The sequence below is a fragment of the Pogonomyrmex barbatus genome, unplaced genomic scaffold (assembly GCF_055798465.1).
Source record: "Pogonomyrmex barbatus isolate J1 unplaced genomic scaffold, ASM5579846v1 scaffold6, whole genome shotgun sequence".
Classification (NCBI taxonomy): Eukaryota; Metazoa; Arthropoda; class Insecta; order Hymenoptera; family Formicidae; genus Pogonomyrmex; species Pogonomyrmex barbatus.
The window spans coordinates 350470-422558 of NW_028297160.1; the positions used below are offsets into that span (position 1 = coordinate 350470).

At 35.1% G+C, this 72089-nt stretch overlaps 5 protein-coding genes and 2 long non-coding RNA genes across 16 annotated transcripts in view; 4 read left to right on the forward strand and 3 right to left on the reverse strand.

The window, feature by feature from the left end:
• Nucleotides 1–45, reverse strand: part of LOC148935039 (uncharacterized) — a 3302-nt gene extending 3257 nt beyond the window's left edge. Inside the window, exon 1 of the long non-coding RNA XR_016140708.1 lies at nt 1–45. This exon is cut by the window's left edge and continues 1498 nt beyond it. This is a non-coding gene — a long non-coding RNA (uncharacterized LOC148935039).
• RpL4 (ribosomal protein L4) overlaps nt 1–4691 on the reverse strand; it is a 10956-nt gene extending 6265 nt beyond the window's left edge. Inside the window, exons 1-5 of the mRNA XM_011640985.3 lie at nt 4531–4691; nt 1411–1588; nt 1042–1287; nt 614–738; nt 52–150 (exon numbers count right to left, since the gene is read on the reverse strand). Of these exons, the coding sequence (XP_011639287.2) occupies nt 52–150; nt 614–738; nt 1042–1287; nt 1411–1588; nt 4531–4533 (651 nt within the window). The 5' untranslated portion in view covers nt 4534–4691. The remainder of the gene's footprint in view (nt 1–51; nt 151–613; nt 739–1041; nt 1288–1410; nt 1589–4530) is intronic.
• Nucleotides 4692–16172: 11481 nt separating this feature from the next.
• On the forward strand, nt 16173–23097 carry Orc1 (origin recognition complex subunit 1). 4 transcript variants are annotated; one of them, XM_089082419.1, is made up of 8 exons: nt 16173–16539; nt 16616–16744; nt 17169–18446; nt 18521–18797; nt 19421–19686; nt 20114–20397; nt 20469–20519; nt 22843–23097. In XM_089082419.1, the coding sequence occupies exons 3-8, from the start codon at nt 17236–17238 to the stop codon at nt 22893–22895; spliced, it is 2142 nt and encodes a 713-aa protein (XP_088938545.1). In that variant the 5' UTR covers nt 16173–16539; nt 16616–16744; nt 17169–17235; the 3' UTR covers nt 22896–23097. The 4 variants fall into 4 exon arrangements, with proteins under 4 accessions (XP_088938545.1, XP_088938543.1, XP_088938547.1 ...); XM_089082417.1 differs by lacking the exon at nt 22843–23097 and having other exon boundaries at nt 16174–16539; nt 20469–20798; XM_089082421.1 differs by lacking the exons at nt 20469–20519; nt 22843–23097 and having other exon boundaries at nt 16176–16539; nt 20155–20317.
• On the forward strand, nt 20931–22768 carry LOC105428608 (uncharacterized). Of its 2 annotated transcripts, XM_089082422.1 has the most exons (3): nt 20931–21321; nt 21434–21589; nt 22320–22768. In XM_089082422.1, the coding sequence occupies exons 1-3, from the start codon at nt 21084–21086 to the stop codon at nt 22349–22351; spliced, it is 426 nt and encodes a 141-aa protein (XP_088938548.1). In that variant the 5' UTR covers nt 20931–21083; the 3' UTR covers nt 22352–22768. The 2 variants fall into 2 exon arrangements, with proteins under 2 accessions (XP_088938548.1, XP_011639302.2); XM_011641000.2 differs by lacking the exon at nt 22320–22768 and having other exon boundaries at nt 21434–21949.
• Nucleotides 23098–24304: 1207 nt separating the features above from the next.
• On the forward strand, nt 24305–28311 carry strat (RAB interacting factor STRAT). Of its 6 annotated transcripts, none has more exons than XR_016140607.1 (6): nt 24305–24748; nt 25028–25280; nt 26474–26697; nt 26873–27025; nt 27108–27462; nt 27633–28311. XR_016140607.1 is itself a non-coding variant. In XM_089082363.1 (3 exons), exons 1-2 carry the CDS (start codon nt 24620–24622, stop codon nt 25259–25261), a joined length of 363 nt encoding a protein of 120 aa, XP_088938489.1. In that variant the 5' UTR covers nt 24306–24619; the 3' UTR covers nt 25262–25280; nt 27633–28311. The 6 variants fall into 6 exon arrangements, 2 of the variants coding, with proteins under 2 accessions (XP_088938489.1, XP_011633485.1); XR_016140605.1 differs by having other exon boundaries at nt 27124–27462; XR_016140606.1 differs by having other exon boundaries at nt 27155–27462.
• A 3662-nt stretch (nt 28312–31973) lies between these two features.
• On the forward strand, nt 31974–48359 carry LOC148935040 (uncharacterized). Its single transcript, XR_016140609.1, has 2 exons — nt 31974–45957; nt 46028–48359. It is a non-coding gene; the product is annotated as an uncharacterized LOC148935040 (long non-coding RNA).
• A 9700-nt stretch (nt 48360–58059) lies between these two features.
• Nucleotides 58060–60284, reverse strand: LOC148935041 (uncharacterized). Its single transcript, XM_089082575.1, has one exon. It carries the CDS (start codon nt 60276–60278, stop codon nt 58563–58565), a length of 1716 nt encoding a protein of 571 aa, XP_088938701.1. The 5' UTR covers nt 60279–60284; the 3' UTR covers nt 58060–58562.
• Nucleotides 60285–72089: the final 11805 nt, after the last annotated feature.

The following is a 72089-nucleotide window of genomic DNA, read 5'->3' on the forward strand; positions in this document are numbered from 1 at the left end:
AAATATCTAAATTAAGTTGCTAAATATATTAAAAAAAGAAAAACTGCTTACTTGATCATGACCATATACAATCAAAGGTCCACGTCGCTGAATACGTCGGCGATTACGCATTTTACCTTTACCAGCACGAAAACGTTGAGACTTGTATACCTAATGAAAGATAAAAAAGATGTAATGAAAAATAACTTGATTCAATATTTAAAAAAAAACTTATAATTTAAATCAGAAACATTCGTGAGTGTATTATATATTAATTATAAAATTAAAGTTGTAGTTAAAATATAAAACACTTATTCATACATTAGAATTTTTTAAAATGAAATTAGAGATAAAATAAAAAATAAGATAATATTAATCAACAAAATAAATCACACGAGCAATCACAAATCAAAAATATAAGAGAAACTATTTGGTAATTCATACCCTTTACTAATAAAAGCAAATCAACTAGTAAAGAACGCCTGAATACCATATTTCTCTAGCACCTGTCAGGAGCATCTGAGCTAAGTTTTATTTAGCAAAAATGCGGACATTCATTGGTGCATAAGGATATGACATAAAATAGTAAAGGATATTTTAAAGATTTTAAGAAATTAAACTTAAAAATAAATACTTTTTGGATATCATTCCAGGCCTTGATGCGTCTCAAGAAAATAACAGCCTGTTTAGTTTTCGTGTATTCTTGGATTTTATTGGAAACGACCAGCGGAAATTCCGGAACTTCCTGAATTAAATGTCCTATATACAATACAAAAATATAATGTTAATTACAATTTATCCATTTTACTTATAAAATACATAAATTACTTTTAAAACAAATATATCAGGATTATTATAATTGATTAGTAGCAAATCAAGAACAAAAATGCTAGAATGTAAGTTTCCATTATCTAAACACGAAAAAACTTGTTTCGAATTAAAATATGTAAAAAATAATGTAAATATCGTAACTTGATTTTTGGTAAAATGCAATACCAAAATATTGCTCTTAAAAAAATTATACTCGTTTTCTTTAATAAAAAAAAAAGTGTAAAAAAAGACCTTTAGACTGCACAAGTGCAGGGACACCAGAAGCAGCAATGGCAGAAACAAGAGCGTAACGTTTCTGGTTAACGTTGACACGATGATGCCAGCGTCGCCATGACTTGGTAGGTGCAAACATACGTCCACCACGGCACATATTACCGAAGGCACCTTGACCAGAACGATGAGTACCACCACCACGTACACGAGGTATACGAGCCACAGCACGTCCGGTACCCCATGATTCCGCCGAAGTTTGATGACCTATGTGAAATGGAAAGATTTAACTTTATGCACTCAATTGTTATTTGTATATGAATATTATTCAAATATACCTGATACATAAGCATATATATCAAATCATGCATGTACAATATTAATACTTACCAGCTTCTTTAGAAACACAATAAGGTTGTCTTCTATTAGTAGAAATTAACTGATGAACGACATTTACAATATCAGGTCGTATCGGTGCCTTGAAGACAGATGGCAGGGAAATCACATCACCTGATGCTTCATTCTTGTCAGTATACACCGTAATGAGTGGTCGCGCCGTTGATAACGACTAAAAAGAGATATGTTATTATAATATAAGCAAATTTACTGATTAACTGATTAACTGATGAAATTTAAGTGAACATACAGGGTGTCATTAAAGAAAAATATTTCAAAAATTATAGAGTTTCAAAAAGACTACGATATTTCTTCATTTGCAAATGGCGTCAAAACTTTTTTATAGTCATTTTTTGAAACAAAATCATACATTTTTTTAAACAAAATCATACATTTTTGTACATACATTTTTTTATTACATAATATGATTCTTTTAGTTATTTTGGATAAAAAAGTTAAGATACAAATGTAGAAAATCTAATAGTTTATGATAGGTTATGATACATTTTAAATAACAATCTCATATATCTTTTGAACAATGCATTTTAAAGAAAAATATTTCAAAAATTATAGAGTTTCAAAAAGACTACGATATTTCTTCATTTGCAAATGGCGTCAAAACTTTTTTATAGTCATTTTTTGAAACAAAATCATACATTTTTTTAAACAAAATCATACATTTTTGTACATACATTTTTTTATTACATAATATGATTCTTTTAGTTATTTTGGATAAAAAAGTTAAGATACAAATGTAGAAAATCTAATAGTTTATGATAGGTTATGATACATTTTACATTTTATTCTCACATGTTCAGATATAAAATATAAAATATTTCATAAACTATTCATTTTTTGATAACTGTATCTTAATACTTTTATATATAGAAAATTGAGACAAATTAATTGATATAAAGAAGATACAAGTTGCTTTAAAGAAAAAGTTATGCACATAATAATGAAATTAGGTGCAATAAACAATTTCGTTGTCAACACGTCACTTAATATAAAAATAACTAAAGGCCTGTTTTTTTTAGCTGAACTAGCTGCACTAATTCAGAGTTTAGCTTTCTTCTTCCAGTGTAAGAAAGATAAACTGTGAATTAATACAACCAGTTCAATCAAAAAGAACAGGCCTCAAGAACAAAAATAAGATGAACAAGGATGAATAACTCTAATTTTTCCGTGATGCTGTGTCGCTACCACCAAAGCAGAGTTCTTAGCTGAGTAGTCAGAATCCTTAAGAAATATTTTGTTTTGTGTGTGTGTGTGTGTATGTGTTAGAATATGCCAGAATATAAAATATCTCATAAACTATCAACTTCTTCACATTTGTACCTTAATACTTTTTATCTAAAATGATTAAAGAAATCATATTATGTAAAAAATATATAAATATATATATTCATTTTAAAAGACGACAATCATAAAAGATCTTCATAATAGCGCCATCCATGAATGAAACAATATTGTAATCATGTAGAAAATTATTTGAAATTCTATAACTTTTACGTAAAACATTTTTCTTTAAAATATATTGTTTAAGAAATATCTGATATTCATCATTTAAAATAGGATATTCTGTATACTAGACTATATACAATTTGCAATTCGCTATTTGCATAAGATTTATAAATAACTTTTCAATAAGAAACATAGAATCCAAATATGTAGTTTAAATTTACATGAAACCATTCCTCGTTCAACATTAAAAATAAAAAATAAATTCAAATGAGAAAGCGATCACATTTCTTATTAGAAAGTTCATATATCAATCATCTACTTTTTATTCAGACTATTAACTCAATTATTTCATTATTTTAGGACAAAACTGTTATTTATTTATAATTTTATATTTGCAATGTATCAATTTTGATCTAAATGTGGTCTCCTTGTAATTCATATGTGTATTCATATGATCTCCAATCGAATTTTGTATTTTTAAGGATACATAAGTTTTTTACAATTAATAATTTCATATAATTTATATGATCGATTATTAATTCTGCTGAAAAAGACTCTATATAGCCTGAAACCATTATTTTTTTTCATCTGATTTATTTTCCAATAGTTTATAAACACGTATATTGTCAATCTGCTTGATCTATGACCTTAACTTTTTATTATTGTTAATCTATAATTAAGCTTAAAATGTTCCATTTTATTTGTTATTGTGTGAATTAATAAAACAATTATTTAATAAAACAGCGCAGATCATTATAAATTAACTTGATTCACATGTAACTATATATAACTATGTATTAAATTTATATACTCCTTTACTATTATATCCTGAAAGGTTCATGATTCTGTTATTAATGTTCTAATTGATATTAATTAAAAGAAATAAATCTAACTTCAAATCTAACTTGTGATTATAAAATTGATTGATTTCGTTTTGTCAAGAAAAAATTTTTTTCAGAAATTCATTTCATATAAAAGATTTATTTAAAAGAAAAAATGAAAAATAAATTTGACTATTCTATATATAACATTTCCCAGCATAAAGAAAAAGATAGTTTAATTTTTCAACCTAAAAATCTAAAAACATTTAAAATTAAACACAAGAGAAATTTTTTTCAATGTTTGCAATACTATATAACAATGTTATAAATGTTGATAGCTATGATTACAAATGTAAGTCACTTTCGTTTAGGTATATCATTAGTCTTTTCTAAAATTACGCTCATTCATAATAATTCAACTTATATCGGCTTATTATTCGACAATCCTAACATCTGGTATTATTCGTATTCCATACGCGGAATCAGTTGCAATGGCGGATTGTACCGGATATGCCATTCTAACACGTGTACATGCTGTCGAGGAATGATGGGTACTACATGACAAATACTACATAAATGCGTTTTCTTGTAAATATTACTGAAATGAAAAATTATCGTGGCTGTTACCGAAAAATGATACATTAAAATAATCTAAAAGATCATTTGGGAAGACGTTTGCAAATGCGTTTACCGAGGTCATACAGGTTAATAGCATAGATCCTGACTTTTCATGATGAAATTGAGCACGCGAGTATCAAATTAACAACAAAAATCGTAGTGGAAAAATCGTGACATATGTTCGCATGCAAAAAAACACAAAATTTCTTACCATTTTGTATTCTTCGTATTATTTTTTATGCATTAGATGTGAACTAACCAGACCACGTTTGCACGACCTGTTTGATCATAGATAGAAAGGAATCAATAGAGTAGAAACAAGTTTGATCAGGACCAGAAAACTCAAATAGCAGTCACGAGTTCTTAGGTTGGATCCTCATGCAAACACCGGCGCCTTGACACTAAGCGCTGATTGATGAAAAACAGATAATGGGGGTAAATAGTAAAGATTCATTCGCCGTTTTATCCTCATTACTCATTTTTCACCAATCAGCACTTGTGTCAAAGCGCTAGTGTCTACATCCAGGCTTAAGGTGAATTCTTACTGAGTCACGCGTCATCCGTTTGCGTTACGAATTGACCAATCAAAACATCTCATTTTATTATATCATTTGCGACTCCTTGCATGACGCATCGGTTAAATTGCTCGACATTCTAGAGACAAAAAGATTCCCAACAAGAAAGAAAAAATGGATCCCAAATCGCGCACGTTTATAATTCTACAAACACAAATTAAAGAAATAACACTTGAATTAAAATAATATATTTGTGTAAATGTAAATGTAAATAATATATTAATATATTATGTAATATATATATTATATAAAATAATATATTTATGTAAATGTAAATATATATAATATGTATACACACACACACACACACACACACACACACACACACACACACACACACACACACACACACACACACACACACACACACACACACACACACACACACACATACATTTTTAAGAATGCTTCCAATCTTAAGATATTTATTTCGCACAAATTTATATATATATATATATATAAATTATATATGTATTATATAAATATATATATGTATTATATAAATATATATATACAGAGATAGAGAGGTTATATTTATGTACGATTTTACTTTGATATTAGGTTAGTAACACATGAGCGATGTAGCTCGCTCATGTGTTGCGGCAATGCGGCAATGCGGTGACGTAATGTGAATAAGAATAACGATATCTTTAAATTTATCTCGCGTCATCCATTGCGTTACGATGTGACGCGAAATAAATTTAAAGATAGCGTCATTTCTTATTCTATATCGAATGCGTCGCCGCCGCCGCATTGCCGCAAATCAACGCAACACATGAGCAAGCACTAACCTAATATCAAAGTAAAATCGTACATAAACATAATCTCTCTATCTCTGTATATATATTAATTTGTGCGAAATAAATATCTTAAGATTGGAAGCACCCTTAAAAATGTATATGTATATATATATTTACATACATATACAAATATATTATTTTAATTCAAGTGTTATTTCTTTAATTTGTGTTTGTAGAATTATAAACGTACGTAATTTGGAATTCATTTTCTCCTTGTTGGGAACTCTTTTATCTCTAGAATATCGAGTAATCTAACCGATGCGTTGTGCAAAGAGTCGCGCGACAAATGATACAATAAAATGAAATATTTTGATTGGTCAATTCGTGACGCGACGCGCTCAATGAAAATTCACCTTTATGGTCGCATCTAGAGACACTATAAGAGACTGACAACGACTCTGATCCGCCATGTTTTAGCTAAATCTTATGAGAGAGAAAGAAATATACACCATCTCACTCTAACTAATAACATATTTTGATAGCGATATTTTTTATTTTGAGTATGCATTGATGTATTGTGCATGTGTATTAAACACGTGGAAAGCGTGATAATATATTATTAAATAATAGAGATACTAAAATTGCAAAATATAGTATAAATTTATTAATTGTGATAAATCAATACAAAAAATGAGTGGATGTTCAGCATCATTTTGTAATAATTCTTCAAAGAAAAGTCATGTCATGAAAGTTTTCCCGAGAGATCCGAAACATCGAGCTTTATGATTGTAAAATATTGGTCGTAAATGTTGGGTACAAATGAATCCTTTCTTTGTGAGGTTTGTGAAGTTTTATTGTTACTTTTTCGCGATGGGTTCTTTCGCTGCGCTAACTTTGTAAATAATTGTCATTATATTAATTTTATAGGATTATTTTGACAATTGTGTATCAAAAAGTTAAAAATATTATAGTGTAATAGTAGTATAATAGTATTATATTAATTTTTGCTCTTATATTAAAAAAGATAAATAGCGAAAAAAAAGATAAATAAAAAAAATAAATAAATAAACGGTAATAAATTTAAAATCATTAAAATTTAAGAAAATATATTAATAAATGGTAAATATATTAATAATTGGTAATATAATTATATTGGTAATATAATTATGTAAAATAAAGTTTTATAAATATACATATTTTATTACCATTAAAACGCTTATGTTTTTAAATGATAATATTACAATTTAAGATTAATGTAGTTAATGTATTTGAAAATAAATGGGAATAGCTAAAACATGGCAGACAAAAGTTGCTCTTCGTACAAATTGGCTGGTCCCTGAAAAGTCGGAGAAGCAGGAAGGTTGCAAGGCAAACTAAGTTTTACCATCACGATTTGAAGTTTGATCGTCGCCAGCGACTCGCGAAATTCTGACTCGGTCTCGTTTATTTCAACAGATAACGGAAAATAATATCCAGAACATTCAACTGTTTGACAAACAAAAACGCGAACGCGATATTTACACGGCTTATATCACAAGACAAAAGAAATCGAAAACGTACAATGCCAACAAAGGCACCGCGAACACGAGGAACGCGCGTGACAAGATGTTATTTTGCGGAACGTACAATGCCAGCAAGGGCACCGCGGACGCGAAGGAATATTCGAGACTAGAAACACTGGAACACAAGAGAAAAATAGGAAAAAGAACGTTGAAAAGATCGCTCGCGAAAGAAACAACGGAGCGCCTGAGAACGCACGCCGCGCGAAACGCTCGCGAAAACGCAGGAGATCGCGGGCAGCTACCGCACGCAGAACGCAGATTAAGACTAAAAAACGCGACGCAAACGAATGACAACAATCCGCAGCGCGGACGAGAACGAAATGCAACGCAGACGCAGATAAAACGGAGCGCACGCGAAAGAGAAACGCAGAACATGAGACGCGGAAAAAACGTACGCTGATCGCGGATAAAGCACTCGCGAGCGAGCGAGAGAGAATCACATAGCCGATCACACGCGAGCGAGAAAAAAAACGACGAATCATACGCGAGCAAGAAAGAGGCAGCACACACGCGAATGAGAAAGAGGCAGCACACATGCGAACGAGAAAGAGAGCGAGAAAGCCGGTTACATACAAGCGAGAGAGAAAGAACGGACACTAGCGCGCAGGCGAGAGAGGTGAAGGCGCACGAAGAGCGAGAAGAGTGGCGAACACCCGGCGCAAGTGCGGAACGCCGCACGTGGTCGCATGACACAGACAAGATCGCGACACAGCACAGAACCCAGCACGTACGCTACATTCAACACTACACAGGGCGCAGTCACGCACGACACGGATGACCGCGATGGTCCTGGGTTTCTCTCTCTCTCTCTCTCTCTCTCTCTCTCTCTCTCTCTCTCTCTCCCTTCGCTAGACGTGTGGCTGTCTGATGGCTGGCACGAAGAGATATATAATGGCCGCTTGATGCAATGTGGCTGACGGGGAAGAAGGCGGAAGTTACCACACTGGTCATGGTATAAGCGTCTGCTTCCTTGATGGATGGTGGCGCCTGGCGGCGGACGCGTCAAGCGACGGAGCGAAAGTAGGTGGCAAGGGCGCCACAGCCATTCCCCTCTCAGTGGCCTTCGCCGGAGACGAAGGGCACGAAAAATGTATCCTTTTAGCAGAAGCTGTGGATGCTGATTGTTGAGGCACTGGCTGCTGATTAGGAAGATGCGCTGGCTCTAATGTAGATGTCATCATAAGCTGGCTTGAGATAATCAGCTGAGACTATCTTCTCCACTCCATTGACAAGGATGACGAAGACCTTGTTATTGAGTCTCCGGACAACCGGGTGCGGACCGGTATAGGGCGGCTCCAGGGGCTTCTTCACCGCGTCCATCAGTTTGAACATGTAGGTGCACATAGTTAGGAGGACGAAGTGGCGTGACCTGGTGTGGTGGGCCGTGGGCGTGGGTCTGATTGACCTGATGTGATCCCTGAGAACTGGAAGAAATTCCTGTGGATCAGCTCTGAGATCTTGAATGAAAAAACTCACCCGGAATGCGGAGAGACGTGCCGAAGAGTAGCTCAGCCGGGAAGGCCTGGAGATCCTCTTTGACGGCAATGCAAAGGCCAAGCGGAACAGTAGGCAATAATTGTGGCCATGGTATGCACATCGCCTTCAGGGACCTGTGCCAACACTCGATAATTCTGTTCGATTAAGGATGGTACGGAGTAGAGTTGGTCCTCCACGCAGAGTCCGAGGTGTCGGTGGTGAGCCATAGCGAAGCTGAAGGCGAGAGATATGAAGAGTATGTAGCCGAGCCAAGGCCAGATCTGCAGGCTTGAAACGCTGCTTCGGACTCGGTTGTCCAAGAAATCTTGCGCTTGTCTTTCTTCTTTGCGTAGAAAGACACAAAGTGGAGCTTGTAGCTGAGCAGCGTTTGAAATAATTTGTCTGTAGTAGTTGATCAGCCCCAAGAAACGACGGAGATCTGAAACAGTTTTTAATTTTGGGTACGCCAGAATGGCTTCAATATGCTCAATTGGAGGCCTGAATCCTTGAGAGTTGAATGTATAGCCAAGGTAATTCAGCTCTTCCTGTCCAATTTGGCACTTGCTCCAGTTGACAGTTAGTTGTTAGGAGCGCAACAGCTCGAACACCGTCCTGAGATGATGCAGATATTTCTCGTGCGAGGAGACGATAATGACATCGTCAATATAACAGCTGACGAAGTCATATCCTCTAAAGATATTGTCCATGTGCCTCTGGAATGTCTGCGTGGCATTTTGTAGATCAAGAGACAGACCCAGATACTCGAAAAGGTCGAAAGATATGATGACGGCTGTCTTGGCTATGTCAGCTTGAGCGACCAGAATCTGGAAGTAGGTTTGTTCAAGATCCAGAGTTATGGAAAAGATGCTTTTATGAAGACGTTGAAATATGTCATCAATGCAAAGAATTGGATACCTGTCAGGCACCGTCTGGGCATTCAATCGTCTATAGTCATCCGTAGCACGTCAACCATCCTTTTTTTGGCGACCATGTGTAACGGGCTGGCCCATTGACTGTTCGAAGGGCGGATCCCATGGTGCAGCATTAGTTCGAAATCCTCGCGTACAGTTTTGAGTTTTTCGCCCGTGAGTCTGCGAGTTCGCTCGGCAACCGGAAGCCCAGACGTCACGATGTGGTGTTCGACATAAGTGGAGGCTGATGGAAAGCGAGGCTTGGCTCTGCCAAGATCCTCGAATTCCTTGAGCCTGGTAGCTTGATGCGATTGGGTCCGAAGGCAGACCGGGTGAACCAGAAGAGATTCCAAAAACAGAGGCCACGGCGAGATTGTCTATGCTGGAGAGCGAGATAAGGGCGTCCCGTAGAACTCGCTTTTTTAAATCCAGGATTAGGCCATAATGATGGAGGAAGTCTGCTCCAATGATGGCCGATTGAACATCAGCTATTATAAAAATCCATTGAAGCCTCGACGAAAGCCGAAATCAACGGTCAGGATCTTCTCGCCGAAAGTGTTAATAAACGATCCATTTGTGGCAACAAACGTGCATCGGATGGCCTGAGCGGTTTGACGATGAGACGTTTCGGCACCAAAGAGACAGCGGAGCAAGAGTCAATTAGGAATTTGATGTTGGTTGTCCGGTCATAAACACGGAGTTCCTTAGAAGGCAAGGCGATTGCGCTGTTATTGCTGCTGTCGACGGCCGCCTCAGATACCGACAGTCAGCTTAGTTTAATGGCTATTCTGACGGCTGACTGGCCTTAAATGAGCAAGATGTGGTGCATCGTTGAGCTGCAGCATCGAATCGCCGATGATAATAGCAGATCTGACGCAGGCGAGAAGGCTCTTGATCGCAAGCGTGAGCGAAACTGCTGAAGTGCGAGGCTGGAGAGAGCGGTCTGGAATGGAGCTTTCGCGAATCAGCGAAATGAGCTGCACCAGGAGCTCTTAATTTCCCAAAGGTGACCTGTTAGGCTGTCGAGGCTGGTTGAGTGTGCTTGACTGCGTCTGGCTGACGACAAAAAACAAATAGGATGGGACGTGGACATCACATAAAAGCTGCTGCTGCCCTCCAATAAATAATCCGCTACGACGGCAAGCTCATTCAAGTTAGAAGCGCTAAATATTTTCAGAAAGCACTGAGCGTTGGGTAGCAGGAGAGAGAGTCACTTGATTCTGAGAATTTCTTCCGAGGCCTTGTCTCCGGAGAGGCTGCGCATCTGACGCAGGAGTTGCGAGGGCTTTTTGTCACCCAGCTCGAGTTCATTGAGTAGTTTCTGCAGTTGGCGATCAGCGGAATCCGTGAAACGGCGAGTGATGCTTTCTTTGAGAAAGGTATATTTGTCCGAGACAGGCGGAGCACGAATTATGTCGGAGACCTCCGCCAGAGTCTTTATTTTTCTTTCTTTCTTTTCCATTTATTTTTTCCTATTTTCGCATAAATAATTGTAGCACGAAATAAAATGCTCAGTCGAGGAGTGCTTTGTTTGCCCCTCTCCTTTGCATTGGGCCCTACCCTAGAGATACGGCTTGGACGCAGACGCGGCAGTCATTACCAAATCGTCGGACAGTGTAGTCACTGTCTCAACCCGCTAAATCTTATAATTATAAAGGAAAAATAAAAGGAAAGGAAAAGGAAATCATTAAAATTTTAATATGTTTAATAACTTACAACAATAACTTCTAACTTAATAACTTCTAATTTAAGGTAATCATTGCTTCTAATATTATTTGGAATATTATTTGATTTGCCTATATTATATTATTTGATTTTCTCATATTATACTATTCAATTTGATTATATTATACTACTGATTTTCTTATATTATATTATTTAATTTTCTTGTATTATATTATTCGAACTGCTTATATTGTATTATTGATTTCCTTTTCGTTTTAATATCATTACATATATAAATTTCAGAGATAACTTGGAATTTAATTATCATATTTACGTCGTATCTCATTATTATTACTATTTGATATTTTCTATATTGGTTGAGTTGTATATCATTCGTATTATTATTACATCTACGTCAATCTATGTTCAATATTAATATCTCTGTTTATATATATATATATATATATATATATACATATTAATATTCTTTAATCTTTCGTATATCTTTGAATTTACACATTATTTTCCTATTTAATATTTTCTGATTTGCATTTCCATTTCATATATAATTAAGTTTATACCACCCTCATCTTTTGCATCAATCAAATATTCATATATACGTAAACCTGTATTTCTGATATTATGGCATTATTTTATTCATCATTATATTTCACGATATAATTCTCATTAATACTGTCGCGTTCGCGGCGTTATTTCCCGAGATCGCGATACTCGACGGAGCGCTTTCGGAAAGGAAGAACACTGTTTAAAGAAAAGCTCGCTCTTTATTAAACCAACGGTACAACGGTACAGAAACGCGTCCGGCCACCGCGGAATCTGGCCGTGAAATCTATAAAAACAGTCGGAGAACGACGCGTTGCCAAGGTCCTCTATTCAAACTCTTATCGATTGATATTGATTAATTTCAGCAGCGTCGAACGGAACACCGCACGGCAATACTTTCATTACTATTATTATATTATTATTATTATTGTTTTCTTTATTATTATCATTTTAATGTAACTATTTATTCGTGTTACATTTAATATTTTACAATAATCTGTAAGAATTAGACGACCGTAAGCGGTCATGAAAGAGATTTGGAATATAAACACTAACAGAGAGGAGCCGTCGTGGTCGTGCAGACTAAGTGTCGGATTGGTAGACGAGGGATCCCGAGTTCAAATCCAGTCGGTCTCCGTTAATTTTTTCCGAATCTAATAGATATCTTTCAAATCCAAGAAATCATTTCTTTCTATTATATTAAATAATTTTGAATCATAATTTCACAATCAATTATACCAACAATCATAACTTTACAATACAATATCATAATTATTATATTAACAAAATATTTCCCCACGATTTCCGCTCGGTCGCGGGTTCCAATCCGAAAATATAGTATCCAGTATCGCCATTGAACATAAATACACTAGATATCTCTTCCCAAATTCCATTAACCGTTCTACGCCATCTCGGGACGGCAGCGAGAGAATTCATCGCGGAAAAGCGTCAACAATAAATTTCAAAAAAATTTCGAAATTTGCAAGTATCGATGTCATGCCTTTTTTTTAGAAAGGATTATTATACATATTTATTATTATTATAAACAAACTTTATTACAATATAAAATAAAATTTAAGTAAAAAAATGAACATCCACCCATTTTTTATATTGATTTATCACAATTAATTAAAACATGTTATTGGTTAGAGTGAGATAGTGTATATTTCTTTCTTTCTCGTAGGATTTAGCCAAAATATGGCGGATCAGAGTCGTGGCCAGTCTCTGATTGTAGTGTCTCTATAAGAGTAGTATAATAGTATTATATTAATTTTTGCTCTTGTGTTAAAAAAGAAAAAAAACCAAAAAAAAATAAATAAATTTAAAATCGTTAAAATTAAAGGATACATATTAATAAATTAGTAATATAATTATGTAAAATAAAATTTTATAAATATATACATTTTATTACCTTTAAAACGCTTATGTTTTTAAAGTATAATATTACAACTTAAGGTTAATGTAGTTAATGTATTTGAAAATAAATGAGAATAGCCAAAAGATGGCGAACTAATCAAAAGTGGCCAGTCTCTGATTGTAGTGTCTCTAATCATAACCTGCAAAAATGTCTAAGATGTTTTATTTGGAAATTCAAGACCGTAAATCAGGATATTTTTGTTTCTGCTTAATCAAAAACTTTTCTGCATATGAAAGTTTTGAAAATATTAATTATGACAAAAATTTTATTACTACAATAATATTATTATAATGCTATTATTATGAGCTAAATCGTAAATATCTTTTGTTATTACAAAATTATATATTTTATTACTACAGTCTTGAATTTCCAAAGAAACATTTTCGACATTTGTGCAGGTTATGATTAGAGTCCCTATTGCAGTGCTCGCAACAAAATGCACATTTCAGGCGATTTCCAAGACGACGTCTATTGTCTCCTCATTATCGCTCGAGGCCGAGCCGTTGATCTTTGTGGCCCAGGGATGTCCCCGTTTCAAAAATGCTGAGTATGCTCTTTCCGCCAAACTATTAATAAAACATTTTTTCAAATAACTTATTTTCATATATTAAACATTAAATTTTTATTAATGCATTATATGTGTTCTTTATAACATTGTGACAATAAGTAATAAAAAATATATAATATAATAGTTTTCTGTAGTTTAACAATAGTTTTCTAATTTAACAATAGTTTTCTACATCCATAATGAGGTATCATTTTTGCGTTATTTTTTAACTTATAAGCAATGTTTATTACAAATTATTACATGAATTTTATAGGAAATGCCTGGTTGCTGCGTATCTAATTGTTTTAACTCTACCGTGAAAGGACGATTAAAAAATAGAGTTTTTAGTAGTAAAACTATGGCATACTATTATTAATTAATATTTACTTTTTAAATAAATTTGTACTCTTTATATTTTTATATATTAGGTGTACAAAAAAGTTCTGAGCTTTTTTTTGTAAAATTCAATCTTTATTCAAAAACAAACAAAAAAATATTAATCAGCGAAATATTCCCCGTTTGCATCAACAATCTTTTGCCATCTTTCGGGTAGCTTGCGAATTCCTTGACGATAGAAGCTCATCGGTTTCGAAGCGATAAAGTCATCAATGCATTTTCGTATCTCTTCAAATCTCACGAAATGTGTGTCAGCCAAATGATGCTGCAGCGACCAGAATAGATAGTAATCGAAAGGCGCCATGTCTGGGCACGCCGCGTGCGGGAGAAGTTCCCAGTCTAACGCAAAGATATGGTCTTGAGTCGCTTTCGCAACATGTAGTCGAACATTGTCATGAAACAAGATCACTTTACGACGTCCTTGGCCAGTAAATTTTCTTTTAATGCGCTCAAATTGGTCAATTGTTGTTGGTAGCGGTCTGCCGTGATTGTTTCACCCGGTTGTAACAACTCGTAATACAACACACCTTTCCAATCCTACCAGATACAGAGCAAAACCTTCTTGGCATGGATATTGAGCTTTGGCGTCGATGTCGAAAGTTAACCAGTGTCAACCCATGATTTTCTACGTTTAGGGTTATCATAAAGAATCCACTTTTCATCGCCTGTAACGATTTTGTACAGAAAATCTTTTTTCCGGGACTTTGAAAGCAAAGTGAGTGCAGTGTCACGCCGACGATTTTTGTTGTCTTCGGACAATTCATGCGAACCCATCTGCCTTCCTTCTAAACCTTTCCCATCGTATGTAAACGTACGGAAATGGTTTGCTGCGTAACGCCAAGCTGTTCTGCAAGCTCCTTTTCAGTTTGCGCAGAGTTTATATTCCAGCAGTGCTTGCAATTCGTCCGTTTTAATCTTTTGAGAGCGTCCAGCACACGGTTCATCTTCAAGACTGAAATCTCCTTAGCGAAATTTTTAATACTATCTTTTACATGTAGTATGACTTACAGCGTTCTCTCTATATGCAGCACAAATCATTGTGGCTTCAGCAGCATTTTTCTTCAGATGAAACGCGAAGTGGATGGAAAATCGAATATGCTCTTTTGTTATTGCTATTATGAACACTACTGATTTTTGAGATTATGTGCATCAAACGCCAAACTGTATAGCATTTTAGAAGGTCAAATGTCAACGCTTTAAAACCGCAAAAGGGCGGGAAGATATATAAAATTTAAATTGTTATTTCGGTTGTATAAAATCTAAAGCTCAGAACTTTTTTGTATACTTAATATGTTACATCACTATTACAAAAATGTAATTATTGGCCAATATAATATTAGAAATTACTTATTTTGAATATTAAAAGCACAAAATAATATTGCTTTTAATATTTAAGTTGAGTAATCAATCACTACCTTTTAGCATTCGATTTCTATAAAGACATACGTTACAAATCTAAAAATAATTTTATTAAGATTTTATTAAAGAAAAAGAATTGTGTCATAATCTACGAAAAATCTGCTTGAATAATATTCGAACCGATATATGTTTTGTAAGTTTTTTTGAAATTATGTATGTTCCATCATTTCATACGCTTGCGCTGAAGCTACCCTCTTTGAAATTAGAGAAAAAATGGCGGACCAATCAACACGCTTCAAAATCGAGTTTCTGATGACCAGATTCTTACTAAAGAGTCTCTAGTTTCTACCAACGCTTTGATACAGATGTTGATTGGTAAAAAATGAGTAATAGGGCTAAAACGAATGAATTTTTACTATTTAACCTCTATTATCCGTTTTTCACCAATCAGCGCTCGCTGTCAAAATACCGATGTCTGCATGAGGATCCAGCCTTACTTTAGAGACTCCACTCCTAGTTACATCGAAAAAGGATCACAATAGTCTAGTTTTCATCGATGTCTTAATTCGTTCCTAATATGACGTAAACCAGATTTGAATCAATGGAAACGCAACAAATTGCACTCACTTCAATCTCGCTTCGATCCACAAATCTTCGGAGTGGCAGAAAACTGATACAAGATTTAGGCTACGGTCAATGTAACACTACAAATGCTTTGAAGCGTTTGATTGTTCAATCAAAACAAAGAATTTTACTAATGCACTAATCAAAAAATGTTTCAAAGCATTTGTAATAAGCCTTTGACCGTACCCTTAAGTCTCGGTCTCGGTCTCGGTACAATAGGTTTTTAATTTAAACTTTAAGCCATAAGAAATTGATGAATCATAGTCGATTATTCTCCTATTCTTCAACTATGATTTGCCCATTTCTTATGGTTACATCCCTGACTGCGTGTCTCCAACGGCTATAGAAGTGTCGGTCCACAATAGGTGATTTAAGCTTTAAGAAGTAAGAAATTGACCAATCATAGTCGATTATTCTTTTCATATTCGATTATAATTGGTCAATTTCTTACTTCTTAAAGGTTAAATCATCTATTGTGGACCGACACTGACGCAATACAAAAATTCGTGTGGGGACAAAAGACGTTCTATCCACTCACAGTCAAACCGCGACTTTTAGTTAATATAGAAGTTTGGTTGTGTTAATTACGGTAAGAGAAGTAACAATCTAAAACATAAAAAGAAAAACGATAAAATTATTTTTTGTAATTATTTTTTTTAATAATTATAAGTAATAAGACAAATAAGGATCTGCAAACATCGGAACAAATATTAAGAACAGGAATAAATATTAAATTTTGGAAACCAAAAGTTCAGAATAAAAATTAAATGTAATGCACAATGAATATAAATAAGTATAAAATATAATCATATACTTAAATAATTATAAGTATAAAATATAATCTTATATTTGTATTCATTTTGCATTACATTTAATTTTTATTCTGAATTTTTATAAAATTTAATATTTATTCCTATTCTTAATATTTCCTTCATTGCGCAAGTCCTAATTTTTATTTTGTGAAATATAAAATATAAAGTACAATGTATTTTTACTAAAAATTTATTATTTAGGTTAATCAAAATACAATTGATTTAGAAAAGCAAATAGAACAGTTACTTCAAAAGTATCACGGTATTAATGAATTGGAATTTAAATAAAATGGCTATGCTTAAAAGATGCACAGAAGAAGATATATCTGTATTACTTGAAACAAGTTCGGACTCAAATATTTATGAATTTAATGAAACTTATATATCAAAAAAAAATATAGATAATGATTCTCTTGATTTTGACACTTCTGATAACAATAAAAGTTTATTATTACGAACTGATGTATTACAAAAGAAACAAACTTCTCTACGTTTAAAGTTAAGACGTTCTACAGAACAAAGTGTATATAAAATTGATACTGAATCAGAAGATAAAAGACCTAAGAGATTAACTAGAAGTATGAAATTAAAAAACTTGCAAGATGAAAATCAAATGTCACATAAAGGTGCAAGAGCTATAAAATTACCTAAAAGATATTCAGATTATGAATGTGATTCTTATAAATCAGAAGTATCTATTTTACAAAGAGATCAGATGAATTATAATGAAGAGGAATTATTTTTTGATTCTTTAAATACTATTGATAAAAGAAAACAAGAAATTAACAAACATGCAATACAGATTGATGATGATTCAAATTGTATTTGTATTAATTTTATTCCAAAATCACCATCCACAAGTACATCAAAAATTAAAAAGCAGAATTATGTTTATTCCATAGAAGATATCAACGGAGGTAATGCTACTCCTAAAATTCATAGAACTAAATTCTCAAGATATACATTAATAGGAGAAGAATTAAAAAAAGATAATGTTGATAAAATATCACCAAAAAGAGCATATCCCAAAGATACAACACAAAATATTTCATTGGATAATACTTCGAAAAAATCAAGAATTGATTGTAAAAGTATTTTAACTACATCTAATAAAGATGAATCAATGATATACAAAGTTGGAAAGAGCAAAATTGATAGGATTAAAATTACAGGTCAAGTTGATAAAGATCTGTCCATGAAAACTAGTCAAAAAAATAATACAAATAATAAAAAGAATATTATCAAATCATTAGTAATGCAGAATGGTTTAAATATTCAACGTACATCATTCAAGCGAAATATTTTGACACCAACTATGAAAATGAGAACTAATATCCCAGCTAAACCAGTTACATTATTACAAGAAGTCAGAACTAAATTACATGTTAGTGCAGTACCAAAATCACTACCTTGCAGGGAAGAACAATTTAATAATATTTATACATTTGTAGAAAGCAAATTAATGGATAAAAATGGAGGGTAAGTTTGTTTTAATAAATATTTCTTAATTTGCATTTACTTTTTTGTAATATTATATATGAATAATATTACAGATGTATCTATATAAGTGGTGTCCCAGGTACAGGAAAAACTGCTACTGTAAATGAAATTGTGAAATGTCTAAAAAGATCTGTAGAAAAGGGTCAATTAGACTATTTTGATTTTATTGAGATTAATGGTATGAAATTATCTGACCCTAGGCAAGTCTATGTACAAATTTTAAAGCAATTATCTGGAAAAGTTTTAACATGGGAACAAGCACATAATATATTAGAAAAGAAATTTAATAGCAATACTAAGAGACCTATGACATTGTTGCTTGTAGATGAGGTATATTACGTACATATCTTTATTCCTTATATGAAATAGGGTATCTAATTTTAATCTATCTCGAATAGTTTTTGTCTTTTCTACATCAATTAATTTATCTCATTCTATATATAAAAGTATCATTATTTTGTATCATATTATCAATAAATGAATAATTTAATGAAATATTTTATATTTTTTTTGTCAAAATAGACTAGAATAAAGTATAAAATATCTTATAAAATATTGATTTTTTTTAATAACTTTATCTCAATATTTTTACATCCAAAATAACTGGATGTCATGTTATATAAAATTATAAAAAATATTTTAAAAATTATATAATTCTATTAAAAAAAAAAATATTACAATAATGCTACTTGTATATGATCATGTTGTCTCCTCAAAGCCCTACAACTTTTGTCTGAAACATTTTTCAAGAATATACATTAAAATTAATATACATTATTAATATACATTAAAATATGACAATAATGTATTATTTAGATATTCTTGATGTAGATAGCTAAAATGGGATACTCCCCCCTATATACTTTTAATTTTTATTTTGTTATGTTAACTATTCTTTATTTTATAATTTTTTCTTTATTTTTATTGCATTGTCTTTATTTTAATTTTTATAGCTTGATTTATTATGTACAAAACGGCAAGATGTGATATATAATCTATTGGATTGGCCTACAAAAGCTTCTGCTCGATTAGTAGTTATCACTATTGCTAATACTATGGATCTTCCAGAAAGAGTTTTAATGGGTAGAATTACATCACGATTAGGACTTACACGAGTAACTTTTCAACCATACAATTATAAACAATTGCATGAGATAGTGTTAACTAGACTTAAAAATACAGATATTTTAAAAAATGATATTATACAATTAATTGCACGGTAAGTATTATATTTTCTTTTTATTTAAATAGAATTTTATTTAAATCATTTTTTTAATAAATTGATATATATATTTTTTTTAATGTTATTGTTGCATGACTTACTACAATATATTTTGTATATACAGAACAATTCTTAAAATATTTAGCCAATTTTTATAGTTTATAAATTGTGTACTTTTTGATGATTAGCTATTCTCTTGTAGAATTGTAATAAAATTAGTGAAATTTAGACTAAATATTTTAAAAGTTATATTAAAATTATTTGTAATATATATATATATATATATATATATATATAAAGATTTTATATATTATATATATATATATATATATATATTTATTTATAATTATATAATATAAATTATATATATTTTATATATATATATATATATATATATATATATATAAAATATTTTATATATTAGTAAGGTATCAGCAGTATCAGGTGATGCTCGTCGTGCTTTAGACATTTGTCGTCGAGTGGTTGAAATTACTGAAACACGCAATGATACTACAGTAAGCGTACAGGATGTGAATAAAGCTTTATCAGAGATGATGATAAATCCAAAAGTTCAAGCGATAAGACATTGTTCGAAATTTGAGCAAATATTTTTGCAAGCCGTATCTGTAGAAGTTAAACGAATTGGTGTTGATGAAGTTTGTTTCATAAATGTTTACAAACAATTTGAATCTTTATGTTCTTTTGATGGTTTGTATGGAATAAAATTATTAATACAGGAATATATACATAAAATATATTATAATAATTTTTATTTTTAGGTCACAAAACACCAAATATTACTCAAACACTTGATATTTGCGCGAATTTGGGTGATTATAGATTATTAATATGCGAATATTCAAGTAACGATATATATAAAAAAATTTTATTAAATATATCACAGGATGACATGCATTATGCATTACAAAAAGTTGATCTTGATTAAGAACATACAAAATTAAAATAAATATTTTTAATTTATTAGTTTAATTTATTATATACAAAAAATATCCGTGTTTTTTTTAGTGGCAACATATTGCTATGATTTAATTATTTCTAATTCATATAAATATATTTCTTTTACAATATAAAAATAGTAAAAAATATAATTTTTGTTGTTGATTTTATTCCTATTCCGAGTATATCACGTCACTATAAAGTCGCACGAATATGTTCAAAAACATATGCTAACTGTATATATATATATATATATAGCAACAAACCAATCTATTATTGGAGAAATTACATAATTCAAATTCATGGATGAACCCTTTCTCATGCATTCGTTAATCTGCTATATAATATTTTACTTCTCGTAAATTGTGAAAAGTAATAATTGTTCCTTAAATCTTAATAAGTGAACTATTATCATAATAATATAAACAAATTTAAAAATGAATAATGATATAAATGAAAATATTATATCATTATATAATGCCAAAAAATGGAAAGAAATTGTTGCTCTATCTTCTACACTAAACAATTTTAAGCTTTGTAAATTATCATGGGTGTTACCTAATATAGGTGATCTGTATTGGATAAGTGACATTACACAAAAATTTAATTTATCTGGAATTGCAAGTATTGGTTGTGGATGTGGATTGTTAGAATGGTTATTACAAAAATGTACAGGTAAATTTTTAAGATATTAGTAGAAAAATTTTTATAGAAAAATTTTTAAGATAGTATTAATATGCATATATCTTTAGTAATATTTGCAATTGTTTATTATTATGTTTTTAAGGTTTGGATATTGTGGGCATAGAATTGGATAGTTCTTGGTGGACTAGCAAATATTCTCCACCAAGATTCTTAAAAAATATTATCTTTATTGAGACAGAGTCAATGAATTTTCGAGTGCCAAAACGATATGCGATGTTATTTTGTTATTTTAATAATGGTAAGGCCTTTCACAATTATATAGAAAATTACAAAGGTAATTTAATTTTTGTCATTGGGCCCGCACAAGGGAATAATTGTACAACAGATCCACTTCCATTCGATAACAAATTTAAAATATATAATTGGAAATTAATAACACAAAAAAAAATTATGTATTCCAATAATTATATTACTGCATATACAATAAACAATAAAAATAATACATAATAAAATTAAAATATTAAAAAAATAAAGATAAACCGTTATCTAACATACAACACACAATGTTATATATCACAATCTTATATACAAATGTAAAATATTCAACACACTAGAGAAATAAAAATAAATATTAAATATTACACATAAAAATCAGAAATTATTTTATTTTAAATCAAGGATATAAAATAGAACAATCTATGATGAAGGAATTAGGAATAAAAATGACGAAATATTAAAATATAATTTATATAGTCGAGGACATAGTCGATTAATTACATGAATATTTTAAATCAGCAATATTCACAAAAATTATGTAAAATAATAAAAAATTTAGTCTATTTTATACATTATGGAAAAAAAATTGATTTCAATGCAAACAACAACAGCGAATAATTTATCTAGGCAGGTCACAAAACTGGAAAATTAATTATTATTAAGCAAGTTAATTATTAAGTAAATTGTTAATTACATAACTTATCCACTTTTATATTCATATATAAATTGTGTGTATATATACATATATACAGGATGTTCGGAAAGTGCCGGGATCCCTAAATAACTTTTGAACGGATAGAGATAATGAAATTGATTGAATGAAATTTGGAGAGCATTTATGGTATCAAAAAATCTTTTGACATAAGGAGCAACAATCTCCCCACCCCTGAGGGCTTGGGGGTAAGATATAGATAAAAAATCTTAAATGGAATAATAGGTCAAGTAATAGCTTGTTTGAAAGGCCTTTTCGATGAGCCTCTTTGCAACCCCCCACCTATGGGGCGGGGGGTGGTTCACAAATTTTAAAAAACAAGGCTCAAGTAAAAATCTCTCGAAGAGACATCGCGCGACTTAGGCCCCCAATTATTTGCATTCTTCATTAAAATGTGTGCATGTTTCGTTATTGTTATTGTTATAACTATTATATTATTAATTATTATAATTTTAATTAAATAAATTTAATCGATTAGTTAACAATAAATCGATAATTTATTACAAAAATACCAAAACATTTATTTTAGTTATGTACTTTCTGATTAAGATTTTTTTTGACAGGGTGGAGAGAGAGAGAGAGAGAGAGAGAGAGAGAGAGAGAGAGAGAGAGATGACTACACCCATAGATGTCTATACTAAACTAGATTGCTAACATGTCATTATCGAGATAGCATGGCTTGCGTCAGGGTTTCTAGTATATGCGAGAAAATGGCCGCTGCCGCTACATATTTAAAATAGTTATTGCGTGTGATATTCAACAAAGTTTTATAATAATTATTGTTTTACTCAAATAAATTGTGTAAATTACAAAAATAATATTTATTTTAATTGTTGAGTAATCAGAAAGCCCATTTAACTGATAAGTAATATTTAAAAAACATTAAACTTAATATATATTAAAATTATATCACGCTAACATTATATATATACATTATATATATATATATATATATATATATATATATTTATAATATAAAAAAACAAAAAACTATGAACGATTGTTGTCTTAAAGAGTGCAGAACATAAAAAATATAGTTCAACATAATAAAAAGGAAAATAAGAAAGAAACAAAATATAAACAAAAAAAGAAAAATAAAATTATCTATTCCAATTTTTAATTCATCGAAACACCTAATATTTAGGCTGCGTTCCGGTATTCACTGCCAGTACTGAAAATATATAGTTTAGGTCACGTATATTATAGATTTTTAGTATTTGCAGTAAATATTGAAACGCAGCCTTAATGAAAATACATTTGTATTTAATATAAATTTTCTTGTTACTCTAGTAACTTCATTGTACCTCTTTTTAGAATCTGCGTATGGTTGTCTTTTGTTAAAAGGAAAAATTCTAATATTTTGAAGCCATTTTTTCAAATAGTCTTCTCTTTTAAGTAAAAATCTAAAATATTAAAAATTTCGTTTCATCATAATCTATAAAATTGCATTAATCACTATTTATGTTTTATGAAACATTTATATATTTATTATAAATGTAAAACTTACTTAAATAGACTAACACCATTTTTTTTTATTACGATACTTTTTGATGCAACAAGATACTGGCATTTTTACAGAAATTTAATGACCATACACATACTGACGCTGTAAAATTCAAACAAATATCACGTCACATACATAGGACTGCCGCCATTTTCTCGCATACACCGGAAACCGTATGTGACGTAAGTCCAAAGTCCTAGTTAGCAATCTAGTTTAGTATAGACATCTGTGGTAATATGACAATACATAGTATAATATAGCAATACAAATTGATCAAATTTATCTAAAATTATTTTTTTTATATTAAAAATTTAACTTTATTTCTGTGTGTATATTTCATTGAAGAATATATAATGAAATAAATACCAAGAAATAAATTTCATGCGCCTATGTACATTTCTATTCTAAACGTACACTATATATGTACAAATTAGAAAGAGAAATAAAGTTACAATAAAAAGAGGAAGTGAGGCGGAATATCCGTATCCTGATTGGTTACGTACCTCGCTCACGCATGCACAGTTTATTTTAACATACGCAAACATTAAAGGCACCGACGGAGAGTTGCGCTACTGTATATACTGTGCCTTAATTGTATATTTCAGTCTGTCCTTTTTGACTGAACTTTTACACCATTCATCTTTTCTCTTTTTCTATCTAATATGGAAGAAAAGGAGATGAATGATATAAGAAGTTTAGCTAAAAAGAATATCTTTTGATTTCGATTTGAAATTGATTTGATTCGTTTCATTTGCATAGAGGACGGATTTTAGATTCTAACATCTGATTAGTCGATCTATTGTCTAATTTAATATTTATACTTTTATAAAACAACGATGTCTACAGACAGAGATATAATCGAATCGAAACAGGATGCGGAAGGCAAAAATAAAAATAAAATCTATTGTACATTTTGCCCTTCAAAAATGCTTAATGCTGGAGTTGCTAGATTAGTAAATATAAACGTGAGTGTAATATTTTATTAAAGAAGTTTCATGACTTCTCACTTGATAATTTTTTATTGTGTTTTAGTGTAGTTTATTAAATGCTGTATTGTTGTGCTGTATCATTACTTGATAAAAATATTTTTATTTAATATTTAGTACACTTAACCTAAAAGTTGTTTTATTGTGTAATGTTCTATAAATTTGAAAGTGCCAAGTTTTTAATTTGTTTTCAAGGAATTATTTATTCAGTTTGATAACTGCTCATTTATAAATGAATAAATTAATTTTTAATTGCAGTTTGCGCTACCTTATATACATAGTAAAGCAGAAGATGAAGCTAATCAATCAGAAATTATTTCTGATTATTGGTTGATAGAAGATATGTATACTTTCGAAAATATTGGTGTGTCACACACAGTGGGCAATGTTAAATATCTAGCTTGTGCTGATTGTGAAAGAGGTCCGGTAGGATGGCATGATTTGTCCACTAAAAGATCATATATTGCATTGTGTAGAGTAAAACATGGATGAATAGAAAAATCAGAATTGAGTAAAGTAAATTTATAATTTTATATGACTCACACACACAAAACACACACGTGTATATGCACTCATATAAATATCAAACATGAGTGTATATAAAAGAGTAATGTTATAATGTGCAACTAATATACAACATAAAATTATGAATATATATTTTATATATGATTGCAAAATTCTTTGTCTCTAGATTTTTATTTAAATAAATTTGTTTTTTAAATTAAATATTTATTAAAAAAAAACCTATTTCATCTTCAAAAACAAATCAATCTAATACAGTGTTATTTTATAATAATAAAATTATTTATTATTTATTATTATATATATAATCTCAATGAATTCATGTCAATGTTATAATAATTTAATAAAAAACGAAGTATAAGTTATCATTTTACTTTACAATTTAATTTTCACATAAAAAGTTGATAATCAGATAATCATCGAATGAGGGTACTGATTCAATAAATTCCATTTATTAAGCATTTATATATGCATTTGTAGGATTTAATTATATCATTATATATTACTTGCTTCTTAAATGCTATTATCATAAACATGACTGTATTACATATATAACATTCATATGCATATATATGCATATATAACAATTTTACATACATTTTTTAATATTATACATAAGTAATATTTTTGCCATTACTATTTTAATTGTTTTAACATATTCTACCTACTATCTATTTCATTTAGAATGAATTTTTTTATGACACTAATTGAAAAATGGTATCCTTATTAAGGTTGCATTCTAATATTTGCTGCCAAAATTTCTGAAAAAATATAATGTGTGTTATATATATCATAGATTTGCATATCATATTGGCAGTGAATATTGAAACGCAGTCCAAATTACTTAATTATTGTGATAAATATTATTCATCTTAATGATCACATTAAAAATACTTGGCATGGATAATCGAAAGATCTCAGGTTCGAACTCTATAATTGTTGCAATAACAATTTATTGGAGAGAGGTATCATATTTGACTGTTGATATTAAAAGGAGAAATTTAGCTCTAACTCTAAATTGTTATTTGTTCAAGTTGATATAAGAATTTTCATCTTGAATTATATAAATTTAGAGAAATTCTTATTCTTATTATTATACCGCGAAATGCTTCCTCAAGAAATCAATTGATTTTCTTTGATAATTTATTCAAAATTAATCAAAAATTTAAATTATCTTGAAAGTGTCCGAATGCCAATGTGGTCATTTAGCAATGACCTATACCAGCCTGATTACCCTTTTGATCTTTGGTGATGATCTGAATCGAGTGGATAGGCTATCGTCGAGGGAGTACAAGCTTATCAGAATCCAAATGGATCTTTCACAGCTATGGTTATTGGATGCGAAAGCGACATGAGATTTCTCTATTGTGCCTTATGTGTATTAGCGATTTTCGATGACTGGTCAGGTATGGATATATCCAAGTATAGACTATATTTTATAGTTATAGACTATATTTTACGAAGTATTGTAAGTATTTATTACATCAAATTATTATCACAAGTTTTATACACATTATTATATTTAGTTTTTATTTTCTTTTAGTGTTAGTGTTTAATAGATGATTCATATTATAATTGCAGTCATACGGTGGCAATATTGGGCAAGGATCTTGAATTTCGTGAAGGTTCCACATTTTGTTCCATGGCGAGTTTGTTTTTAATGAGAAAATATCGTATCGAATATATTGATGAAATTTGATAACACTCGGTCTGATCCTTTACACACATATTTAGGTAAATGTATAAAATTCACATTACGATTTTATTCCGTAATAAAATTTACAGATCTCTGATATATAAAAATGTGTCATAATAGAAAAGTTTTTTTACAGTCAATCTTTATTTTAAATAATACGAATATAGACATAACCATGGCCATGAAAGATCCATTTGGATTCTGACAAGCTCGTACTCCCTCGATGATGGATTGCCTATCCACTCAATTCAGATCTTCACCAAAGATCAAAAAGATGATTAGACTGATATATTGCTTAATGACCACATTGGCATTCGGACACTTCCAAGATAATTTAGATTTTTGATTAAGTTTGAATAAATTATCAAAGAAAATCGATCCTTAATTTCTTAAAGAAGCATTTTGTCTCCAATGTTGAACCTAGAACAAAAAATTAATCGAAAAAAAGAATTGGTCCAACACATCTATAGTCATAGTGTGTATATAGATAAATATAGATAAATTATTTTTCATTTTATAAGAATATAGTTACTTATCTGATATTTATCCCTTCTTCATTTGTTTCTCCTTATTTTTTTTATCCTTATTTTTCTTTTACAATATATTTTATATTTACGGTTAGAAAATACTTATTTTATATTACAGATGTCTATACTAAACTAGATTGCTAACTAGGACTTTGGATTTGCATCACATGCGATTTTTGGTTGTATGCGAGAAAATGGCGGCAATCCTGTGTGTGACATGTACTTGTGAGCTTACAGCGTCAGTGTGTGTATGGCTATTAAATTTCTGTAAAAATGCCAGTCTTGTTGCATCAAAAAATGTAATAAAAAAAAATGGTGTTAGTCTATTTAAGTAAGTTTTACATTTATAATAAATATATAAATGTTTCATGAAACGTAAATAGTGATTAATGCAATTTTATATATTATGATAAAAACGAAATTTTTAATATTTTAATATTTTGTTTTTTAATATTTTATTTTTTATTTAAAAGAGAAGATTATTTGAAAAAAAAAAGATTATTTGGCTTCAAAATATTGGAATTTTTTCTTTTAACAAAAGACAACCGCAGATTCTAAAAAGAGATATATACAATAAAGTTGTTACTAAAAGAAAGTTGTTACTAGAGTATCAAGAAAATTTGTATTAAATACAAATGTATTTACATTAGATACTAGATGTTTTAACGAATTAGAAATTGGAATAGATATTATATACCGTGTACCGTTCAACTAATAATTGTGATATGTAGGTAATATTTAACAATAAGAATGTTTTCATACTCGAATAAATTGAATAAATTACTTCAATTAATCAACATCATCGATTGACCAAACTCATTTTATTTTATAACAATTAACTTTTTAAATTTTTGTAATAATTTTTATTTTTATTTTTTTTATATTTTGCTTCTTATTTTTCTTTTTATTATGTTGAATTACTAATATATGTTTTTCAAATATTATTTATTACAGTTAAATAGGCTTTCTGATTACTCAACAATTAAAATAAATATTGTTTTTTTAATTTACACACTTTATTTGAGTAAAACAATAATTATTACAAAACTTTGTTGAATATCACACGCAATAACTATTTTAAATATGTGGCGACAGCGGCCATTTTCTTGCATACACCGGAAATCCTGTCGGACGTAAGCCATGCTATTTCAATAATGGCATGTTAGCAATCTAATCTAGTTAGACATTTGTGTTAGTATAGACATCTGTGTTTATATATGCGTCATATGACATGCATATACACACATCAAAAAGGGCTCGAGCCATGCTTGATGCAATCTCTCCTGTCGTGCTCCAGGAGGATTATTTGTATATTTGCCAATGGCGTTGGAGGGTGTCGCCGCTGCAGTCCGACCTGCATCCATCGAGAGAATAGGACCATCATCTCTCTGGAGTACCGGTCGTGGGGATTCGAAAGAATATATGTATATATGTATATTGTAATATATATATATATATATGTATCATTGTATTGTTGACGTGTTATTCTAAACATGTTATTTGCGATAAATATCATCACATGCCTCGGTAGTCGAAAGGATAAGATGCCTGCCCGGTAAGCAGGAGATCCAGGTTCGATTCCTGGCTGAGGTGGTATTTTTTCGCAAAATAATTACGAGTTTTCACGACTGGTTCGTGGTCGGGCCCCGCCGTGACGCACACCCTCCCTTCTTATTTGGGCACTTGGGCATACTTCCGCAACAGGTCTAGTTTACACCGATGTCTTAATTCGCTTCTAATACGACATAGAACCAGATTTGTCGATGGAAACGCGACAAATTGCGCTCATTTCAATCCCGTTTCGATCCACAAATCTTATCAGAGGGGCAGCGAATTAATACAAGATTTAATCGATGGAAATGATTGAAAGTAGATAATACCAACTTTACTTTTCATAACAGTAATCGTTCATTATATATCAGTAACTATTCCGTATAATTGATGATTCAACAAAATTATTTCAAAATCCATTTTTTTACACAATTATAAGTGTAACTTATATATGTATTTTTCAGAGGTTAATTTGTTTATGTTCGACAAACAAAAGTTATGCTGGTTCTACTGAAATGTCAGTCTTTTTCACTTCTACTTTACTTCCGATGGAAACAGCATATTAAATTTGATTCGAACCGAATCGAATTAAAGACTTCGGTGGAAAAGACTAGACCACAGATTACTACTTACACAGTATCACCAATCCACAAAAATTAAATTAAGTCTAAGAATTTTTGTTACTGTAAGAATTAGACGACCGTAAGCGGTCATGAAAGAGATTCGGAATATAAACAGCTAACAGAGAGGAGCCGTCGTGGTCGTGCAGATTAAGTGTCGGATTGGTAGACGAGGGATCCCGAGTTCAAATCCAGTCGGTCTCCATTAATTTTTTCCGAATCTAATAGATATCTTTCATTACTATCAACATTATCTTCTCTTTTTTTATGGAAATTGTCGTGTAATTGTGAAAAGGAATTTATCTCCGATAGAGATCTCCATAGTCTCTTCTGCCGATCCTTAAAAACCGACAATCTTAGTATCGGTCCACAAGGTAGATGATTTAAGCTTTAAGAAGTAAGAAATTGATCAATTATAATCGAATATGAAAAGAATAATCGACTATGATTGATCAATTTTTTACGGCTTAAAGATTAAATACTTATTATGGACCGACACTTAGTCTCGGTTTACGATCGACACTAACGGGAATTAGCGTGACCGCTTTTGGGGCCCGGGGATAATTGAAAAACATTGATATTATCGTTTTGACTATACTGAGGATAACAAAGGGAGAAAAATGTTTATTTATTACTGTTATTATGACAAGTTTAAGGTTTATTCTACAATACATCATGTGTCGGCTGTCGTTAAAGCCTGTTCTACATTGTATCGTGAGTCGGTGTCGCAAGCCACAAAAATTGATCAATCACAGACGAATGTGGGAAGAATACTTGATTGTGATTGGCCCATTCTTACAGCCCACGACACGACACAAATACACGACGTATTGTAGAACAGGCCTAATCGCTTTTCATATGTTGTATGTCGGATATGAATATGACTTGCTATTCTATAATTGAGTCGCAAATTGGAACAAAAGTATAAGCATGGATATCGAAATGTTGAAGGTTTATTCAAATCTATTATTAGTTTGGATGCAAATTAGAAAATGCAACTACTTTTAAAAAAACGTAAAAGAATAATACCACAAAATACACTATAAAATAAAAAATATAAAAACTTGAAATTAAACTTCTGTGAGCCACATAAGGAATTAAAAATAGCATATTCCTATATAACTCCTATTTCTTTGTCAGGTCATATCCAGAATCAGATGATGATAATTTTTGTCACCTATTCTCTTTGCTAAATTTATTTCTTAAACATGACCAACGTTTTTCGATTTTTTTTAGTTATAAAAAGAATTTATGTTATAAGGCGGTTTTATGTTATATAGTGATAATTTAGAAAATAAAAAATTATCTGACATATTTATTTCATCAAAATTTTTTAAATTTTCGGAAATTTTTTGCCACACATTTTTTTTCTAATTTTTCTAATTTTCTAATTTTCTAATTTTTGAAATCCGCATTACATATTTTATTATATATGCAATGATGTTCACGACAATATCAATAATTATTTTATCTACACTTATTAGTAATGATAAAATATAGGAAATATATCCTGAAATTAAGCTTTCACTACACTAAGGATGAATTCCCATTGAGCGCGTCATCCGTCACAAATTGACCAATCAAAATCTTCCCCATCCCATTTTATTGTATCATTTGCCGCGCGACTCCTTGTATGACGCATCGGTTAGTCTCGGTCCACAATAGGTATTTAATCTTTAAGCCGTAAGAAATTGATCTATCATAAGCGATTATTCTTTTCATATTCGATTATGATTGGTCAATTTCTTACTTCTTAAAGCTTAAATCACTTATTGTGGACCGACTTAGATTGCTCATTCTACAGACATTCGATTGACCTTCTAGAGACAAAAGGATTTCCAACAAGAGGAAATGGATCCCAAATCGCGCACGTTTATAATTCTACAAATACAACTTAAAGAAATAACACTTGAATTAAAATAACATATTTGTATATATATATATATATATATATATATATATTTACATATACATATACATTCCTTCGCTATATTCTGACGCTTCGGAGTTCGCGAATTTGGTATAGATTAAAAGAGGCGTAAACGTCTTTTGTGGCCACTGCCGCATTCCTGTTGGTCGGCTATCCCTGACGGATGGTCGGTCGGGGGAAAATTGGAGGAGGAACGGAGCGGAGGGATACGTTCCGTTACACAATTTTATACATAAATTTATTCGAATAATTAAAATGTAATAAAACTTTTTTATTGTATAAAAGATAATTTTATTGATATTAAATTTAATTGATATAAATAATAGATATTATAAAAAATATTTAATCTATGAATTTTACTTAAAAGTTAGATATTAATTTTTTGTGAATTATATTTTATTATTCTTATTTTTTTTATTTTTTCTTATTTTTTATTTTTATTTTTTTTATTTTATCTTATTTTTATTTTAATTATACCTTATTATTCTTATTTTACTTGGATCAATTATTTATTTCTGACCCTTTTCACTTCTTATTCTAATAAAATTCATTTTGGTGTTCGCTTACATAGTACTGCAGGCAGAGCATCCAAAGCAGGACTTCCGAGATAGCTACACAGTAGGTCTATTCTTTAATTTCTTAAGTGTCGGGAGATTACACACAATAGATGATTTAAGTTTTAAGAAGTAAAAAATTGACCAATCATAATTCGAATATGAAAAGAATAATCGCTTATGATAGGTCAATTTCTTACGACTTAAAGATTAAATATCTATTGTGGATCGAGACTGACGACAGTGTCGTTATCGTTACGTTGTCGTTGTGCAGGTATAATATATGGGAAAAAAGCTGCGTAACGACCTAGCTAGTGAAACTGTCGTTAAGAAATTAGAGAATAGCCTATAGATGAGATATATCCTTGCGTAAACGAACGTCGAACTGCACTGCAGTCACTTTCGCAGACAGAGTAAACGAATGACATCTGCGGTAGTGACTGCATAAACGAATGCACTCATATATTTTCAGTATTGATACAGTGAATATCGAAACGCAGCTCTTATACGACATTCGACAACGCAATATACATGCGGTTGCCTAGAGCCTAGGGGTCAGCAAAGCGCTGAAATTGGGCACGGGCACCCGCAAGCGCCCGCGAGTGCCCGCCTGTTGTGCACATCTCAGGAGCGTATCTATATATATAATATTTTTAGTACCTTGGGATAAAGTTCCGCATTTCCAAATGAAACTTAATTTATGGATCAATCAATTTCAATCTTGACAGTTGTTGCATTTTTCAAATTTATTATCTGTTGCCATGCACATTCAAGATAAATAATATGAAGAATATATAAATTTATTTCAATTATTACATAATGGATTCGATGGTCAGTTTAGGGAAATGCATGTCTTAGAAGAAGACTTACTTATTTTTATGACACCTTTTACTGTTGATATTAATATTGTTCCCGCAAATATACAATTAGAATTAATAAATTTAAAATGTGACACAGCTCTTAAAAATCGTTTTTATACAATGACTGACATCGTACAATTTTATTTATATATATATATATATATTCTCAAGAACATTTTCCTCGACTACATGCTTGTGCTGCAAAAATAAGTATGTTCGGTTCTACATATTTATGTTAATAATTATTTTCTATGAAATTAAATAAATCGGGATTACGCGAACAATTAACAGATTCACATTTGAATTTTGCAATAATTCGTTTAAGTTGCCAAAACAATAACACCAGATATATCGTATATATTAGGTGTACAAAAAAGTTCTGAGCTTTTTTTTGTAAAATTCAATCTTTATTCAAAAACAAACAAAAAAATATTCATCAGCGAAATATTCTCCGTTTGCATCAACGATCTTTTGCCATTTTTTGGGTAGCTTGCAAATTCCTTGACGAGAAGCTCACCGGCTTCGAAGCGATAAAGTCATCAATGCATTTTTGTATTTCTTCAAATCTCACGAAATGTGTATCAGCCAAATGATGCTGCAGCGACCGGAATAGTAATCGGAAGCCATGTCTGAGCTATACGCCGCGTGCGCGAGAAGTTCCCAGCCTAACGCAAAGATATGGTCCTGAGTCGCTTTCACAACATGTGGTCGAGCATTGTCATGAAGCAAGATCACTTTACGACATCCTTGGCCAGTAAATTTTCTTTTAATGCGCTCAAATTGGTCAATTGTTGTTGGTAGCGGTCTGCCGTGATTGTTTCACCCGGTTGTAACAACTCGTAATACAACACACCTTTCCAATTCCACCAGATACAGAGCAAAACCTTCTTGGCGTGGATATTGGGCTTTGGCGTCGATGTCGAAGGTTGACCAGGATCAATCCATGATTTTCTTAGGATTATCATAAAGAATCCACTTTTCATCGCCTGTAATGATTTTGTACAGAAAATTTTTTTTCCGGAACTTTGAAAGCAAAGTGAGTGCAGTGTCACGCCGACGATTTTTGTCTTGACAATTCATGCGGAACCCATCTGCCTTCCTTCTGAACCTTTCCCATCGTATGTAAACGTACGGAAATGGTTTGCTGCGTAACGCCAAGCTGTTCTGCAAGTTCCTTTTCAGTTTATGCAGAGTTTATATCCAGCAGTGTTTGCAATTCATCCGTTTCAATCTTTTGAGGGCGTCCAGCACGCGGTTCATCTTCAAGACTGAAATCTGCTTGGCGAAATTTTTGATACCATCTTTTACATGTAGTATGACTTACAGCGTTCTCTCTATATGCAGCACAAATCATTGCAGTAGCTTCAGCAGCATTTTTCTTCAGATGAAACGCGAAGTGGATGGAAAATCGAATATGCTCTTTTGTTATTGCCATCGTGAACACTACTGATTTTTGAGGTTATGTGCATCAAACGCTAAACCATATGGCATTTTAGAAGGCCAAATGTCAACGCTTTAAAACCGCAAAAGGGCGGGAAGATATATAAAATTTAAATTGTTATTTCGGTTGTATGAAATCTAAAACTCAGAACTTTTTTGTACACCTAATAATATCGGAAAACTATGAATCAAGTACTAATTAAATGTTATAAGAGTTGTTTATTTAATATTATTGTAAGAATTGTTTATTTAAAATGTAGATAGTTATTAATTTATGCTAATTCTGGATCTGAATTTGTGCAACACAATATTTTTTTACTTCTTGAACAGCACGTTCAATGAACAGATGTTCCTGCTATCCCCTCTCTTCACTTTATTACGCCTAGCCGCCTAATGCTAGCCCCAGAGCGCTCGACTGTTGCCCGCGAGCATTGGGCGCTCGCGAGCAATATCCACTTGCCGACCCCTCGCCTAGAGACACTACAATCAGAGACTAGTCACGAAAAAACTTTTGATTGGTCTGCTATTTTTTGGCTATTCCCACTTATTTTCAAATACATTAACTACATTAATCTTAAATTGTAATATTATACTTTAAAAATATAAGCGTTTAGAAATAATAAAATGTGTATATTTATAAAACTTTATTTTACATAATTATATTACCAATTTATTAATATATTACTTTTAATTTTAACAATTTTAAATTTATTACTTGTGCGGAATTGAGACGCCGTTCGCTGGAACGACCCTCGATTGAGGATTCGATGGGTGATAGAACGAGAATTCTTGAGACAAATCACATTAATTTAATAAGTCAGTTTTTGCCAGTGAAATGTACAGAATATAGAGTCTGACGGTGGCGTACACATTGATAAAATAGAACAGATGTTCGCTAGGCAGATTGCACGCACAGGGTTGAATAGTTCGCACGAATTGTGCAGTCACGATTGAATGTCGTGATTGAATGTCCGCAGCGTGATAAGAGAAGCTGGTCACAAGCTCTTTCATTTTGAGCGAACTTAACAAACGATGACATGCTGCTTCGTCAAGCTGAGATACGCGCACTTGTCACTGAGAATTCACTCTTTGAGAATACTCGCAGTAAATATTCTTGTCGAGTTCAAGGCACTAGAATCTCGATGTGACGAGAGAGAATGTGAATTAGGGATTCGCTACGATTCAAAATGCTCCGCCGAAAAGTCTCTCGCAACGACGATTTACGTAACGTTATTACAAGACGAGTAATATGACAAGTCTAACTTACGACATGAGCTGAACTTACGAGTACGACAAGAGCGATAGAGAACAAGAGCACTGACTTTACGACACGAGCACGGTATACTTTCTAGTAGCAAGGATTATGGTCGACTCGCAACGAATTTTGATAACGAGAGCTTTTCGGGATCGAGAAGTTTGCGGGAACATCCGATCGATTTTGTCCTATCAGTGATTGACACGATGAATCATGTGATTTTCGGCCAATCGATAGTACACACATATGTTCCGTCGATTGCGAAACAACGCCGTCCTTGAAAGGTGATTGATAAGCATAATTACTTCCGCGTGATAGATATCGACAGGCTACCATCGATCAGATGATTTAGGGTAATCGATCGCCGCGGATCGTCACATGCGCTTCGCGTGTTCCACGTTTCGCTTTCAGGCGCTATTTACTTATAGCAATTTCGAACATACCGCCCGCTTCGGATTTTATATCCGAAATTACATCAAGTGCCGCTCGCCAGGAATAATGATAAGACAGTGACCTTAATTCCTACTGAGTTACAATCGACTTGGTAGCGCAATTTCAATTTTTGGAGATGTCGATCGACAAGAAACTAAGTTTAACAATTGGTTGTTTGAATACTGAATGCGCCGTTTTAACGGTGACGACGTGAATTAGTCCGTCTGCGCCAGGATGGCATTCTATGATTTTTCCGAGCTCTCACTGACATGGAAGAGCGAGCGGATTTCGCAATAATACGTCCTACTTTCGCAAGATTTTGTACAATTCGCCATTTTGGTCGTTGATATAAAGTTTATAAATAGTTGTTAGATCATTTTCGCCAAAAGATAGATTGCAATCGCTGAATCAATTGCCATCAAGATAGGAGCGTTTCCTTTTCGTTAAGAAGCATCGGGTACGTACGTCAACGCGGTACCGATCAGGAAGTGAGCAGGCGTTAAAGCAGACTAGTCTTCATAATCGTCCGAAAACGGAGCAAGAGGACATGAATTTAAGCAGGCTTCTATTTTGCAAAGCAACGTGATCATTTCTTCGAAAGTGAGCATGTAATTTCCTACAATTCGTTTTAAATGAAATTTGACGCTACGCATTCTGGCTTCCCATAATCCTCCGAAATGAGGAGCTGACGGGGGAATAAACTTCCATCGTACTGATTCGAAAGCGAACTTGTTAAGTACGCGAGGATCGGATTGAGTGATCTTCCATATGTTCTGAAGCTCCTGACAGATCGGCTTCTCGAAAGTTTTTCTCATTATCTGAATATAGGCATGACGGGATGTCTCGGCGAGCACAGAATCGACTGCGGCTAAGAATGCATCCGTAGAATAATCACTGACGAACTCTAAATAAATAGCTCGGACAGTCATACATATAAACAGCGCAATGTACACTTTTCGTGCTTTATATTCTCACGGAGGAATGAACGAGAATGGGTCCGGCATAATCCACTCTGCAATGCAGGAATACACGAGCACTCTTTCGAATGCGCATATCGGGCAGATCTCCCATGAATTCATGCGACTTATCAATCCTTTCGCGCGCACATTCGCACGCATCCGTGTATGATTGATTTAACCGTTTGATGAGCGCGGAGAATCCAAAATTCGCGAAGTACGCGGAGAGTGATTGTGTACCTGTGTATGAAGAGTTCAGAGATGAGCGTGCTGAATGAGAAATGACAGTAGAGAATGTCGCCCGAGAATAATCGAATGTTTCATCTCGTCCGGGAACTTTGACGGAGTCGTCCTCGGACTCGAATTGGTCGAGAAAGGGATTAAGCTTTAAGAGCTTACTGTGATTAGCGACCGGACCTTTTGCCTTTAGTTCTTGGATGTCGCGAGGAAATGTGCGAGATTGCATGTATCGATACCAAAAACATTTGGCGTTGATCACTTCGGATTGATCTAATACTGTTGGAGTCGGAGCGTAGAGATCCGGAGGAGAGACGGAATGCTTAAGGGTCCTTACCTTAAGTATGTTGACAAAACGGAAAATATACGATGTGACGCGAATTAATTTTGGCCATGATGAGAATCATTGAGCGAGATCCCATTCATCTTGAGTGTCAATTACAAGGCCGACAAGATGAGACTTGGTCTCGAGCGCAAAGTTCAGAGAAAGAGTAACATTAATTTGAGGTCATTGAGCACTCGGTAATTTAAGCCATTCTGGATCTTTCCACCAGTCAGGCTTATTATTATTTATTGAGCAGACTTTGTATGGAAATGCTTCGCGCAATCAGCTGGATTCTCTTGAATTGGCACGTAATGCCATTGAGAATTCGGAACCTTAGATTGTATTTCGTCGACTCGATTCGCTATGAATGTTTTCCACTTGGATGGATGTTGTCTTATCCTTATAAACTAGAGCGACGGTGGAATCTGTCCAACAATAACATGGAATATCGGTTAAGTTAAGATTCTCAAACATAAGAAATCATACGGGCCAAGAGAACGGCAGCCATTAATTCCAATCGAGAAATACTTAGACTTTTCAAGGGAGCGACTCGAGATTTCGCCATTAATAAAGAAATTTGACGAAGACCTAGAGAAGACTCGATCTTGAAATAGATTACGGCTGCAAAAGCAGACATGGAGGCGTCCGAAAAACCGTGCAGCTCATAGGATTGTGTGTCATGACCTTTTCCGGTCCAGCGAGGAATTTCGAAAAAATTAAGAAGTTCGAGAGAACATATAATATGCAGTCCAGTCATGAAGGATATCAAAAGGAACTGCACCACCCCAGAGAACCTTTGCACGCCATAAGCGCTACATCAGAATCTTTGCAGTGATTATAATGGGAGTTAGCCATCTCATTGGATCAAACAATTTCGAAATAGCGGAGAGAATTGTGTGTTTGTTTTGTGTGTTGATGGCAGCGAGTTAGACAAGGTTACATTGAATTGAAAGACATCACGCAGTGGATGCCACTTGAGTCCTAAAACTTGGAACTGATCGTCGGAAACAAACATTTACTTTAGATAGGCCATGGTCACGCGGATCAATATCTTGGAGAAAATCGAGACAATTGCTGGACTACTTTCGCGGATTGAATCCAGCGAGATTTAATAACTTCATCAATTAATCGCGCATTTGTTAGGTTTATCATCTGCTCCAAAGATGCAATCGTCGACATAGACGTTATGCTGAAAAGCAGATTGAGCGAGCGGAAGTAAGGCGCCGTCGATTAAGGCTAATTGTTTAAGAACGCGAAGAGCTAGATATGGAACGTATGCAATTTTATATGTGACAGTGAGTAACCGATAGGCTTGAATGTTTAGGACGAATCTGATCGCCACAAAATTCTTTGAAAATCGACATCTCGTTCGTTGACGAGAATTTGGTGGTACATTTTAGCAATGTCGGCAGTATAGACATAGCGATACTGACGCCAATGAAGAATGATAATGGTCAGATCAGTTTGCAATCTGGGCCCAACTAAGAGATGATCATTTAACGAAAATCCGTTCGATGTGTGGCTTGATGCACATCACTCGAAGACGCGTTGTAGTGCTGCTATTGCAAATAACCGCATGATGAGGAATGTAAATGATCTGTGAGCGAGAGATTTCCGTATCGCTGACGGGAATCATGTGACCTAAGCTTTCATATTCGTTCATGAAAGCACTATATTCCTTTGCCACTTCGGGCTGAGTTTCAAATCGCCGACTCGAGAAAGACATGAAAGCGAAAAAGAATGAGAATCTCCGATATTCAACGGAGGAGGCGTCTTGAACGGTAATCGAACTATGAATCGACCTTGCTCATTACGAAAGTGAGTTGCGAGAAAGTGATCCGCATTGCTTTTCTTCCGGAGTAAGGAACGATTTCCGAAGAAATTCTTCGACTTTCCAGAAGCGACGAAGCTCCTTATCGAGAGTATGCATTTCTGTATTGTATGAGCAAGGAATGTACTTGAATGGAAGAAATATGAGAGGACTTAAGATGAGATGAGACAGGACCTGAAACTATCCAACCGAAAATAGTATTTTGTGCTACAGGTTCAGAGAAAGAACGCGATTGTAAACCGGGAAGACATTTCCATACAAGTCAGCTCCGACAATATTTCAATCGGAGAGGAGCTTGAGGGATTAGAATCCGCTAGATCTAGATCGCGAAGATGTGAAAATGAAAAAAGATCGACGTCATGTCGCGGCGCGTATTTGGTTAATGACTTCAGAATGATTGCGTTGAAGTATATCGGCCCATTACCCGATCGCGAAGACACTTGTATATCGGCACTGTGTCGAGCTGACATCGCGGTGTTTCCGATTCCGGAAATGGCGACTGAGATTCGCTCGCGCTTCAAACGCAATCGTTGTGCGAGATTTTCATTAAGGTTGACTATTGAATCTTGATCTAAGAGAGCTCGCACTGTAGAACATTTCCGGAGACGTTTGGCGATGGATGCTGCGGCTCCAACGCAGCGAGAACTTTGACCGTGTAGTCGGATCATGTAGTAGGCGTCCTCACAAGATGAGAATTGATTATCTATAAAGTACTTCTCAGAGGTGATGAATTCCTTATCTGCTTTGGCTAGAATTTGATAGTGGGTTTGTTGACACTGTGAGAATAGATCTTTTAGCGCGCTGAATCTATGGCGAACAAGTTCGATTGTGTAATTGGATTTGCCTATTTTCTTAAAATTGTCCAATGCGCGTCGGATGGATCGCATAATCGCTCGTTGTTATACTAGTAAATCCTCCATCTTGATTGAAGACTTACTTACTTTATAATTCACTGACTTAAGCTGCTCAAGTTTCTTCAGTCTAATGTGACTAGACGTCGTACAAGAATGTCTCTTTGTCGATGCATAAGTGACCCACCGATCCGGCTCGAAGGACCAACCAAAAATTCTATGCAGAATTGAGACGCCTGGAACGACCCTCGACTGAGGATCCGATGGGTGATAGAATGACGAGAATTCTTGAAATAAATCACATTAATTTAATAAGTCAGTTTTTGCCAGTGAAATGTACAGAATATAGAGTCTGACGGTGGCGTACACATTGATAAAATAGAACAGATGTTCGCTAGGCAGATTGCACGCACAGGGTTGAATAGTTCGCACGAATTGTGCAGTCACGATTGAATGTCGTGATTGAATGTCCGCAGCGTGATAAGAGAAGCTGGTCACAAGCTCTTTCATTTTGAGCGAACTTAACAAACGATGACATGCTGCTTCGTCAAGCTGAGATACGCGCACTTGTCACTGAGAATTCACTCTTTGAGAATACTCGCAGTAAATATTCTTGTCGAGTTCAAGGCACTAGAATCTCGATGTGACGAGAGAAAATGTGAATTAGGGATTCGCTACGATTCAAAATGCTCCGCCGAAAAGTCTCTCGCAACGACAATTTACGTAACGTTATTACAAGACGAGTAATATGACAAGTCTAACTTACGACATGAGCTGAACTTACGAGTACGACAAGAGCGATAGAGAACACCAAGAGCACTGACTTTACGACACGAGCATAGTATATTTTCTAGTAGCAAGGATGGTCAACTCGCAGCGAATTTTGGTAATAAGAGCTTTTCGAGAAGCTTGCGAGATCCGATCGATTTCGTCCTATCAGCGATTGACACGACGAATCATATGATTTTCGGCCAATCGATAGTACACACATATGTTCCGTCGATTGCGAAACAACGCCGTCCTTGAAGGATGATTGATAAACACAATTACTTCCGCGTGATAGGTATCGACGGGCTACCTGGCGCCATCGATCGGATGATTTAGGGTAATCGATCGCCGCGGATCGTCATGTGCGCTTCGCGTGTTTCGCGTCTTGCTTTCAGGCGCGATTTATTTATAGCAATTTCGAACATTACTATTTATTTATCTTTTCTATTTATCTTTTTTTTCGCTATTTATCTTTTTCAACACATGAGTAAAAATTAATATAATACTATTATACTACTGTTACACTATAATATTTTTAACTTTTTGATACACAATTGTCAAAGCGATCCTCTATGAAATCAATTCAATAGCTGTTCACAAAGTTAGCGCAGCGAGAGAATCCATCACGGAAAAGCGTCTACAATAAACTTCGACGAAATTTCGAGAGATGCAAATATCGATGTCATGCCTTTTTTTAGAAAGGATTATTATACATATTTATTATTATAAACAAATTTTATTACAATATAAAATAAAATTTAAGTAAAAAATGAACGATCCACTCATTTTTTATATTGATTTATCACAATTAATTAATTTATGACTATATTTTGCAATTTTAGTATCTCTATTATTTAATAATATATTATCACGCTTTCCATGTGTTTAATACACATGCACAATACACTTAAATCAATACACATGCAAAGTAAAAAATATCGCTATTGGTTAGAGTGAGATATTGATTAGAGATGTATATTTCTTTCTTTCTCATAGGATTTAGCCAAAACATGGCGGATCATGGCCAGTCTCTAATTGTAGTGTCTCTACGGTTGCCCGGCTACGGTTGCCGGTTGATTCTACTATTATCAATCACATTGATCGTAACTAGGACTTGCTACATTGTGATTGGCTGAAATAGAATTGTCAATCAAAAATCGTAATCGGCAACCCATAGTCTGATACGACCTTTAGTGGATACGAAAATTTGTCCACGGTTATGTCTTTAATAGTATCTCGTCGTGTTATTGTTATTAGCACTCGTTCCCTATGTGAAACACAGAGGCCCTGATTCTTGAAACATATCTCATACGAAAATTCTATAATATATGTCACATAAACTATAGAATTTTCATATACGATATGTTTCAAGAATAAAGCCCCAGAAACGATATGGCCATGTGTCTAATAGCGACTTCAATTCACTACACTACACTGAGTTAGTGTCAGATTTCTATATATTACATTAGACTGCTAACTCCTACTTTTTCCCTTATGTACAAGTGATGTCTGCGCGACGTGGATGCGCAGTATAGGAACCTCAAGTATAAGAAAGAGATGGCAAGACAGTCATATGATCTCTCTGTGATTGATTCTTAAGTGTATATTCAATTTTTATTCAAAATGTTAAAAGAATTATATATTTACTGGAAGGTTGAAGGCACTCTTTTAAATAAATATATTTTAAGACAATTTCTTAAAAAATGCCGAGATATTGTAAAATATTTAATTGTCCAAATTCTGGAAATAAAGACAAGAATCATATGTTTAGGTAAATTAAAAAAAAAAGAAACTGTAAATAATGATAGAAAAAGCTTTGTGTGTGTGTGTGTGTGTGTGTGTGTGTGTGTGTGTGTGTATGTGTGTGTGTGTCAAATTACATAATTTTAATATAATACATTTTAGATTTCCATATTTAATAAATACTACATTGATATTTTTATTATACAAAAAAAAGATAAATAAAATAAGACTTTTCTCAAACAAAATTTTATATATAATAATATACATTGGTTAATTTTTATACACATTTTCTAAAATATATAAATTTTATTACATTTTACAAAATTTATTAAAACAAATAAAAATTCTTAAATTTTATCTTGTTTATAATCTCTTCTCAAGTACATATATAAAAATATATAAGAATGATGTTCTGCGCATGCCTGAGCTTTATTCTGCGCATGTGCGAAAAGTTGTACATATTTCTTGACCAGTTAAAGGGACAAAGTTAACAGTCTAGTATATTGTATAGAAGTCTGTGGGTCTGTGCATATTAAAGATTGCTACATATGAAATATTAAATGTAGTAGCATAATATTACTTCTTTGATAATGAAATTATTAATTCATATTCAGCTAAATAATACGACAAATTCATTGTTGATTATTTATATAATTGTTTTGAAGTATTTACATATTTTTACATTTGAATAATTTTATGTATATCAACGTTTAGTGTGCACCAACCCAGTGTAATGCAATGAATCGAATCCGTTATAAATAAATAAACCTAGATCCTCATGCAGCACCAACGCTTTAACACATATACTGATTGGTGAAAAATGAGTAGTGGGGATAAACGACGAATGAATCTTTACTATTTACTCCCATTTTTCACCAATTAGCGCTCGGTCAAAATGTCAGTATCTGCATGAGGATCCAGATTAAAACGCGGCCATGACTACTCTCATGCATTAGATTAGAGACACTACAATCAGAGATTGGCCACAACCACAGATGTCTATACTAAACTAGATTGCTAATATGTCATTATCGAGACAGTTTGCGTCCGATAGGGTTTCCGTTGTATGCGAGAAAATGGTCGCTGCCGCCACATATTTAAAATAGTTATTACGTGTAATATTCAATAAAGTTTTGTAATAATTATTGTTTCACTCAAACAAATTGTGTAAATTACAAAAATAATATTTATTTTAATTGTTGAGTAATCAGAAAGCCCATTTAATTGTAATAAATAATATTTAAAAAACATATATTAAACTTAACATATATTAAAATTATATATCACACTAACGTTATATATACAGGGTGTCCAGAGTAATGGGAATTATTTTTGTATGTAGAGCGGTCTAAACTGAATCGAAAAATCCTCTACTATTTTGCAATTTTCACAATACTTAACGAGTTATTAATTCTTAAAAATCATCGTATTAGCCCGGCCCACCGGCAAATGCAAGCGCGTGGTTTGTTTTTTTCTGATTAGTCGAAATCTGTTGCCTGATTGGTCGAAACCTGTTGCTATTCCCTATTACTGCTTTCCAACAACGTACACAGGCCACACTATGTAACAAAGTGTTTACACTGGTGCTTTCCATCTATGATACAGAGAGACACAGAACGACACTGCGAAACACAGCTCGATCCTAAGTTTGGCCGTGTCAATAGTGCCAATATATCGAACAAAATTATTTTTTTTAGATGTGATACTAATATACATTCCATCATCATTGTCATTTTGGATGCATTCCGTTTCTTGCATGATGCGCATAATATATTATTTATCCTTATTTAATGTATAGTAATAAGGATAAATGATACATCATGCGCATCATGCGAAAAATGGAACCTTTATCTGCAAAAAAGTCTTCGTCGAGTTCGAATAACGTAGTACCGAACCCGGAATTCTTAGGTAATCAATATTCAGTTTTTTTTTTATTTAAAGAACTATATAAGCTTAAAAATATTACATATTTGTTGACGACTTATTATTACATATTAGTACATATTCTATTGGATTAATTTTTATTGCAGATATGTTTTTTTGTCGGCATTGTAAAGGAATTATTCCTACATTAGATGACGTTAAGCATCATGCTTGTTTCAAAGGAAAAGAAGTTTTCCTTGAAGGAAAAAAGAAATTATACTCACCTGAAATGAATGAAATTCCATATAATGTCAAATCGAAAAGATCATAGTTATTTCACAAATATAAAATAAAGCACTTTGTAGCCAGGAATGAAATAATCAATACATATAATTTACTTAAATTTATTTCAGTATGTATCAATTATTCTTCAAAAAATGCACTGGCAATAATGGATTATAATGAAAAAATGCGTTCATGTTTATGCGTGATGGTCTTCTCCTACACACAATCTTTTACGCTCTCTAGTGAGCGTGTTTAGTAACTTATGTTCCAATTAAACTATCTACTCTATAACTACTCTATAATTGTGTCTTACAATGTCTCTCTCTCTGTGTCACACTGTGTAACACCAAACTCTCCTTGTTGGAAAGCACTTCCTGTTTCCTATACCTTTTCATTGTATCTCAGGCTTGACGCAAATCCAAAGTCTTAGTTAGCAATTTAGTTTAGTATAGACATCTGTGGTCACAACTGACCCACCATGTTTTGTCTAAATTTTATGTTCTATTCATTCTTGTCTAAACGAGAGAGAAAGAAATATACATTATCTCACTCTAAACTTCAATAACGTATTTTCGTAAATAATATCTTTTACTTTGGCTGCGTTTTGATATTTACTGCTAGTAAAATATATAGTTTAGGGCGTCAATTATGTATTTTTCAGTGACATAATTCACTTTTAGATTTTTATCAGTGGTCATTTCACGGTTTCACCGTTTGTCATTTTCACGCAGCGAAAGAAATTATTAGTGACATAATTAGAAATAGTGAAGATCTATTCACATCAAAATATTTCAAAAACTACACTGAAGGCAACTTCACGACTGTAAATATAACCTTAATATTTAGCAAAATAAAGAGATACGAACTTAGGAATAGATATTTCTATCCGTGCAAAGAAGATAAATACATTAACGGCAATAAGGAAGACAATTATTAATAATTGTAAGTTGCAAGAATTTATTAATTTATTTGAAATATATAAACTTTTATTAAAAAAATTTTTCTATTTCAGTGTCTATATTTCAAACAAACAAGAGCATAAGAGGTAAGTTAGTGTAACGTCCGCAGAAAATTAAAATTTGCGTTTTGAAATGATGTAAATGCAGTTGAGCGGTAGGTTAACGTATGCGTGATTTTAAATATTAAGACATATCATTTTACGATTTTATCATTTTATATATATATATATATATATATATATATTCTTTTTTTATAACTTTTATTATTAAGATAATTAATAATAAAGCGAGAACTCATTTTCTTTCGTCTTGTGATAAAGATATAATTTTATTTTATTACTATTATTATTGTTTTTTTGGGGAAATATAATTTTATAACATAATTTTTTTTTTCTCGATTGCCTCTTCTTCGGTTCTCGATGCTGCAACTGTAGAAGAGACAAAAGAGCGTCGAGCTTAATTTATACTAAAGGAGAGGCTTATCGCACTCAAAATATTCTTAATATAAACTTTCCAACAAAGGGCTAGCTCGGAGAGTTTTTTGTTGCGCAACGAAAATTTAACTGACGAAAACGTTAAATAAATTCTCGTTTTGCAATAATAAGATTATTAAGCATTAAAAATTAAGCATTAAAATTATCGGTATTTCCGAATTAGGTCTTAGCTTTATTTTTCTTACTTTCTTTTCCATTTATCTTTTCCTATTTTTGCGTAAATAACTATAGCCCGAAATAAAATGCTCAGTCGAGTGCTTTGTTTGCCCCTCCCCTTTGCATCGGGCCCTATCCTGGAGATACAGCTTGGACGCAGACGCGGCAGTTGTTACCAAATCGTCAGAGAGTCACTGTCTCAAACCGCTGAATCTTATAATTATAAAGGAAAAGTAAAAGGAAGGAAAAAGGAAATTATTAATTCTAATATCTTAATAATTTACTTCTAACAATTTAAGGTAATCATTGTTCCTAATATTATTTGAAATCTAATATTATTTGATTTGCTTATATTATATTGATTTTCTCATATTATATTATTCGATTTGTTTATATTATACTACTATTTTGATTTGCTTATATTATATTATTCAATTTGCTTATATTATATTACTGATTTTTTTTTATATAATATTATTTGATTTGCTTATATTATATTATATGATTTGCTTATATTATACTACTATTTGATTTGCTTATATTATATTATTCGATTTGTTTATATTATACTACTGATTATATTATATTATTCGAACTGCTTATATGTATTATTGATTTCCTTTTTGTTTTAATATCATTACATATATAAATTTCAGAGATAACTTTGAATTTAATTATCATATTTACATCGTATCTCATTATTATTAATATTTGGTATTTTTATATTGGTTGAGTTGTACATCATTCATATTATTATCACATCTATGTCAATCTATGTTCAATATCAATATCTCTATTTACATATATATATATATATATATATATATATATATATATATATATTAATATTCTTGAATCGTACATCTTTGAATTTACACATTATTTCCTTGTCCTATTCTTATTTAATATTTTCTGATTTGCATTTCCATTTCACATATAATTAAGTTTATATCACCCTTATCTTTTGCATCGATCAAATATTCACATATATGTGAATCTATATTTCAGATATTATGGCATTATTTTATTCATCATTATAATTCACGATATAATTCTCATTAATACTTTCGTTATTATTATCATTTCCTTATAATCATTATTATTTTCAATGTAATTATTTATTCGTGTTACATTTAATATTTTACGATAATTCAAGAAATCATTTCTTTTTATTTGTCATATTAAATAACCTTGAATCATAATTTCACAACCATAATTACACCAAGAATCATAACTTTGTAATACAATACAATATCATATCCCGATTATTATATTAACAAAACACTATTTCCCCGCGATTTCTGCTTGATCGCGGGTTCCAATCCGAAAATATAATTTATATCCAATATCGCCATTGAACATAAATACTAGATATCCCTTCCTAAATTCCATTAACCGTTCTACGCTATCTCAAGACGTAACACCAGGAAGTCGATCATGTAACTTTTCCCCTAAGGCGGAAACGTGAAAAGTGAAAAGTTTCACGTGAACTTACGATCATGTACAATTTTGCGGGCTCATGTAACTCTCTCAAACGTGCAAATGTGAAATTTTTCATGTGAACTTTTTCGCCATGTACTTTAATGGCGGAAATCTAGGGAATTAATAAATATGCTTCGGAATTAGAGAAGATTAGGGCTGCGTTAGGATTAAGTGTACGTAATACATATACAATTGGTTATTAAAAGATGTATATAATACTGTACCAATAAAATAATTTTCATTAGCTATAAAACCTATGAAATTATGTTTCATGATTTCACTTTCCACACATCCAAGCTACATATATAATCGCTGTACGTGAAAAGTTTTACATGAAATGTCAAGGTGTGAAAAATGAAAAATGAAAAGTGAAAAATTTTATTAGAATGTTATCCAATATAAACGCATATATTTTAATATTTATTAATAAATTTTTTAATATTATATATTTACATATAATGTTAAAATAAATTATATAACAATTATATAAAAAATTTATTAAATATTTTTAAAAGAAGTATATATATATATATATATATATATTATTAATATAAAAAGATAAATAGTAAGAGTGTATATAATATAATACAATAAGTGTGTACGTACGTGTTTTAATGCGACCCGGGCGCGCTAAGTTTTTGTACGTCGTTTTTTTTTTCTTACATATCAGATTTTCTTTTATATTTTATTTTTATACAAACACAAGTACAATAATTCAATAAAATTTTTTTGACAACAAATTGACTACTACAATTGACAATTACAAATTGACATTAATTTTGGATTGATAACATCTTTTTTCACTTTTGCAAAGTTTCTTTTCTACTTCATATAAAAGTTGCCAATTTTTGACATCATGTTTTTTGTAGAAATAATGAAACGATTTTTCAAATAAAAATGAACTACAAAATAAAATGTATTTCAATGTAAAGTTCTTTTATTAAATTAGAAGTTGGCGCCAGTTCTTCATATCACATCTTTTGTACCAATATGAAATTTATTATTAAAAAGACTTTTGTAGATGAAAATTTTTGTATAAAATTCTTTCTTTTACATAAATAAGAAAACGGGCGCGTGAACTTGACGTTATTTTTTTATCTTTTTTAAATATTAAACATAAGTAAAAAACATAAAGAACTAAACAAAAAATAAAAAAAAAAACAAAATTCAATATATGTGAAAATAAAATGCAGAAGATTCTAATATTAAAATTACAAATAAAATAAAAAGAAATTAAAATTAAAATTAAAATTAAAATTAAATGAAATTAAACATAAGTAAATATTTAAACATTCAGAATTAATAATATTTTTGTAAAAATATATTAAATTAAATATTAAAAAACTAATTTTTATGTATGTAAAGGAGAAGAAATCGTCGTGCCGGAATTCAAGACTCGAATGCTCAAAATTCTATCACTGGCATATCGTTGCGTGTTAAGAACCGTTAATATTTTTATAAATGGGAAAGTTTGTATCATTTTTTGTCGCATAGTATTGTCCCAGCCTGCGAAAGTCACATAAGTACTACGCAGTATAAAAATACTACGTTTAAAGATTATAATTTACAAAATGTTAAAACATAAATATAAACGGTATTTAGACGATCCTACAGAGACAATGCCATGAACCACAAAATATAGGAGGAAACAAGAGGTAAGAAATTTTTTTTTCTCTCTCTTTGAAATTCCTCTGATTGCCAAATGTGCTGTCTAAAGTATTTATTTTTTTCTCACCTCTTATAGCAATGTAAACAACGTCTCTGTAATGTTTATTGTGAATTAGTAATTCGAAATTCGAAAATAAAATTCCTGAGAAAAATGGACATGTTAATACAAGTTATATTACTGTGATCAAATATAAACGAGATTTTTGTTATAGAGTGAAAAATCTTTATTTATTCTTCAAAATCAAATTCGTCGCCTTCAAAATAATCTCCTCCCGATGCAATATGCCAACGCTTTTTCCAATCCTCGAAACACTCTGAAAATTCTTCTTTCGGAATGGCCTTCAATACCTTCTTCGTTCCGGCTTGTATTTCCTCAATCGATTCAAAACGGTGTCCCCGGAGCGGTCTTTTGAGTTTACTGAATAGCCAGAAGTCACACGGTGCTAAATCAGGCGAATACGGTAGTTGTGGAACGATATAGGTCGAGTTTTTGGCGAAATGGTCACGAAGAACCAGTGCAGTGTGAGATGGCGCATTATCGTGGTGCAAAAACCATGAGTTGTCTGCCCATAAATCTGGCCTCTTGAGGCGAATAGCTTCACGCAAACGACGCATAACACTCAAATAAAAGATTCCTTGTTGACAGTTTGGCCCGGCGAAAGGAATTCATAATGCACCACACCACGATAATCGAAGAAAACTGTTAACAAAACCTTGATTTTTGAGCGACTTTGGCACGATCTTTTTGGTCTTGCCTCATCTTTTGCATGATATTCGCTCGATTGGTCCTTTGTTTCATACGCATAGATCCAAGTCTCATCTCCAGTTATTATGTTTCATCTTGTCCTGATAGTCAGAAATCATTGTTTCACTTCAACGCGACGCTGTTTTTTCAAAAAATTGAGTGTTTTCGGAACTAAACGAGATTTGACTCTTCTCAAGCACAAATGGTCTTTCAAAATAGTCTGGACTGATCCAAATGAAATGTTTACAGTATCGGCAAGTTCTTTAATTGTCAATCGACGATTTTGGAGCACCAAATCCTTGATTTGCTTCACGTGTTGTTCATCAGTTGATGTTTTTGGTCGTCTTTGATGTGGTTCGTTTTCTACGCTTTCTCGACCATCTTTCAACATTTTATACCAGTCAAATACTCTTGATCTTGATAGAGCCTGGTCACCAAAAGCAACATTTTGAACGTTTCAGTAGCAGAAATTTCATTCCGCAAACATAAAATACAATTTCTTTGCCCAACAGAATCACACATTGTAAAAATCGAAAAAAATACTTTTGGATATTCACAAAAACGAGCGTTCACTATTAAACAAATGAAGAGAATGACATGAAATTTCACACAGATGTCAAAGACAGTACTACCAACTTAATCAAAAAAATATTTGTCAGAATCGATGAAGTTTAAATTTAACACACCCTCCCTTCTTATTCGGGGGCTCGAGCCATGCTTGATGCAATCTCTCCTGTCGTGCTCCAGGAGGATTATTTGTATATTTGCCAATGGCGTTGGAGGGTGTCGCCGCTGCAGTCCGACCTGCATCCATCGAGTGAGAGACCATCGTGAGAGACCATCACTCTGGAATACCGGTCATGGGATTCGAAAGAATACATGTATATATGTATATTGTAATATATATATATATATATATATATATATATATATATATGTGTGTGTATTATTGTATTGTTGACGTGTTATTCTAAACACGTTATTTGCGATAAATATCATCACATGCCTCGGTAGTCGAAAGGATAAGATGCCTGCCCGGTAAGCAGGAGATCCAGGTTCGATTCCTGGATGAGGTGGTATTTTTTCGCAAAATAATTACGAGTTTTCACGACTGGTTCGTGGTCGGGCCCCGCCGTGACGCACACTCTCCCTTCTTATTTGGGCAGTTTAAATTTAAAAATCTCGTTTATATTTTATCACAGTAGTATATTGCATGGTATACTCTCACACAATAATGTAGAAACATATGTAAGAAATACATATTTTTAAATATTCTTCCTATTATATAAAGTAACCTAAAATTTTGAATGTATTTAATACATTAAAATCAGGATTTTAGATCATGTAAAAATAGTTCTGCAAGCTGTAGCATTTATGAATCAGAATCAGATTTGGAATATGGAACATCTATAATGCAAGATAATATTGCTATATTAATAATCAATGGAATGATGATAATAATGGAGATGATAATCTTAATAATAAGTTTAATTATAACAGCATCAAAGACAAAAATATATTGATAATGATGATGAGGATAATCATTCTTTAAATTTCTATTTACATCAAATAAAGTCAAGTTCAGAATTTGAAATATTAGGGAAAACAGATATAAATTGCAATAATGAAAATAATATTATAAGTAATAATAATGGAAAATCTTCAGAAATGTCGCAAGTTTATGTAAGGAAATTTTTTATAATCTTATTTTAATTCTTTTATACAGAAATATTATGAGAATGATGAAAGAAATCAATATAATACCAAAAAAATTATGTCAAAAAGATTAATACTTTTTCTTTTTTTTATTGTTTGTGTCATGATACAACGTTTCGTGAACATTTCATTTTACTTCATCCAGAGCCAGGCGCAATAATGCGTCGTTTTTTTATTGGAGTTTCCTTATATGTACACTATACAGAAGAGAGGGAGGGAAGAAGGAGGCAAAATGAAGAGGAAAAGTTAAGATTGGTGAAAGAGGAAAGAGGATCATTTTCAATTGATTTACAATGTATTACGACATACGGATAATACTACAAAAAATATTAATATCTTTTAAGAAAGTAATCGTGGAAGCCTTAAAAATAAATATTAAAAAATTACATGTTTCCATTTATAACATTAAAGATTCATATATATATATATATGTGTGTGTGTGTGTGTGTGTGTGTGTGTGTGTGTGTGTGTGTGTGTGTGTGTGTGTGTGTGTGTGTGTGTGTGTGTGTGTATGTAAAGCTAAATAGATTAACAAAGGGGGTCCTGAGTCCCCAGGGAGGGGAAGGGGTGGAGGGGGGTCATAGGATCCTCGAGGGATTCGCATCCGGAGGCCATGTCGGTAAGAATGGTTTTCTTTCCTACTGGCGGTCGCGGGATGATTTTCCCCTGGCGGTCGCGTGGTGGCTTTCCCGTTTTTTTCTCGGGCGGTTTTTTTCCTTCCCCTTGGCGCTCACGGGATAGTTTCTCTCTTGGGCAGTCGCGGCGTCTTCTGCGAGGTCTAGCGTGTCCCGTTTGCGCGGAAAGTCGCACTTCCTGTGTCAAGGTGTTTTCCGCGGGACCTAGCGCGTCCTGTTTGCGCGGGAAGGCGCGCTTCCTGTCAGAACGTTTTCTGCGATTCCGATCCGGCGCAGGGTTCAAACATATACATACACATACACATACCTCGGTGAACGAATCGCCTAGCAATTGTCGTGCCAACTCCCTTCTTCTTTCAATCGCGTTCCCTTCTCTTCCTCTCCTCTTCGCACACGGCCAACGAGACGGAGAGGGATTTCCTCCCGGACTTGCGATGGGGTGCAAAGAAGCTATTCGTCGTCGTCGTCGTTGTTGAATACGTCATAGAAGCTGGTTTCGTGAAAGTTCACCGAGTACTTCTGGCGTCTGCTGATTTCGATCGGTTTCTCCTTTTTGTAAAGCACCTCTAATTGCAGATTGTATTTATTAATATATTTATTAATATATTTAATAATATATAATATTTAATAATATATTTAATAATATATAATATTTAATAATATATTTAATAATAGATTTAATAATATATTTAATAATATACTTATTAATATACTTATTAATATATTTATTAATATACTTATTAATATATTTATTAATATATTTATTAATATATTTATTAATGTATCCGCGATATCTAGCGCGTTCCGTCTTCGCGATGACGGGAAGGCGCGCTTCCTGTGTCCCTCGATAGTGATGGCATACGCACGCTTCTATTAATCTTTCGGGCGAAACCCAACGCTGAGGCAGAAATCGGCGGTCGCGCCTCTTTATCCGATTAGAAGCGCATTGTCTTCTCAAGACAACGTATTCCGTGATATTGACCGACGGATGTGCCGTTGTATTTTGCAACGGGGAAGATGTCAGTTCGTCCAGCGAATGACCCTGGCACAGCTTGTCGTCGTCGATCATTCGCGTCTCGCATCGCCGACATCGAATTGGCACTTTGATGGTTCTCGCCATTGTAAACACGACACAAAACACGACACAAAAGATATTACTCGAAAATCACTTTGATTGACAAGCTAAACCGCGACGTTCTAAAAAATAGGACAAGTGGCACGCGTTATAGCCCCATAGACAACGCCTAAATACTAGGATGCGCGTCTAATCACAGCATCCTACAAAATAGGACGCGCTAGACATCGCGGAAAACGCCCGGACACAGGAAGCGCGCCTTCCCGTCATCGCGAAGACGGAACGCGCTAGATATCGCGGATACATTAATAAATATATTAATAAATATATTAATAAATATATTAATAAGTATATTAATAAATATATTAATAAGTATATTAATAAGTATATTATTAAATATATTATTAAATCTATTATTAAATATATTATTAAATATTATATATTATTAAATATATTATTAAATATTATATATTATTAAATATATTAATAAATATATTAATAAATATAATTGGTTAAAATAAAAAAATATGAATTGCCATTAATACACATCGTTATTGCGGGCGATTAACTAACCGCGAGAGGCGGAGTTCTTTTTCCCTTCTTTCGTTTACATGTCGTAGATACGAGAGGCGGATCGGTGACGCGCCGGAAGTTTTCAATTTGCGATACCGTGGGCGACGAGAGGTGAGAGTCGCGCGAGGAGAAAATCGTCGTAGGAGTGTAAATGATAACGAGAGAATATTTTATTAGGAATAGTAGAAAGAATAGTAAAAAGGGAGAAGAGATAAAGAGTGATGAGGAAAAAAAATATCTAGATGATTTCACGACGCGTTTTTTCCGCGCTCGTTACGCGCGGCTACCGGAAGCCCGACCGCATAGGCGATAGGAGATTCGTCTATCGTTTACTTTATCGTTCTTTATTTTTTCTATTCTATCGCTATTTATGTTTTTATTTTTTGTTCTCTATTATTTACTCTCGTTCGATGAGAATGATCTTGCTATCGCGCAATAGAGAATAGAAACTAATAAAACTGTTATCGTAATCGCGGTTGAAATTTTCGGTTCCTGTATGTAGAGTTGATGCGTTTTTTATAACACGAGTAAAGCGCGAGAAAAGCAGGAGAGCGAACCATTTTTGTTGCAGTTGGAGTTCCGGCGAATCGTTAGAGATAGAAGCGCGCGATCGAACAAGAATAAAAAAATAAGATTTCGCGTAGAACTAAGCGCGATCTAAGCGATCAATGAAAGGTCAGAGCGATTCATCGCGTCGGCCTCGCGACCGATAGCGACATCGATCGAGCAACTCGCGCGTATTTCGGTCGGCGACGCGCAGTTTGACTTCCGCCTCGCGCGATGACGCCCGCGGGATCGCCATAGTCGCGTATGCGATAGCGTTATTGCGGCGATTCGCGACTCCACTGCCGATAGTGACTCCGCCACCGATAACGAGGAGGCGATTCGGTTTTTGCAACCTACGAATATCTAGATAGCGATAACGTGCAGACGATATCCGACAACGCGACGTTGGCTCTGAGACATGCGATCGTGCTTTTCCAGGAGTATTACCGTGTACCTGGTAATGGGGGGGGGGGCGGGGGTTCTTAACAAGGCATTGGAAGATGCGTAAACCGTGATGTGGCGTCAAAGATATATCGAGTTTTGACTTGGGCAAGGAAATGGGCGAGGAAGACGCGCCTCGCTTGGAACTTTCACCTGGCGAGCGAGAACGCGAGACTTTCTACGAGTCACCGAGGTCGCGTTTAAGATGTGGACGGCGAATTCGTCGCTGAAATTCGAGCGCAATTCGATGAATCCTGATATCATGTTATCGTTTCGGAAGGGTTTTCACACGTTCGTAGATCCTTGACATCGAGGTAATCGAATATGTCCGTCATTGCTGGACAGACCAGGAAACTAGCATGCTAACTCATGCTTTTTTACCATCGTCCGAAGTATCGGAGGTGCACGTGGATAATGCGGAGAAGTGGCACATCAAGCTGACCACTAATCCTAACGATACGATTCATCTACTGCATACATTGACGCACGAGATCGGCCACGCGTTAGGATTATGTTACGTCACGAATGACGCAACGTCGTTTTGTCCGAGCGAAATTTGACTTGATTTTATCGAATCGTATTCGCACCGGGCTGTATGGGGGAAATTCCAAAAACTTTATTTTGGTAATGGTAAGGAACCTCGAGCGGCAAAGGTTCTAGATTAAAAGTTTGTAGTGATTTAAATTTAGATGACGGAATCTCGAGTGGCAAAGATTCTGTTTGATTGAGAGACCTTAATTGTCTCGTTGGGTATTTCGCCTATGTAAATTATGTAGGAAGAAACTAAGTCTTCTTGAGAAAATAATTTCGTGCGTCCCGATACTGTTGTCAACGTCTATGATAGTCGGGTCCGGCAACGACTCGAATGTTTGATTTCCTTCTCGTAAATGGTTTAGAAAAGCAACGAAGGCGTCGATGCATGCGTCACAATTATTTATTTCACGACAAATGGACAACTCGGTCGGGCAGTGCTCGCACTTTCGCGACACCGGACTATTTCCGATATGAATAAAATGTCTTAATACCAATCGAAATTGTTGTTCGGGGTGAATTCGTTCACAGTCTAGCTTGCACTGATGGCACAAAAGTCCCGCGTCATTGTAATCACTGGCGATACCGAACAACCCATAACAGAATTCAGTAATGCAATGGCAAAGACTTATGCGACGCGTATATATTGCAGCAGGGGAAGTTTTCGTTTTTCGCGGTCTCTCGAATTGTCCCCTGCACATTGGCGGTTCTCTAAATTCGAGTACGTGCAGCAATAAAAATCTGTCCTACCTTTAATAATAGTTGTAGAGGATTTTACTCCTAATTTCCATATATCTCTTCTTCCGTGGATCCGTGGCGAGCATCAGTAGCGGCGGCAATCTCGGGGTACGGAAGGTGATGGGGGTCAGCTTCCACGTTGGAGGCGGCTTCGGTGACCAAAAGCTTCCGGAGAATAATTGTTCGTAGTTTTTGTCGTAGGCTGGCTCGACACCCAGTAGATTTCGCAAATGTCGCGGAAGTTGATAGTTCAATTTATTAAAAAGTTTTTTCAGTGATTGTTTTCGGCCTGAACGGTGGCGACGTTTCGGTGGCATCGCAAAGAGATCTTACTGCAATAATTCATTATGAATTTTATTTCGTGACTCTAAGCTGTGCTCTTGCACAGAGAGATGCGCTTGGTGACGCAAGTGATAGCGTTATCTACGGTTTATTATGTCTCACGGGCGACTCTGCAATGAGCGCCGCAACTCAATGCTTCATGAGAACACAATATTCCGTATTAATTTGCGTTTATTTTACGCACTGTCCACGATTCCGACAAGGTGTCGTGCCTCGCGGGCGACTCTCAGGAGCGCCGCACGTTTGGTGCATGCACGAGTACACGAAACCTTGATAACGAAAATATACTTGAATTTGGAATTTAGAATAAATAGATCGTTTTTATAGTTCCTCGTCGAGGCGCCGGCGTGTCAAACACGTAACAGCGTCAATCCAGAGGATCGATACAACGAACTAGTGTGTTTTCATTCGGAATTTTTAATTTATTCGATATGCTTAAAAGATCTCTTTATCCTCGCGAACTCGATCGTTTCATTCGTTCCGCTAGGATAGGATAGGTGGGATTCGCTAATGATCACTCGCGGTTCAATTTTCACTTCGTATATTTGAAATTAAGAGTGAGTAGTATAATGAACTTTATAATATTAGTGACTTAACCGCACTAGTCTTATAAGTAGAATTGAATAGTAATTCTTACAATTAGAATTGAAATAAAGAAAACTCTCGGTTTAACACGCTAACGTGCCGAGGATTAAACTTAGAGTACTCGCATCCGATCCTAGGAGAGGATGTGTTCACGAGCCAGGAACCTTCCTGGCTGGAGACTCGATGTGAACTACTCGAAGGAGCCTCTGCACTGGACTCCTTCGTTTTTGGCGGCTCGAAGTGCGGCGGCGCTCTGGTGGGAGCGGCGGCGCTTGCGTGGGAGGCGCTGATGGTAGGGCCCCGGTGGTCATGTGGGGGAGCACCAGCGGCTCCCGTGGTGTTCTTTACCCAGGGACGCATCACGTCTTTTATTTTTTATATATTCATATATATATAACACTGAAATAATGGAATTGAACGTTATAATTAGAATTGAATAGACTGTTGAGGAATATAATGAAGAAAAATATGTTTTGAAAAAGGTATGTCTACGCGCTTGACGTGACACCCCGCCCCTTATTTAAAAATGTGCGTCGATGGACTCACATTTTTCATATTATAGCTACTTATACTGACATTACAGTTTTCTTATTTTTGTAACAGTATTTTCCTTAATTCTACGTAAGATAGTTCGTCGTTGTCCGTTCGTTGTTCGTTTATTTGCTCGCTCGTTCCTGGCTGAGCGTTGTTAGTAGAGTCTTCTACTGGTGCTGCTGGATGGTATTCCGCAATGAATGTTCTTTCTTTACCACCATCGTCCTTGTTCTTTCGGGATTTTCCCAAGAATAATATCAGGCTGGTCACTGATGACCATAATGCACCTAGCAGATAGAGGCTCCATCCATAGATCGAATGGATCGCCTACCCATGGATTAGAGTATCTATTACTAGTTTTATCAGTCTCCCGATAATAAATAGTGCTAATACTCCGGCGCTGGCGGAGCCAAAAGTGATGAATCCATCCCAGAGGCGTTTGCCTGCGCTTTCCGCAATGTGATCGAGAGCTTCTTCGTCGAGAAGGTTGATCATGGATATGCTTCCACGAGGAACGTCTTGTCCCATGGCTCCTCTAGCTATTGTGTTTAGCATGGAAGGTTTTTCCACGGGGAACATAATATGGTTCCGTAGTCTATCAAGGTCTTCCGTTGTATATATTCCACTAGTGGCCAGTGTATCTGGGCTCACATATTTCCATGCGGGTTTGGTCAATGGTTGTATTACTGGTGGCGGCAATGATTCCACCATGTTAGTAGTTGCTCTGTACCATATTTCGTCTATTTTGAATAGGTTTGGTAGGAGCTCGTTACAATCCTTGATCGTCCCGGTTTTTGTAAGTATTCGGGATCGAGGTAGGAGAAAATATGAATTATTTTTGTACGTTACTGGTAGCTTGTTATAGCATTCTTCCATGCGTCGTATTCGACACTGCACTGGGACACATTTGATAATGTAGATTATTTCACCGGCTGTAACTGCCGTGTATCCCGCGGACTTCATAATCCGAAATGCCATTTCATCTGGCGCTATGCTGGATAATGATAGAGCGTTTTGTAATATTTGTTGCTCCATAGCACATTTCTGTTCCATGATGTCTCTATATAACCTCGTTAGTTGGGTTTTAACATGTTTTTCTACATATACAAACTTTGAATTTACATATGTGAAGATGTCGAGGTTGTCCACAGATATGCGGGTTTTAGATTGGAAAGTTCTTCCTCTTTGAGTTTCGAATATTAATAATTTGGGGTGCTCTGTATGGTAGAGCTTATATCCGCATACATTAACTTCTGTGGTTCGAGCTAATGCAAACGTAGTGTCGTCTGTGGTTACGGTATATATTTCAGGTGCTGTTTGGTTATCTCGTGGAGACAACTTTACCGCTGTTCCTTCATACAGGACATCGTATCTATTGAAATGGCAACTGTCGTATGGTGGGACGGTCCAATAAGTTTCGGTACCGTCGTAGTCATTGCATCCTCCTTGGGATGCTGTGCATTGTGTTCCTGAGTTCAGCGTAATTTTGTCTGCTGTTCTTTTTAATGGAGTTGTGAAGGTTCTCAGAGTAATTCTGACGGTGGCTTGGATTACTATGTCCTCCCATGTGCCATACCCGTCTGTGTATTGTGCTCCGGCGCATCGTCCGTCGCTGTAAGCGATTCCAGCTAGCGTAACACTACGATAGTTGGTTGAGTTAACGATGAGGCGATCGACAACGGCGTTGCCCAACGTCGCTGTTCCTGTTTCGTGGAGCTTTTTGCAATTATATGCTCCCATTTCCTTGACATATTCCTTTTTTCCTTCAGTTACGACCGATACGTGGGAATGCATCCCACAATGGTAAATATTTCGATCTATTTCGAGTTTGCACTGGTAGACATTGAGTGTTTCGAATTCTGAGGTTTGGAGTAATTGAATGAATATGTCCGTTTTAATGGGTTCAATATGTTCTAAGTCGCATTTCCCTATGTCAAGGAGCGACAACGTAGTTATGTTCAGTCCATTCCCTCCACAATTGTATCCGGTCAGTGCGATCGTGAGGGTAGGTAAAATGAGGATTGCTACTAGGTGTAGGGCCATGTTTTGGCTGTGGTGGTTGGATGTGTTCTGATCCCTTCAGGCTCATCTTCGGTAGTGTCTTCTTCGATGCCTGGTGGGGGTTCAGCGAGGTGGGGGCTCCGATTCCCTGCCCTCTTTAATTTGTCTATGTGTACTATCTTGGTTTTGCCATGTTTGATCAAAATTTTTACGTTATTATTTTCTAACAATTGTATAATTTCGAACGGACCCATATACTGGTCAGCGAGTTTATTTCTAATAGGTTCCTTTAACAGATATACATCGTCTCCTACCTTTAAATTTCGTTCTCTCGATTTTTTATCGTAGTACTGTTTAGATCTATGTTTTGCCTTAATTAGATTATCGCGAGCTATGCTCTGTGCTTGTGAAATTTTGTCGTACAAGTTTTCTAAATAGTTCGCATAACTCTCGTTTTGTTCGCCGTCTAAATTGTCCTTATCGATAGGCGTACGAGCTAGTTTTCCATAAACTAATTCGTGTGGTGTAAAACGCGTTCCTTCATGTACGCTGGTATTATAAGAGAAATTTGCTATTTTAAGACATTTATCCCATTCATTGTTCATACTGACGAATTGTTTTAGATATTCTCATAGTACATGATGAGAGCGTTCCACCGATCCGTTTGACTGTGGGCGATATGCAGTGGTTTTAAACTGCTTAATTTTGAATTTTCGAGCTATATTTTTCATTAAGTTGTTCAGAAAGTGCGTTCCCTGGTCAGTTAGGATAGCTTTAGGTGCTCCGTAAATGCAGATAAAGTCATGTGTTAAGGCATCTGCCACATCGATAGCACCTGGATTTTTCAAAGGGATGGCTGTGGAATGTTTTGTGAGCAGGTCTTGTATTGTGAGTATATATTGATTTCCGGAATTTGTTACGGGTAGCGGACCCATAATATCCATTGAGATTTTATCAAATGCCTTTTCAGGCGTGTCCGTGAGGACCATAGGTTGACGTGGTTTTATTCTTACTAATTTCTTTATCTGGCACTCACGACAATTGTTAATTTCATTTTGTACGTCTTTTTTCATTTGTGGCCAATAGTATTTTTCTTTCATTCTTTCATACGTTTTTGTGATGCCTTTATGGCCTCCTATTGCGGACGCATGGTTTTCGATGATTATATCGTGTCTCTGTTCGGCTAGCGATGTGCTAACCTTGTGTGTGCATATTATAATTTTTGTTACTTCATTCCAAAACGTATCTCTTAATATTTTATACGTGGTGTTCCACTGTATGTTTCCTATCGCTCCCTTGCTTATTGATATCGATTCTAAGTTTAGCTCGCGGCGTTGAGCAAGGATCCTATGGCAAGTTATCTCGTTCAATGATTTCGGATACTTCCTTCTCCAATATTAATGCAATAATGTATCGTTTCTTGTTCTCCATTATTTTGGCCTTTCCTATCTCATCTCTTTATTATCTCGGGTATTAAGTTGTGTCTAGCTAAATCTTGCGCCCCTCGATCTACCGGTTCTCCCTGGTTTGTCACAAAAATTGCTACATTATCCTTTCGTTGGGCTAAATAATTGTTAATTTCTGTTAGGAATTCTCTGTGGGGTCGTACCATCGTATTTGCGTTCTCGAATAAGGATTCGTTATCTGAGTTATTGCTATCGTCGTCAGAAGAGTTTTGCGTCTCGGATTGTGACTCATCGCTGTCAACGTTATCATTACTTATCGCTGTTTTGTCTCTAATGCTCTCTTTGTTCGGTTTATCTGCCGCTTGAGTGTTATACAGTGACTCATCAGTATCGTCACTGGATATGGAATTTGCCTTTTCTCTAAGGCAGTGTTTGGATTATTGGGTTTCTGGAAAGGGCATCTGCATTTACGTTGTTTTTTCCGGCTTTATATATTACCTCGTATTCGTACTCTGCTAATTTAAGTCGCCATCGTGCCAATCTAGAGGTTGGATCTTTTACTGAGTTTAACCATGTTAGAGGCTTATGGTCAGTTACCAAGGTAAATTTCCTACCGTATATGTACGGGCGAAAATAATTCACGCTGTATACTATGGCTAGTAACTCCTTTTCGATTGTCGAGTAATTCTGTTCGGCAGTGTTAAGTGTTCGAGATGTGTACGCTATAGGTAAGTCTTTTCCTATTGTTCCCTGACTTAATATGCCCGCTATAGCATAATTAGATGCGTCTGTAGTAATTATGAATGGTCGCGTAAAGTCTGGGTATTGGAGCAATGGTTCCGTACATAATGTGTTTTTTAATGAAGTAAAAGCTTGCTGTTGTTCCTTTTCCCATATAAAATGTGCTCCTTTTTTCAGAAGTGCCGTCAGCGGCCTCGCGATTTCAGAGAAATCGGGTATAAATTTTCGGTAATATCCGGCTAAGACGAAAAATTGCTTGATATTTTTCTGGTTCTTTGGAGCTGGGAAGGCTTGCACAGCTTTTACCTTTTCAGGGTCTGGCTGAACACCTCGTTCGCCTATTACATGACCCAAGTATGTGACTTCCTTACGCAGGAATTCGCACTTGTCAGGCTGTAGTTTAAGATTAGCATTCCTGAGACGTGTTGCTAGCTTAGTAAATTTATCGTTGTGCTCCTTTAATGAGCTCGCATAGATTACAATATCATCTAGGTAGACGAATAATTCGTTACCTTGTAGGCCAGTCAATACCTGATCCATGAGCCGTTGGAATGTAGCGGGCGCGTTCTTTAGCCCAAAAGGCATGCGTTTGAATTGGTAGTGCCCAAATGGCGTAGAGAAAGCAGTTTTATGTGCATCAGGCTCGTGCATCGGTATCTGATGGAATCCTGACGCTAAGTCGAGGATGCTAAAGTACTTTGCGCTCCCTAACTGGTCTAGTATTTCTGTAATGTTGGGTAGTGGATACGCATCACCTATCGTTTTTTCGTTAAGAGAACGATAGTCAATTACCATACGCCATCGCTTGTTTCCTTTGAAATCTCGCTTTTTAGGTACAATCCATAAGGGAGAATTATACGGGGATTTTGAAGGTTCTATTACTTCGTTTTCTATTAGCTCATTGACTTGTCGCGTGATCTCTTCCTTATGAATTGGCGGAAAGCGATACTGCTTTGTGTTGACGGGTTTCTCATCCCGCGTGATTATTTTGTGCGCACTCGCATTGGTGTATTTTAGTTTATCGCCCGGAAGATGGAATAGATCGCTATTCTTTTTTAACAAGTCTCCAACATGGTGTTGTTCCTCTTTATTTAAATGATCCAGGCGTAGCAGTTCACGAATTCGAGTTATTCTTTCCTGGGCGTTCGTTTGTGACACTAAGTTCATTGATGAAGCGTTGGGGATAAGTGGAAGGGGACTGTGGTTGTGGCAGGATTTATTTTCAATAATTTCGACTTCCTGCATTTGGATGGTCGGTATTACTACTTCCCGATCTATTTCTCCGGCGTTAATTATTTGCAAATATGCTTTTCCGTCGCGGTTTTCAACGAGGGCTTCGCCCGCATATATATCCTTATGAATTTTTAGTCGCGATATATATCCTGTTTTGATATCGGAATTTTTGATGTTGATATAGAAGGTAGTTCGCGATCTAGCGGGAACGACAATTGAGTCGTGTTGAGCGAACGGAATTTCTATTCCTTGCCACAATAGAAGCTTCCTAGGAAAGTCTATTGTCGCATTGTCGCAGAGGAAATCCGATCCTAAAATTCCTTCCTGCACGATTGGGAAGTTATTAGGCACAGCGTGCATTTTGATTTTATATCCGAGAAAGTCTAGTTGCATAGACCTTAGGGTCGCGATCTTCCCCTGTGTTATTCCACTGAGATATAAAATGTCGTCCTTAGACATTGAAGTATGAGAAAGAATGTTTCTTTCCTTTATTAAGTTTGGAACTGCACCCGTGTCAATCATAAATTTTACGTCTGGCATTAAGCCTTTTATCGTTAACATGGCAGTAGGTGCCTGATTAAACTCTCTTGGATTTAGGGTTGCGATGCTGTATTGCTCGTGCTCGGTTGATTCGTCTCTTCTGCATCTGTTATCGTGTTTTGTCACGTCAAGCGCGTAGACATATCTTTTTCAAAACATATTTTTCTTCATTATATTCCTCAACAGTCTATTCAATTCTAATTATAACGTTCAATTCCATTATTTCAGTGTTATATATATATGAATATATAAAAAATAAAAGACGTGATGCGTCCCTGGGTAAAGAACACCACGGGAGCCGCTGGTGCTCCCCCACATGACCACCGGGGCCCTACCATCAGCGCCTCCCACGCAAGCGCCGCCGCTCCCACCAGAGCGCCGCCGCACTTCGAGCCGCCAAAAACGAAGGAGTCCAGTGCAGAGGCTCCTTCGAGTAGTTCACATCGAGTCTCCAGCCAGGAAGGTTCCTGGCTCGTGAACACATCCTCTCCTAGGATCGGATGCGAGTACTCTAAGTTTAATCCTCGGCACGTTAGCGTGTTAAACCGAGAGTTTTCTTTATTTCAATTCTAATTGTAAGAATTACTATTCAATTCTACTTATAAGACTAGTGCGGTTAAGTCACTAATATTATAAAGTTCATTATACTACTCACTCTTAATTTCAAATATACGAAGTGAAAATTGAACCGCGAGTGATCATTAGCGAATCCCACCTATCCTATCCCAGCGGAACGAATGAAACGATCGAGTTCGCGAGGATAAAGAGATCTTTTAAGCATATCGAATAAATTAAAAACTCCGAATGAAAACACACTAGTTCGTTGTATCGATCCTCTGGATTGACGCTGTTACGTGTTTGACACGCCGGCGCCTCGACGAGGAACTATAAAAACGATCTATTTATTCTAAATTCCAAATTCAAGTATATTTTCGTTATCAAGGTTTCGTGTACTCGTGCATGCACCAAACGTGCGGCGCTCCTGAGAGTCGCCCGCGAGGCACGACACCTTGTCGGAATCGTGGACAGTGCGTAAAATAAACGCAAATTAATACGGAATATTGTGTTCTCATGAAGCATTGAGTTGCGGCGCTCATTGCAGAGTCGCCCGTGAGACATAATAAACCGTAGATAACGCTATCACTTGCGTCACCAAGCGCATCTCTCTGTGCAAGAGCACAGCTTAGAGTCACGAAATAAAATTCATAATGAATTATTGCAGTAAGATCTCTTTGCGATGCCACCGAAACGTCGCCACCGTTCAGGCCGAAAACAATCACTGAAAAAACTTTTTAATAAATTGAACTATCAACTTCCGCGACATTTGCGAAATCTACTGGGTGTCGAGCCAGCCTACGACAAAAACTACGAACAATTATTCTCCGGAAGCTTTTGGTCACCGAAGCCGCCTCCAACGTGGAAGCTGACCCCCATCACCTTCCGTACCCCGAGATTGCCGCCGCTACTGATGCTCGCCACGGATCCACGGAAGAAGAGATATATGGAAATTAGGAGTAAAATCCTCTACAACTATTATTAAAGGTAGGACAGATTTTTATTGCTGCACGTACTCGAATTTAGAGAACCGCCAATGTGCAGGGGACAACTCGAGAGACCGCGAAAAACGAAAACTTCCCCTGCTGCAATATATACGCGTCGCATAAGTCTTTGCCATTGCATTACTGAATTCTGTTATGGGTTGTTCGGTATCGCCAGTGATTACAATGACGCGGGACTTTTGTGCCATCAGTGCAAGCTAGACTGTGAACGAATTCACCCCGAACAACAATTTCGATTGGTATTAAGACATTTTATTCATATCGGAAATAGTCCGGTGTCGCGAAAGTGCGAGCACTGCCCGACCGAGTTGTCCATTTGTCGTGAAATAAATAATTGTGACGCATGCATCGACGCCTTCGTTGCTTTTCTAAACCATTTACGAGAAGGAAATCAAACATTCGAGTCGTTGCCGGACCCAACTATCATAGACGTTGACAACAGTATCGGGACGCACGAAATTATTTTCTCAAGAAGACTTAGTTTCTTCCTACATAATTTACATAGGCGAAATACCCAACGAGACAATTAAGGTCTCTCAATCAAACAGAATCTTTGCCGCTCGAGATTCCGTCATCTAAATTTAAATCACTACAAACTTTTAATCTAGAACCTTTGCCGCTCGAGGTTCCTTACCATTACCAAAATAAAGTTTTTGGAATTTCCCCCATACAGCCCGGTGCGAATACGATTCGATAAAACCAAGTCAAATTTCGCTTGGACAAAACGACGTTGCGTCATTCGTGACGTAACAGCCTGGTGCCCGTAGACTAGTTCGAACGGTGTGAAACCCGTAGCGGTGTGCGGACATAATACGACACGTATTATATGCGAACATCGCATACGGTATCCAATCGTCCCAATCTGTCTGATCATTATTAATATAATGTCGTAAATATTCGGTTAATGTCCAATGTGATCTTTCGAGTGCTCCGTTTGTTTCTGGATGATAGGCCGTCATTTGCAATTTTTATATTTTTAATAATATGCACGTATTTTTAAATAATTCTGGTAAAGTTTGTTCCTTAGTCGTCAGGATTTTGTCTGGAATTCCATATTCTAGAATGATTTTTGTCACTAACTCTTTTGCTATTGTTGTTGCCTCTTGATTTTGTACTGGTATTCCTTTGCTAAATTTTGTTAAATTATCTTGAAATGTTAATATATATTTGTTTCCCATCGTCGTTACAGGCAATGGTCCTACGATATCTAACGCGCATTTCTCAAATGGTTTTGTTGGCGTATCTGTTATCATTAACAGTGCTTTAGCGCGTCGTTGCAATTTATTTTTCTGATAATGTTCACATTTTGAGATGTATTGCTCGACATCTCGTTTTAATCCTGGCCAGTTGTGGTGTAATCGTATTCTATTTATTGTTCGTTCAACGCCCTGGTGTCCTCCTATAGATGCGTTGTGGTATTCGTATAATATTTGTTTCTTTTCTTCTTCTTCATATTATTTTTCTGACGCGACGTCGTCAGTTTGTTGCTCTTCTGTTATTGCTGCCACGTTACGGCTTAATGCATCAGCATTAGCGTTTGCTTTCCCAGCTTTATATTATGGTGGCGGCACTGTGTGTGTCGCCAGTTATTGTCGCGAATTTGTGGTGTGGTGTAACACTTGGTAGCGTGGATGGCGATTGCGTGTGCGTGTGGCGCGTCTCGCGCTTGAGTGTGGCCTGCTGCATTGCGACGCTCGCAATCGGCCGTGGAGACTGGTTCTCGGTCCGTGGAGGGTATCTGTCCTCGACCAGCGGTGTGGCGGACCAGCGATGTGAGTGTCAGCACCAATCAATGCGGAAGGGTAGCAGCCAAGTATCGCGATGCGTTGGATAATAGGAGCGCAAGCTGAAGGTTGCATGCACGCTAACAATCATAGAATGCTGAGTTAAATAAAAGCCATTATATTTTAGAAAAGGAAACAAAAAATGCTACATGGGCAGGCGGGACTCAGTCTGGGTCCCGCGGGAAAAGCGCGTAGGCGAGTCGGTCGCGTCTGTCTCTGCGCGTGCGCGCGCCAGTTCCTGCAGCCTCTCCCTACGTCTCTCTCGAGCTCCGGCTCCTCCTCGGCATGGCCGGGGGGTGAGCGTTGTGGGCTTGACCGGTGCCGGAGGCAATCCTGTGGTCTGCGTGGCGGCCTCGGCGAAAAACCGGCGAGTGTCACGGTGCGGCGGCCGATGCTGCACGTGGTCGAGCTCTATCGCGCAGAGCTGCCACGGCCTGTCTGGTTGCGCGCCGAGCCCCAATGAACGGCCAGGCGTCGGTGGTCGCTCTGGTGTGGAGACGCTCGAGGAAGCCGAGGGACTGGTCGCGTCCCCTGCGGGCGGAGTCGGCGACCGAGGCAGGCTGTCCTCGGAGGAGGAAGCCGAGCCGAACAGGTCCAGGAGTTGCTGCCTGCGACCGGGTGAGCTCCTGGCTCGTCGCTCGGTGACTCGTCCCTGGCCGGTGCACGGTGAGGGAGGTGCGTGTCCTGGCTGCGGCGTGGGTGGCCGCGCAGTCAACGGCGGCGAGCGTTGTGGTGCTGACACCTCCTGGATGGTGGGCAGCGACGGTGGCCTCGGAGATGACGAGGCGTCGTGGGCGGCCCCTGGAGATGAGGTGCGCCGGCGGAGGCCCTCCGGATGAACAGCGGCTCCCCGAGCTGATGGAGAACGGCGGGCTGCGACTGCGGCCTGTAGCAAGTCGCCCGGACACGGGCGGATTGGGCGGCGTCGCTGGCCGCGAGAGACCTTCCGGGACGTGATGAGGCTGTGGTGTTCACAGCTGGTAGGACCACGTCCGTAGAAGAGAAGCGAGATGGATATGGCGGCATTCACGGCCGTCAGAGGCACGGCTGGGAAGCTGGCGGCGTTCATGGCCGTCAGAGGCAAGGCCAGGAAGGTGGCGGCGTTCACGGCCGTCAGAGGTGTGGCCAGTTTAGCGGCGTTCACGGCCGTCAGACGTGGGCCAGAAGGAAGTGGCGGCGTTCACGGCCGTCAAAGGCAAGGCCGGTTTGGCGGCGTTCACGGCCGTCAGACTTAAGCCCGGAGAGGTAACCGCGGCGTTAACTGCCGCGGGGAGTACGACCGAATATAGGTCGGTAATTGCCAGCAGGAAAAACTGCCGTTTATCGAGCAATGAGGCCAAGGCTGGCCTCCAGAGCTCGGAGGGCGTCGCAGTGCAGCTCTTATCAGTTACTTGGTTCGAGGCGACTGAGGCGAAGAGCGATGCCGAGTACCGCTCTTATATAGTGTCCGCTGTAGCGTTTCAAACACGAGAAAATGATTTCTCGACTTGCCATCTAGTGGCGGGCGCACGAACCACCATCCGGCGCGGGACTGCGCGCGACGGTGTGTCGATGGTGTGTTCGCGAAGCAGTGACCGCCACAATATATTATTTCGTAATCGAATTCTCCCAATTTTAATCTCCATTTGTTTAAACGTGATCCGGGATCTGTTACTTTAAATAAGCATATTATCGATTTATGATCAGTAATTATTTTAAATTTTGTCCCGTATAAATAAGGTCTGAAATGTTTTACTGCTCATACTATTGCGAGTAATTCCTTTTCAGTCGTATTATAGTTCTGTTCTGCTCGTGATAGTACACGGCTGACATACGCGACGGGTTGATCTTGACCTACTTCGCCTTGCGATAAGACAGCTCCTATTGCATAGTCCGATGCATTCATGGTTAAGAGGAATTCTCTCGTAAAGTCCGGATATCTCAATATCGGTGCCGTTGTTAATTTATTTTTTAGCGTATCAAATGCATTTTGCTGTGTTTCGGTCCACTTCTTTCACAAATTTCTCTCCTTTTTTTATGAGTTTTGTTAATGGTTTTGCTATTCGTGAGAAATCTTCGATAAATTTTCGATAATATCTGGCTAATCCAATGTATGATTGCACATCTTTTATCTTTTTGGGCATAGAAAAATTTTTTACGGCGTGCAATTTTGATTGATCTGGCGAAATTCCATTTTCAGTAATTATATATCCTAAATAGATTACTTCTTTTCGTAAAAATTCGTATTATCCGGTTGGAGCTTTAGATTGTTCTCTTTTAGTCTTTGAAAAACTAATTTTAATCTTTTGTTATGCTCTATAAGGCTAGGACCGTATATTACAATATCGTCAAGATACACTAGACATTTAATTCCTTGCCCGTTAAAATTGAATTCATTAGTCGTTGGAAGGTTGTAGGTGCGTTTTTTAAACCAAATGGCATTCTATTAAATTCATAATGACCGTGTGGTGTAGAGAATGCCATTTTATTTTTATCTCGCTCCGTCTTTGATATCTATGGTAACCTGATGCGAGATCCAGTGTCGTGAAATATTTCGCGTTGCCCAGTTGATCAAGTATATTATGTTGGGCAACGGGAATAAATCTCCGATTGTGAAATCATTTAATTTTCTGAAATTTACTACAATTCGTAATTTTGTTTTTCCTGACGCGTCTGTCTTTTTGGGCACGATTAATAGTGGTGCGTTCCATTGGCTGACGCTTGGTCTGATAATTTTTTGTTTCAACATTTCTTGAATTTGTTTATTTATCTTTATGTTTTTCCTGTAAACGATAAGGTCGTACGTTTACTGGTGATGAATCTGTTCGTATTGATATGTCATGCTTAATTTTTGTTGTGCACATTAATGTGTCTCCTTCTAGGTGAAACACGTCATTATATTCGTGATATAATTTTAATACAGATTTTCGTCATTCCTTCCTCATTTAAATGTTCTGTGCGCAAGGAATTGTTTATTTGCTCTTCTCGAGATATTAATTTTGTATCTTTATTTTTTGTCTGCATTGCGTTCATAGATTCCTGTGTTATTTTTTCTTGTATGTTTATTTCTTCTAATATTACTTGCGGTACTTGAACTTTTTTCTTCTTCAGTAATATTTATTATACTGATTACATGTATAATTTCGCGGTTCGACTAGGCAACATCCAATAAAAATTCCAATTATCATTTCCTCTGGTTTCAATCCAATTATGTTTTGGTTAGTTGTGACTTGCACGATTGTTTCGCTGCGCGGCTCTAAAGTTACGCGCCTGTATGAATAACGAAATTCAAACTTTATGAATTAGCTATTAGTTATGAATTTCGTATTTTTAAATTATACTGAATTTGTTTTTGGATTGAACGCAGTTATGTATTTCCAAATGAAATCTGCTCCTAGGATCGCATCGTATTCCATTGGCGCGTTATCTCGCACTATGTATACGGGGTGTCGTATCTTTTTTCGCGACAGTTGAACCGTAATATGTGTTTTGCCCAATATTATTATTTCATGTCCTGTTATGCCTGGTAGCTTAATTTTTTTCTCAGATTAAGACATGGTCTAGTGTTTTAGTTTTATTATTGTTGCTGATGCACCTGTATCAAATAAGAAGTTTATTTTTCTACGTTTGGCTTCTGCAATCGGTAATGTGATCGCATTTAATCCAGTGTTGGCGAGCGATCCCCTTGACGTGTGCCACGCGATACTCTGATGCGGGACGCGGGATGGTCGGTTTACCTTCGCCGGTTTCGCTCTTTTTATTTTTAAAGTTCTTCGCGGAATTTTCTCTTCGCGAATTCGAAAAATTTTTTCCGGAATTTTTGCTATTTTCCGTTCAGTGTCCAACATTCGTGCCGCAAATATCTTTTTACAATAGCTACACTGTTTTTCAATTATATTTATTCGTTGTCCTTCTGGCTTAGGCAGGGTATATCTATTTGAGAAACAGCTAGTTCTACAATCGCGCCCGTAATGACCGATTTTTCCGCATTTCTTGTGGAACTCGGCGGATGCGTTTTAACTATTGGCCGGTTTCAATAAATTTGTGTTCGAGTGCTAGGTCCTCGCGTCTTTTCTTCTGCGGTTGCTCCTGCGATCGCTTCCTGTATCGTTTGATATCGCTGCGATCGTACAATCAATTTAATTTCTTCATGTAAACCGTTCTGGTAATTGTAGAGCGCCTGCTCTTTTATATTTTCTAAAATCGTGCGTTGCTGTTCGACCGTATAATTTCTTCCATGGATTCGTATAATTCCATGGCTATATTGTCTGTTCGTCTGCTGAATTCTTGTGCATTCTCGTTTTTATTTAAGCGAGTTAAATTCGAGTTGTAAATGTGCAGTACTTCGTTTGCTTAAATATTCCTTTTCTAGTTCTCATTTTAACTGGTCGAAGTTTATTATATCTCGCGTACGGAAATCCATCATGGCCTTGCCTTTGAATTTAGTGCAAAAATGGCTTCTAATAGAGTATGTTCATCCGCGGAATGTATATTTTTTATCATACGTACGTACTTGCATTTAAAAATTCGTACACGCGTCTTCGTGACGTGCCGTCGATCTCTGGGATCATGTTACGTGCGTCTTTCAATGTGAGGAATGTCAATGCATTT

Bases quoted from the DNA above. Each gene is read 5' to 3' on its own strand.
- LOC105428608 (XM_011641000.2), top strand. From the start codon at position 21,084: ATGAATAATGATATAAATGAAAATATTATATCATTATATAATGCCAAA. The intron at 21,322-21,433 runs GTAAATTTTTAA...TATGTTTTTAAG, and splicing joins GTTATTACAAAAATGTACAG to GTTTGGATATTGTGGGCATA.
- LOC148935041 (XM_089082575.1), bottom strand. From the start codon at position 60,278: ATGGCCCTACACCTAGTAGCAATCCTCATTTTACCTACCCTCACGATC.
- strat (XM_089082363.1), top strand. From the start codon at position 24,620: ATGTCTACAGACAGAGATATAATCGAATCGAAACAGGATGCGGAAGGC. The intron at 24,749-25,027 runs GTGAGTGTAATA...TTTTAATTGCAG, and splicing joins CTAGATTAGTAAATATAAAC to TTTGCGCTACCTTATATACA.
- Orc1 (XM_089082417.1), top strand. From the start codon at position 17,236: ATGAATTGGAATTTAAATAAAATGGCTATGCTTAAAAGATGCACAGAA. The intron at 19,687-20,113 runs GTAAGTATTATA...TTTATATATTAG, and splicing joins ATTATACAATTAATTGCACG to TAAGGTATCAGCAGTATCAG. The intron at 20,398-20,468 runs GTTTGTATGGAA...TTTTATTTTTAG, and splicing joins ATCTTTATGTTCTTTTGATG to GTCACAAAACACCAAATATT.